This window comes from Perca flavescens, chromosome 3 (assembly GCF_004354835.1).
Source record: "Perca flavescens isolate YP-PL-M2 chromosome 3, PFLA_1.0, whole genome shotgun sequence".
Taxonomy (NCBI): Eukaryota; Metazoa; Chordata; class Actinopteri; order Perciformes; family Percidae; genus Perca; species Perca flavescens.
In genome coordinates, this window is record NC_041333.1 from 14157114 (window position 1) to 14219065 (window position 61952).

At 38.8% G+C, this 61952-nt stretch overlaps 4 protein-coding genes across 4 annotated transcripts; all 4 read left to right on the forward strand.

Moving 5' to 3' along the window:
• The first annotated feature begins 24822 nt into the window (after nt 1–24822).
• On the forward strand, nt 24823–26098 carry LOC114552854 (succinate receptor 1-like). The gene is made up of 2 exons (XM_028573951.1): nt 24823–24948; nt 25154–26098. The coding sequence occupies exons 1-2, from the start codon at nt 24823–24825 to the stop codon at nt 26096–26098; spliced, it is 1071 nt and encodes a 356-aa protein (XP_028429752.1).
• Nucleotides 26099–37086: 10988 nt separating this feature from the next.
• Nucleotides 37087–38339, forward strand: LOC114552856 (succinate receptor 1-like). Its single transcript, XM_028573952.1, has 2 exons — nt 37087–37142; nt 37395–38339. The coding sequence occupies exons 1-2, from the start codon at nt 37101–37103 to the stop codon at nt 38337–38339; spliced, it is 987 nt and encodes a 328-aa protein (XP_028429753.1). The 5' UTR covers nt 37087–37100.
• A 3823-nt stretch (nt 38340–42162) lies between these two features.
• Nucleotides 42163–43443, forward strand: LOC114552857 (succinate receptor 1-like). The gene is made up of 2 exons (XM_028573953.1): nt 42163–42240; nt 42493–43443. The coding sequence occupies exons 1-2, from the start codon at nt 42199–42201 to the stop codon at nt 43441–43443; spliced, it is 993 nt and encodes a 330-aa protein (XP_028429754.1). The 5' UTR covers nt 42163–42198.
• A 4812-nt stretch (nt 43444–48255) lies between these two features.
• LOC114552858 (succinate receptor 1-like) lies at nt 48256–49536 on the forward strand. The gene is made up of 2 exons (XM_028573954.1): nt 48256–48333; nt 48586–49536. The coding sequence occupies exons 1-2, from the start codon at nt 48292–48294 to the stop codon at nt 49534–49536; spliced, it is 993 nt and encodes a 330-aa protein (XP_028429755.1). The 5' UTR covers nt 48256–48291.
• The last annotated feature ends 12416 nt before the right edge of the window (nt 49537–61952 follow it).

Genomic DNA, 61952 nt, shown 5'->3' on the forward strand with positions numbered 1-61952 from the left:
CTACGACCTTTTCTAAAATTTTCGAGATAAAATGCATCTTGGAGATTGGCCTATAGTTTGCGGGAATGGTGGGATCCAGATTTGTTTTCTTTAAAAGTGGCTGAACCACTGCATGTTTAAAATACAATGGGACACAACCGGTTTGCAAAGAGCCGTTGATTATAGAAAGTAAACAAGTACTAACTGACCCGAGGACATTTTATAAGAAGGGAAGTAGGTATAACATCTACCAGGCTCGAGGAAGGCTTCATACTGTTCACCAAGTCAGTGAGTTCTAGCAGAGAAATAGGAGCAAAACAGTTCAAAGTTAATGGCCGAGTGAACTGAAAAGAACATGCCGTAGCAGTGGAGATGATGCTATTCTTGACATCTCTGATCTTATTTTCAAAGAACAAGAGAAAGTCCCTAGAGTCATTATTCGAAAAGACTGGCACTTCAGGAGGAGAGGGATTTACAAGATTGTGTGAAGGATTTTGGGATTACGCTTGCTAGAAGCAATAAGGTTAGTAAAGTACGATGTCCTCGCCTCCTTAACCATGTTATTATATTCAAGCAATAGCTCTTTGTGATGGATCCTGTGCACCTGAAGCTTGGTGGTTTTCCACTCTTGTTCAGCCCTCCGACATAAACGTCGAAAAGAGCGAGTGGAGTCATTTAACCATGGAGATGAATTAACAAAAGGGACAAGTCGCACTTTACTTGGAGCCACGTTATCCAAAAGTGATGAGCAGTACGTGTTGAATGAGTGAACCAGACCATTAATTTTGGTATTATAAGACAACACTGCACTTTGGTCAAATGCAGCAGAAAACCTTTCCGCTGAAAGGCGGTTTAATATGCGAGACTTGCTTAGGCGTTTACTGGGCTGTAAATCCAAATTAAAAGACCAGTGACATGCAGCTCCTCAGTGCAGATAGAGTCAAGATTAAGACCAAGTGTAAAAACAAGGTCCAAAGTGTGACCCCCAACATGTGTGGGACCAGACACATGTTTGATAAAATTAAAAGATTCATTGGGAAATCTGTGGCAAAAGTGCAGGAATTTTCATTGACATGAATATTAAAATCACCAACCATGTGTGTGTGTGTGTGTGTGTTTGTGTGTGTGTGCGTGCGTGCGCACGTGATCAGGGTGCATTTGGAATAAATTGCCTATCTAAGGAGGAGAGGGAGGAATGAGCATAAGCGAAACTAGCATATACAGTCCATCACCTTTTCATTTTATGAAACAGAGATATGAAGAAATGTGGCACTAGTGGGCATTAGAGGAGATGATATTGGCCAGCATCCAGACTCCCTGTGCAGGGCTAGAAATGCATTAAGGTTATATGAAGTCTATAAAAAATAGAAGAGATAAACATTGTTTGGTGACTGGGATGTTCCTGAGTTGCTTGTGTTTTTCTCCTCTACTTCCATCATTTACTAAATACTGCTTTACTATCAGTCACTAGGGTTAGGGTTAGCTGTATGCTGTAAATATGCATTCAGTATGTCATCATAATTGACCTATAATTCTACAAAAGGTGAGTACTTTCACGGTGTGATGAGGGCCCTGTGACATACTGATTGGCACAGCTCCTCCTCAACTAACTAGTTCATCAGTTCATCACAAGCTCTGTCATCTATTTATTTTCTGCCTCACTGGTGCTCATTCTGTCTCCTTAACAGTGCATAATAATTTAACAATAAGGATTTAGGATTAGGACTCATGCATTGTCCCCCATTAATCCATCAGATTGTTTCATAACTACCATACATTATTTTGGTTCATTTGATCTAACTTTTTTATTTTTATTTTTTATTTATTTATGTTGTTGTTGCTACTTAATTTTATTATGTCATTTCCCACAAACATACAGCAGGACACTTGTGGAGTTTAGCCCGGTATCAGAGCTTTGGGCTAATACTGCTCTCTGCTGGATTACATTTGTATCACAAGATGTCCATCAGGGCTAGTACATTAAATGCTGCAATAAATGCTATTTACGATTTATATACAATTCCCATCAATTTCCTTCTCTGGTGGGTCTCAATTTAATGAGGAATGTAATTTGCATAGTTGTATGGGCTCTTTTATGGGCTAATTTTATACCCGTCTCACAACTCCATGAACACATTCACATCCAGTTGGTAGGAGATTACTATGTTTTTCAGTAACTGCATTCAAATTTAAATTCAATGGTACACTTTGGAGATAGTTTAGTACAGTGGTTTCCAACCTCACTGTTGGGACCACTACAAGGGGAGAAAAGCAATAAAAACATTTAATGTGTTCCTCCAGTCTTTTTTTCTTCTAACTTACTGGCTAATCGACTTCTTTAGGGCTCTGAATCTTTTTTAAAGTAAAACACAATAACAAAATCCCTTTGGTTGAACTGGTCACAAGTGGTAGACATCAAAATGGGGATGATGGTGATGAGGTCACAGTGGTTATGTGTACAGTGTTGTAGTTGTAGCTTGTAAGTAATTCTTAAGAATGGCTCAAACCAACACATGTATACACACACACTCACACACACACACACACACACACACACACACAATGGCCCTTCCACCTGCTGAAGTCACGCCCTTTGTCTGAAATAGAGATATGAAGAAATGTGGCACTACGTTAGAGGGGATGATATTGGCCAGCATCCAGACTCCCTCTGCAGGGCTAGAAATTCATAAAGGTTATATGAAGTCTATAAAAAATAGAAGAGAAAACGTTGTTTGGTGACTGGGAGGTTCAAATCCTGAGCTCCTTGTGTTTTTATATAAATAGTTGTGTACTTTTACTTTTAAAGACAAACACACAGTCCACAGATCATTCACTGTGAATTGTTCAAACCAGAGAAACCTCCAGAAGGCTGGCCACATAAAGACAACCATTAGTAATGAGGAATGCCCATGTGTTTAACATAAGCTATCCAAAGTCAGTATTAAAAATAAGACTTGTCATTGCCCCACTGTTGGCCTTCACTAGAACAAATCCAAACACTACTTAAACACAGGAATGCAGGATTACTCTTGATCCCAGAATAATATAACCAAACAAACCACTGTCAGTCCCAGACTGGGTTATTTGAAGACATGCCCATTCTATTATACATAGCTTACTGTCTCTGCAGGGCAAGGTAAAAAATAAATATCACTACCCTGACTTTGTCTCACATGTCTCTCAGCAGTGGATTTCTACAGATGTGTCTCACTTTGGACATTCTGGCCAGGAAGATAGTAATGCATTTTTTTGCTCGTGATACTCATGACTGTTCTCATGTGTAGAGAGCATTTGATCATTTCTCAGATGTTTATAATCAGCAAGTCAAAACACCATGTTCAATTTAAAAGGATTAGAATTAAAGACACCAATTCTATGTCAGACAGTCAAGAAGAGGATCAGGTTTGGACTACATCAACAGATATACACTTCCACACTGATTAAAGATTAGTTGTTGAGATAAGGTAAGAAAGCTACATCCTCAATCGTCACTGTCACATTAACAGATTCCTCTAATAAGCCAGTAAAGGTCTAAGAACCCATACGATTAGTTAAACCTAGCCCTGACTCATCCCTGGGCTTAGTTCAATTTTGCTGCACATTTCTCCCCATGCATTTGAATATCACTGATATTTTCAAAGCTAAACAATAATGTGCTGCCCAAATATTATTTAATGCGGATAAGAGATTATAGTTATTGTTGTAGTCACAATGTTAATATTTTGAGACCAAAAGATCATATTGCGCTCTTGGGAGATTGTAAGTACAACTATAGAATGAAGTTTGGAAAGGGACTGATAATTCTCTTATTCATCATTCCATTTCACATTTTACTTGCTGATTGCTGTTTGTACACATATAGCACATACTGTAAACTGTAAACCTATTCTGTAAAGCAATATTAAAGAGTTTGCATCAAAGTCTGTCCTCAGTGAAGTAAAAACAAAGATAGTGTGTGTCTAAGTGCATAGATGGAGACTCTATTGGTTGCTTTAAAACTCATCGCTTTCCTCAGAGCAAAAAAAGACTTGCAGCTCAACTTACTTTGGACCAATTTTAGAAGGTGTTGTTGGAAAACTGTAAGGAGAGAAGGCTTTATGAAGAAATCACTTAGCAGCTGGACAGCTCCATCCTGCACCAGCTCATTCTGTTTAAAAACAATAAATATTGACTTATCTGCTGGTTGATTCATGTGTTGCACTCTTGCAATGCCACAATCACTGAACGCAATGCTGTTTCACTGACAGTAAACACATGGATGGACCCAGATAAATATAAAATATGTTTCTACTTGTTGCTATGCCACTGCTATTAGAACCCTTCCTCATCTGCATTTTAACCCTGCAAACTTGTAATGATGCATATTCCTTGCATTGTAATTGGATGAAATAAATAATTAAATACAAATCTGAAACATAAAATTGTCTAGGTGGAACACTCTTCTAGAGAATACATGAAACCATGATCTTTTTTTCTAATATAAACGCAAAAGTTTGAAATAACTGTTGGAACAGCAGATCACAGGTTAAATTTGGTTGCAAAGTAAAACATGTTCATCAGACATTTAACACCGACGCCAGCCAATCAGATCCTCTTTAATACTCAGCTGGAGTGCCAGGTAACCAGGCAAAGCGTGGGTGGGAAGTTTTTACTAATTACTTAATTGGTAACCTATCAAGTCTGATAGGAAGTTTTCTTTGGTTTGTATTATCTTATATGTAAATATTCATGTGTGTTTTCTCAGCCATGTCATATAAGAGGCACCAGAACCACCAGAGCACAGTGTTTACTGTTTCCAGTCGTGGCTGCACCTGCTCATGGCCGCACTATACCCAGGCTACCAGCAACTACAGCATGGTAAGTCTTATACTAACACATACAATATTGATGTTGTGCTGAATGTGTTAGCCTCTGAAACTAACATTTCTTCCTATAGAATCTGTTATTGAAAATTGTCACAATTCCAAGTCATAGAACAACCTTTCCTCCTCTCTATTCCTCTATCCTTCCTTCTCTATTTTGTCCTCTTCTGTTCTCTTCTCCCATCCCGACGGGTCCCGACGGTACCCGACGGGCCGGGCCGGGTTCGGACAGATATTTAGAAATTATGGTCGGGGTCGGTCACATCAGTGCGATAAGGCAACAGCTTATTAACGTGCGCTTGTTGCCCCGTGTGCCCTGATGCGCTCATCTGTTGACATTTCCGAATGCCTTCCTACAGCTGCTTAACAAAAGCGGGCTTTCCACACAAACAAACGTAGCCTACATGTGTCATTAGTATGAGGAAAAAAAATTTGATTTTAAATGTGTCGGGCTCGGGCCGGGTTCGGTCACGGCTCTGTCGGACGCGGCCCGGCCTCGGACAGAAAAATTCGGCCCGTTCCGGACTCTAATGTATATTATTATAATTTTTTTTATTTATTATTAAAAAGTAGAATAAACTGTTTGAAAAGTGATTTTGAGTCAGCCTGGGTTGACTCAATAACATGATTTTCCTAAACTGCAACTGGACTGATTGTTAATCAGAATCAGGTGTGTTAATGCAGACACACATTTAAAATACATAGGGCAGTTGTCCACAGCACAATGCCTGATTAGATACATGTATGATCACCTTGCAACACCAGGTGCTCGAATTCAGAACCATTGACCTTTTTCACAGCAGACTTTTGACTTGTCATAGTAGGAAAAGCACAGCTGAAATTGATAACCTTAACGTGGCTCAATTCCATCAAGTGTCCCAGTAAGCTATTTCAGTGAGTCAGCATGCACAATACCAGGGCCTCTCCTAAGAGGAATGCAGCCATCATTAATGGTTTTGAATACACCTGTGCTTTTCCTACTATGACATGTCAACATGTCTGCCGTGAAAAAGGTCTATTGAGGACGTAGGCAGTTTCTGATCTCAGGGAGGTATAATCTGGGTGATGTCACAAGTGGCATCGCAATGCCTAGTAGAAAATGAGCAGGCCTGCACGAAAATGCAGAATTTTAAGCTACTGTAAAAAATGTATTTCTTATTAGAAAATTCAGAGAATTTGTGTACTTGGTTAAGACAACATAGAGATGCCTGTAATGTATTTTCACAAGGATCAATGAATGCCAAACTGATGTTTAAAGATGTTGTATTTTGCATTGACTACAATGAGTAGATGAGGACACAAAAAAAAAAAATGAAAGTTCACTTTTTGAGATAAAATTCAGAAATTTTGCAAATCAAATCTACAGTGATCTTCAGATGTTGTGATTTTTTTCAATGAACATCAAAGATTTATTTTGGAAGAAATTGCAGTATTTGTTTACACTACTGTATGCAGTAAAACATAATGCACTGTGGGCAAAATTTTTTCAAAGTTTGGGTTTGAGTTTTCGTGAATGGAAATATGGATTTCTTTGGAAGAAGAATAATACTGGTATATACAATGGGTTCACGCAGGTTCGCTGCTTGTTCCCTAAATATGAATGCATACATAAATGCAAAAGAAGAAGAGATACAAGTGTGTGTGTGTATATATATATATATATATATATATATATATATATATATATATATATATATATATATATATATATATATATATATATATATATATATATATATGACCTCACAGCGGCTTTTGATACAGTGGACCATGCAGGAGCTTCTCTGTCATGATTGGTGACTCCTCGTCATCATCTGCTCCTCTCTCTTGTGGGGTACCTCAGGGTTCAATTCTTGGCCACATCCTGTTTTCTTTATATATGTTGCCTTTAGGGGCTATTACAGGCAAGCACAACTTGTCATTTCATTGTTATGCAGATGATTTGCAAATTTATTTGCCTTTGAAAGCGAATGACAGCGTCGCACTAAACTCCCTGCTTAGTTGTATTAATGATATTAAGTTGTGGCTTTCACAAAACTTTCTTAATAATCAAAACCTATTTGATTAAAATGGCTTTTAATACATAGTAGTGGTGTAACAATTTCCCTCTCCTGTTCTATGTAACCTTTTCTGATTTTACTGTATTCTATGTTTCATTCTTTTTATTGTATGATATGTTGTTTTATTCTTGGTTCATGATGTAAAACACTTTGGATACCTGCTGGTTGCTGTAAAGTGCTATATAAATAAATGTTGATTGATTGATTGAAGTATATATGTTGATTTTACTGATAATGTAAGGTTGTAAGAAACATAAATAAATATGATATGGAACACCACAGGGTAATCAAAATGAAATAAAGGATAAGACTGCTGTGCAATCAGGAAAAAAGGTTGAGCTACAAGCGCTTCTCCGGTGAAAACACTTGGTGGTCCTTGACCAACCGGTGTACTATGAGATAAAGTGTTGTCCTTCACCAAAAAGATAGGCGGTTTGATTCCCTGACTCTGGCAGCATGTCAAAGTGCCCTTGAGCAAGACAATGAACCTCCAAGTTCTTCCTTGGAGTGAGTCAGTGTGTGTGTGTGTGTGTGTGTGTGTGTGTGTGTGTGTGTGTGTGTGTGTGTGTCCAAATGTGCAGTACAGTAGCGGGGGCGGGGAGTTCCTGCATCCGTAGAACTAGAAGGCTCATTGATTGCGGTTCACTACTGGTGTCATGTCAAAAAGTGGTCATCGGCCATAAACTGATTGCTGTCTACCCTCCATGCAAATACAATCTCAGCTGTAGCAGCTGCTCCAGCAAGGTGAACCAGGCTCCTTTCCTCCCTCCCTTTCCCGGGTCACATCAATACCTGGATGTGTGGTGGCTAGAAAGGACGAAAAAATCTCTAGATATTGTGGGGAAAAAAAATACTGGGAGCCAAGCAATCAACCCTTTCTGAACAGGCAAGCGCTCCAAACGGGCACTGAACTAGTTCTAGTGAAAAAGCCATAGTTTTTCCCACACAACTCAGATTCTATTTGTGGTGGTAGCTGACCAGTTATCAAGCAAGCAAGTTAACATTAGCCAGCATCTAAAACCAAGATATCACAATATATTTTACGTCATAGTCTCCTCTCAGATTTTTTCAGCACTGGGGGTAAAAGGTGTTGTACTCCATGCACCTGGGCAGAGGGGTCAAAAGTATTCACATTCATTACTCAAGTAGAAGTATAGATACTAGGGTTTGAAAAGAATTCTGTAGAAGTTGAAGTATCAACTCAAGCTTTTTACTTAAGTAAAAGTGTAAAAGTACTGGTTTCAAAACTACTTAATGTATAAAAGTAAAAGTAATGCAATAAAGAAAAAAATCCATTAAGGACAAAAGCTTAGCCCGCCCCACAGGGGTCTATAGTGCACTATCCCACCTCCACAAAAAATTTTTTTTCTTAAGGCCATAATGACTATAATAATGTTATATTAAAATCATACGTACGAACTCAGAAGGGCTGAAAAAGGTGACACATCTCTGAGTCTGTGTTTTACAGACAACGGCAGCTACAGTCTGGTGTTAGAATCCTCTACAGTGAAATACAGACACACTTTTACACCATTTAGCTGTCAGCATTTTAACTGTGTTTACTCCAGCTGCTAGCTAACGGTAGGCTAACGTTACCTGCTGTCAAGGGTTGCGTTAACTAGCGTCCCTTGCGGCGATGTTTCAGTTCCCTCTAACGTCCGTTTTCGGAGCATCAGAGAAAAGCGCAGTCATTTAAGTGGCACCTAAATAAGGCACCGAAATCTGTGTTTCTATTCGGTCCGTTAGATAATGGTCGTTAAGGCACCGGTGTCGTATTAGCACCTGGTCTGTGCAGGTGCGAAGGATCGTGTACAAACCAATAGGGTGTCGGAATGGTATATGTTTATACTTCTCATCCAACCACAATCAAATTCACTCTATCCGGATGGCGCGATGTATCTGGATAGGTTTTTTTGTGTGTGTGTGTGTGTGTGTGTGTGCGTGTGTTTTTTTAACGATGACAAACTGGAATGAAAACAAGCCAAACTGAAATAGGAGTAACAAGGCTATTTTTAAAATGTAAGGAGTAGAAACTACAGATAATTGCATGAACATGTAAGGAGTAGAAGTAAAAAGTATGCTGTAAAATAATTACTCCAGTAAAGTATAGATACCCAATATTTCTACTTAAGTAAGTTAACAAAGTATTTGTACTTTGTTACTTTACACCTCTGCACCTGGGAGACTTACTTTGTGGGTGGCCGTTATTGCTGTTAGCGTCGATAGCACCGGGGTGGCACTAGGGTTTGTGCTGGCTGGGTTAGGGTTGCTGTAGTCACTGGCTGGGGGCTAGCTATGGCCATTGCCCTGGGGGTGCTTTCCACTCTCATCCTGACAAAGTTTCTTAGCAGCAGGAAATGAGGCAGATGCTAGCTTACTTAGCATTAGATTAGTCAACTACCAGTACAACTGTAGCAAATTTAACTGTGGGTTAGCTTAGTGCTAGTCTCGCATTGCCAGACCTTACTCTGGATACATCCATCATGCGCTCAAGGATAGGTAAAAAAACGCTCTGGGTTTTTTGTATTTCTTTGAACACAACACAATCGTGTTGGGCGGCGCTAAGCTCCAGACAAAGCAACGGTGGATCGGCAAAGTAGTTTCAGGAAAGAACTTACTTTGGTGGAACATGTGCACCCCGCAAAAGAAAACTCCACTTAGAATATTAAATTAACATAACTGTTCACAAAACACAGTAACGTGAGCTATTCAAATTAGCTGGATACATGGTTAAATGTAATTTGTTCAGTCCAGTGTGTCGCCGTGTGTACTTAGTCCATAGCAGGTCTGCCTTTTTGCACGAAAGCATGTAGCTTGCAAGCTCAAAGTTTGATGTTGTTTCCCAAAGTGAAGGGATTTTGAGAACGGCAACACACAGAGAGCGGAAGGTGAGGGACATCTGAAGTCAGGCTTTATCCTGGAAATGTACTTCTGTTGATTCAGACTAGCCCAGTGCTGTTATCTGAGGTCAAAACAATAATACTGAAAATAAATTTTGAGGGTGTTGAACATTCTTTTACCCCTTATAACATTACTGTAGGCCAATAGCATTAGACACTTGTCAACATAGCACATTGTAATAAGTTGGATCGATATTGTATGATTTACAATTACTCTCAAAAGTATAATCTGGGGTTTCCTATGTTTTGCCGGAAGTTAGAGCAACTAGACGGGTCAAAGGTTATATGAAGCTATTGACAGGCGACCAAATGACACACTATGTCATAATTAAAATTACAGATCTATCTAGGTTTAACAATTGTTGGAAACATTTGGGATAATGGAAGTACACAACTTAAAAAATATATAACATAGGTATAGTCAACATTTACAAATTATAACGTTGAACCTTGCTAAGCCAATTAATTGCAATTTATGTAATTCATTTTATGGATATAAGCTTTTACTTTTTGACACACACTAAACATTCTACATACATTCTAGCAAACATTCTATATACATATTGTTTATTTGTTTACAATTAAATGTGTGTTTTAAGTCTACATGGTAAGTTCACCATCTGAAGAAACTCTGGAGTGTTTTTATTTCTCACTGAGAAAAACATTTGTGATTCCAATAATCACCTTGTGATTGCACTGAGAATAGTGTTAGATTGGGTTATTAGGTTTTGACATGCCAGATTGGTCAAACTAAGCAAAGCTGGTACATGACTTTTAATTTGATTCATTGTTTATCTTGAACAATCAACAATGTTGCAAAAGAAAACAAAACAAATTCAACTTTGCTGTAGTCTTGCCCAAATATGTTTGCAGCTTGTTGTGAAAGAGGTGAGCTCACCTTCCATTAAAAGTCAAAATTAATTAATTTCCAACACAACACCTGGTGAGCTCCTGTTTCATAGCCTCAGGCCCTAGATGTCATCAGTCCTGTTGGAAACACTTGCTTGTCTTTGCTTGCCCAGCTGGCCCCTTGTTCCCCCACAACCCCCTGGGTAAAAGGTAAATTGGCAGGTTTAGGATGAAGCCATGACACCACCTCCATAATACACAATAACAAGTTTTTGTGTTTCCATGGTGTGTTACGCTTCAGTGCAAACTAAACACACCACACACGCAAACACGTATACACTCATGCACACCTCTCCATATGGTGCAAATCCCAAGCATTCAATCAGGTCTTTTGTTTTATTAAATTTTTTTGTAGCTACTCCAATACTTTATGTTCCATAAAAGTAGGATTAGGAGTAGTAGATTATGACATTTTTTTTTTAGCAGATACATATATTGTATAATCTTCTTGTTTCTCCTCTATTTCCCCAAATTGTCTGTGATTTCTCTACCTAAAACTAAATTAATAATAGCCTCAAGCTGCAATCACTGTATTTAAGGTTAAAGGCTGTAGGGGCAAAAGATTTGACAATGATAATACGAGCTCAATTCAGAATTGTAATCTCAAAGATAAAACATGTGACAGTGAGCACATGGTAAATGGTCGCAACACTCTCATTTTTTTTTTTAGTGCTGTCAGTAAAACGCATTATTAACGGCGTTAATGCAAACCCATTTTAACGGCGTACATTTTTTTATCGTGAGATTAACGTTCTTTTTGGCCTAGCAAACTTTGTATTTTTTTTCACATGCTGTTGCAACAACTAGTAACGTTAGAAAAACTACAACACCACACCGCAGCCAGACCGGAAACAAAACAACAGGCAGCACACACTTGTTTGGGCTCGCGATCCGGCCAAAGAGTAGGCTAACGTTACATTTTGAGTGGATGGCGAGCACGAGACGCCGAAATGGATGCCAATAAGATTCTGAATGGAAAGTTTACTTTTAAAAAGTTGCTAAATGGTTCCATTGACAAGACCAAAGTGATCTGTGTGTTTTGTCGTGACCTGAGCTATCATCTCAGCACGTCCAGTCTGAAATACCACTTGATGGCCAAGCTGATGCAAATTCTCTGCCCTCTTGTCAAAGCCAGGCGACAAAAGCACAAAGCAAGCCGATCCACTTCTCCATGTTGATAAGAGCATTAAAATGAGAAAAAAAAAGAAATCAAGGGACATTTAGCCAAATTGGCAAAAAGAAATAACATGGATGGTTCCTTACAATGCTCTTCACAAGTTAAATAAATGATCAGTTCACTACTTTCTTTGAATTTAGGTGTTTTGATAATTATTGATAATTGATATTGAAAATAATTTATAAAATAACGTTGAAAAAAGTGACAAGAACATCGGAAAAAGCTTCATGAACATCGGTGAAATCTAGAAAAAATCAGGGAAAGCTTCAAGAACATCGGGGAAAGCTTCAAAACAACAGACAAGGGCGCCTGGATAGCTCACCTGGTAGAGCAGGCACCCATATATAGAGGTTTACTCCTTAACAGGTTTGACTCTGACCTATGGCCCTTTGCTGCATGCAATTGCCCCTCTCTCTCCCCTTTCATTTCTTCAGCTGTCCTATATAAATAAAGGCCTAAAATGCCCCCCAAAAAATGGGCAAAGCTTCAAGAACATCAGGAAAAGTGACAAAAGTGTTAAAAAAAGACAACCAACACAAAAAGTTGCATGGTCGACTGGAAGACAACACAAGGGTTAACTTATTTTGTATGCCATGCTCAAATAAAAAAAAAATCAATATAAACACAACACACAATACTGGGTGACCGTACTCGAAGTGTACCACTCCCATCCCCAAATTTACTATGTGCATAAAGACCATAGATTATGAGGGGGCCATCTGGGACATTATTTACAATTACCTCACACACATCCAAGTGAAATGCTCTCACGGTAGTACTGGCTTTGGTCCTGACTGTCCAGGGGCCTCATGTATAAACATTGCGCTGGTTTTCACGCACACAGTGTGATGCGTAAAAATGAACATGACGTGAGAATGTGCGGCTGCCACACAAACTTTTGAGTAAATGTGAGAACATGCGGGTCGTCCGCAAAGTCTTGTCTAACGTGGCAAATTCGAACTGAAAAGTGCCGAAACTCACCAAACATTACAAAATAAAGTTTCCGCTACTGTCATGAGACTGTTACATTAATATAAAACATAATTATATCTGCTGATTTTCCATAAAAGTTTGATAATTTATGTCAGGGGTCCCCAAACTTTTTTCTGTGAGGGCCACATCATTTTCCCTTTTTCTAATTCCACCGCTGGTTGTCGGGGTGGTGCCAAGCTAACGATGTGGGCTATGTGAATAACTGGAGGGCGTTCTGGGGAAAGCCTGGTCTGATTAGGAGAGACGGCATTCATCCCACCTGGGACGGAGCCGCTCTCATATCAAAAGATCTGACCAAGTCTATTATCGGTCATAAACCATGACAACTCAAGTTTGATATTAGTAATCAGAGGTGCAGTGCAATGCGACCCTCTGTGCTTCCGTTGGAGCAGTCGCCCACTCATAGTCTAATAAGCATGGTGTCTGTCTCCCTGCTCAAAATGACTGCAACGATAGAGCAAAATAGGAAAATTAGATGTGGACTATTAAATATTAGATCTCTGTCTTCTAAAGCAGTATTGGTAAACGATTTGATATCAGATAATAAAATTGATCTATTTAGTCTACTGAAACCTGGCTGGGCCATGAAGAATATGTTAGTCTAAATGAAGCCACTCCTCCCAGTCATATTAATACTCAAATTCCTAGAGGCTCAGGCTGAGGAGGGGGAGTTACAGCCATCTTTGATTTAAGCCTGTTAATTAATCCTAAACCTAAACTAAATTATAACTCGTTTGAGAGTCTTGTTCTTAATCTTCAACATCCAAAATTGAAAACATTACAGCCAATTATATTCGTTGTTATTTACAGGGCTCCAGGTCCTTATTCTGAATTTTTATCGGAATTCTCAGAGTTTTTATCATGTTTAGTCCTTAAATCAGACAAAGTACTTATTGTAGGTGATTTTAATATCCATGTGGACGTTGACAATGATAGCCTTAGTACTGCTTTCAACTCATTGTTAGATTCAATCGGTTTCAGTCAGAGTGTGGATTTAATAATATTTCCGCAGAATTCGGTATTATCAGATCATTCTTTAATTACTTTTGAATTCTTACTACCTGACTATACTAAATTAGATAAAAGCTTCTACACTAGATGCCTATCTGACAATGCTATAGCTAAATTTAAGGAAGATATTCCAACAGCATTCGACTCTATGTCATGCCTTAACATAACATAAACCTTTATGTTAACCTCAGTCCCTCTCAAATTGATACATTTGTAGACAGTGCTACAACCTGCCTACGAACAACTTTAGACTCCGTTGCTCCCCTCAAAAAGAAGGTGATGAAGCAAAGGAAACTAGCACGTTGGTATAACTCCCAAACTCGCAAATTAAAACAAACGAAACCTCGAAAGTAAATGGCGTTCCACCAAAGTGGAAGAATCTCGTTTGGATTGGCAAGAAAGTCTCAAAACCTATAGGAAGGCCCTAAGAAAGGCCAGATCAGACTATTATATAGAAAATAGAAAATAAGAACAACCCAAGGTTTCTTTTCAGCACTGTAGCCAGGCTGACAGATAGCCACAGCTCTACTGAGCCATCTATTCCTCTAGCTCTGAGTAGTGATGACTTCATTAGCTTCTTTAACGATAAAATTAGAAATAAAATACATCACCTTTTGCCCTCAACTTCTAACGGTTCACCTTTTAACGCAGGAACGCTAGAAAGAACGACTATTCCCAACATATACTTAGACTGCTTTTATCCTATAGACCTTCAACAATTAATGTTAAAGATATCCTCAGCTAAGCCATCTACCTGTCTCTTAGACCCCATCCCAATGAGACTACTCAAAGAGGCGTTACCCGTGGTTAACACTTGATATGATCAATATGTCCTTATTAACAGGTTATGTACCGCAGTCATTTAAAATAGTTGTGATAAAACCTCTTCTGAAAAAACCCACCCTCGATCCTGAGGTTTTAGCAAACTATAGACCTATATCTAACCTTCCATTTCTCTCCAAGATCCCTGAGAAGGTAGTCACTAACCTACTATGTGATTTTCTACATAGCAATAGTTTATTTGATGACTTTCAATCAGGCTTTAGAAAGAATCATAGCACAGAGATGGCACTGGTGAAAATTACTAACGACCTTCTAACTGCTGCAGACAAAGGACTTGTCTCCATTCCTGTTTTACTAGATCTTAGTGCTGCATTTGACACTATTGACCATACAATCCTGTTACAGAGATTGGAACATTTAGTTGGCATTAAATCGCTCTAAGCTGGTTTAAGTCGTATTTCTCTGATCGATCTCAATTTGTTAATGTTAATGATAAATCCTCCAAGTACGCTAATGTTAGCCACAAGGCTCAGTGCTTGGACCTATTCTATTCTCCTTATATATGCTTTCTCTTGGTAATATTATTAGGAAACACTCAATTAACTTTCACTGTGATGTGGATGACACCCAATTATACTTGTCAATCAAACCAGACGAAACCAGTCAGTTAGCTAAACTTCAAGCGTGCATTAAAGATATAAAATCCTGGATAACCTATAATTTTCTGATGTTAAACTCTTACAAAACTGAAGTTATTGTGCTGGGCCCTAAACACCTCCGAACCTCATTATCTAAAGACATAGCTACTCTGGATGGTATTGCCCTGGCCTCCAGCACTACTGTCAGAAATCTAGGGGTTATTTTTGATCAGGATATATTCTTTAACGCCCATCTAAAACAAACCTCAAGAACAGCCTTTTTTCATCTTCGTAACATTGCCAAAATTAGGAATATGCTGTCTCAAAATTATGCTGAAAAACTAGTCCATGCATTTGTTACTTCCAGGCTGGACTATTGTAATTCCCTACTGTCAGGTTGCTCAAATAAGTCCCTTAAGACTCTCCAGCTGATCCAGAATGCTGCAGCGCGTGTTCTCACAAGAACTTAGAAAAGAGATCATATTTCTCCTGTATTAGCTTCTCTGCACTGGCTTCCTGTTGAATCCAGGATTGAATTTAAAATCCTTCTCCTGACCTACAAAGCTAAATGGTCAAGCACCATCATATTTAGAAGAGCTCCTAATACTTTATTGTCCCACTAGAGCACTGCGCTCCCAGAATGCAGCGTTATTTGTGGTACCTAGAGTCTCTAAAAGTAGAATGGGAGCAAGAGCCTTTAGTTATCAGGCTCCTCTCCTATGGAACCAGCTCCCAATTTGGGTTCGGGGGGCAGAAACTGTCACCTCATTCAAGAATGAACTTAAAACTCTCCTATTTGATAAAGCTTATAGTTAGGGAGTGAGGAGTTGCAGTGTCCACCTAACTGGCCCACCTGCTTCTCTTCATAATTATTAGATTAATAATATATAACAAAAGTAGAGGGAGGCAGGCCAGCACAGCCCGATCCGGCAGGGTAGAGTTCAAAGCCCGAACAGGCTACCTCTCCTTATGACCTGTCTCTCTTAGTTACGCTGTTATAGTTCTAGACTGCCGGGGGACTTCCTTCCTTCCTTTGACACACTGAGCTGCTCTCTCCTCTCCCTTTCTATTACCATTTGTGTGCATCCCGTCCCAGAAATGCTTGTTACTAATCCTAGCTTCTGGGGAGTTTACTCCCCGGAGTCCTTATGTTTTTTCACCCAGCGTATTTCCTTGGAGAACGTTGGCACCAAGATCCTGGTTGCAGCTGTCACCGTGGTCCTGCTGCACTCCCTGCTGAGCTCAGTGGTGCCCTGCAATGTCATGCTGCGTCTTGCTGAACCCTGCTGCTTCCTGTTACATCCATCCATGCTCTGCTGGGCCACGCTACATCCTGTAACGCCCTGCAGCGCCCTGATATGACATGAACTACTACGACTATTATTGCCACTGTTCATCATATCCCCAACCGGCCCGTCGGACACCGCCTACCAAGAGCCTGGGTCTGTCCGAGGTTTCTTCCCAAGAGGGAGTTTTTCCTCGCCACTGTCGCACTGCTTGCTCTTGAGGGAATTACTGTAATTGCTGGAATTGTTGGGGCTTTGTAAATTATAGAGTGTGGTCTAGACCTACTCTATCTGTAAAGTGTCTCGAGATAACTCTTGTTATGATTTGATATTATAAATAAAATTGAATTGAATTAATAGGGGGCAAGGTTGGTCTGTAACAACAAATTAGGCCGGAGTGACTGTCAGTGTTATTGTGGAGATTCCGTTATGATTTTAAATGTATTTATTATGCCTCCTAATGCTAGATTAACATTAGTTTATTATTTTGTTATGCACTGTACAAACAAATGAACATTACTTTTCAAGAGATATATAGACTTATAAAAAGAGCATTATTACTATCATAATGACATTTTTTTCATATTTATTGCTATTGAAATCAAAACATACATACATTCAGTATGAACTGTGGGCTTGCTTCTGGCTGGTGAGATGTCCAATGTCAGGTTCCATTCTGCCAGTCTCAAAAAGACTGATGCAAATGTTCATCAGTGAGTCTGGATCTCATGGGAGTTTTCATCAGTTTCATGTGTGAAAAGGTTTGCTCACAGATATACTTGCTGCCAAAAAGTGTGGACATCTTCACTGCATGCCTTTTGATGTTTGGGTATGTCTCGTTAGGGAGGGCAGCATAGAATTCAATGAGACTGTTGGGTTTAAATGCCTCTAAACATCACAGTTCTGTAATTCAGCCAAATCAAACTGACAAGAAGGCAGGGCTTCGTCAATGTCGACAGCAAAGTGGTTCTGGAAAAGGCGGATTTCTTTAGCGTGGACATGTAGCTCACGGAATCGCACACCAAACTCCGCCTTAAGCATTTCCAGCAATTCCACCGACTTTTCAGCTGGGAATGGGTCCACTGGTTTCTCAGCTGAGAGGCTTTGGGTAGTAGGGATATGGGTGAAGTCTTGTTTTTGCACTTGTCCCAAAAGCAGTGCTAGTTTAACCTCAAATGCATTTATGTGGGCATACGTCACATACTAGTTTCCCCTTGCCTTGGAACTGCACTTTGAGGCCGTTCAACATTTCTGTCACGTCTGTTGAAAGGCGAGGTCCCATTTCCATTCTCAGTTCTGGGAGAGTTTTGCTCTGCTTTGTCAGAAAAAAGGCATTGATTTCGGGTAGCAGCTTGTAAAAACGCCTCAAAACTCTGCCCCAGCTTAACCATCGGACATCTGTGTGGTAAAGCACATCTCCATGCGCAGATTCTAGCTCGGAGAGAAATACTTGGAACTGCCTGTGTTTAAGTCTGTTTGCTCTGATGGAGTTTATACATGACACCTTCATGACAGATTCCCGCTTCAGAACTTTGCAGCACAGTGCTTGCTCGTGAATCAGACAGTGGACTTGTAACAGAGGGGTAAGACCTCTTTCCTTCATTTCTCTATTCATGCGTCCTGTTAGCCCCCTCGACGCACCAAGCATACGTACTTGGAAGCCTGTCAGTCGTGATGCTGGCCAGCTTAGACCAGTCTAGATCCAACGCTTCCATCGTTTGGCACACTTTACCAAAAATATATTCCCCTGTTGTAGTACATTTTGAAACTTTTCAGGGCTGCCAGCTCCTCTGACACTTCAAAGTTTGAGTTACCTCCGCGAAGAAAACTTAGGAGCTGTGCTGTGTCCTGCACGTCATTGCTCTCATCTAGTGCTAATGCAAAAAATTCAAATTCTTTAGCTTTCTCCTGCAGCTGGGCATACACATTATCCCCCATTTCTTCAATTTGTCTGGTGATTGTACTTGTAAGACATTTTTCTTATCGGGGTACACCTCCTCCGCAACAGCACTCATACATTTCTTGACGAACTCACCATCACTGAATGGCCTACCGCTGGTTGCAATCTGTTTAGCTACTTGAAAGCTAGCTCGAATGGAGGACTGGTTCAATTGGGTTTGGCATACTAACATATTCTGCTGGACTATAATATTCTCACGGACTTTGGTGCGCGTTCTCATGAAATTCGTATGGGCTTAGGGTTGTCCCAATGTCGAATTTCAAAGGCCGTGAGGGTTTGAGTACACACTTACTGAGCGCTTTCCGTGAGTCTGCATCGATGCAGACTTCACCAAAGGGAATTACCCACAGTTCAAGGCGTTGTGACGTTTACCGCTAAGACCATAGGGAAATCCTGAAATTACAAAGGTAAACAACAGCACGATACAAGACCACAGAACACAGACCAACCTGTTGTCCAGCTTGTAAAACAAAAGTTTGAAAAAATTTTGAATCAGACAACTGTCTCCAGTGCCTTGGCCATGTGGAAAGCAACAAACTTAAAATGAAAATTCCCAAAATGGCAAGTGTCCCCAACATCTTTGTTATTAAGCCAAGGTAACATGAGATCTCGTGAAGTGCTGTCCCAATCCCATTTATACCTATCTGAGCCCATGTGGCCTCACACACTCACTCACTTAGCACCTGAGATAAATTAAGTCTGAGTCTTTAGTCCTTAGTCCTCAGGGCTCACTTTGGGTTTGGGCCAGCGTCTTCTCTCATTTGGCCTTGCGAGCTTGCATACTTGTCTCTGTGGCGGGTTTCATAGTGTTGGCGCAGATTGTATTCTTTGAACACAGATACTGTTTCTTGACAAGATGAGACAAACAGCCATTTCTTTGCATTGACCAAAAAAATAATCATTTGTCCACTGTTGGATAAATACCTGCATTCGGAATCAACTTTTCTCTTTCTCAACCGTTTGGTCATTTTGTTGTGTCTTCGAATTTTCTTGCTGGCGTGCGTGCACCTGCCATAGGTCAGCAGCTAGCGCCCGTCGCTTCCCGCTGTCCCTCGTACCTACACCTTACCCGTGCCTGGGAAGTGCTGCTGCACATGAGGAGAGAGCAGAGAGGGGAGGGGCTGCTTCTCAGTCACAGAACAGAAGAGAGAGGTGACTGTTTTGGCGGCCACAAGAGAGAAATCCTCGAAATGAATTTTTTTAATTTTCAAAATATGTCTCTGGCATTGTTCAAAGGGCCGGTCCAAATGTGGGGTCGGGCCGTAGTTTGGGGACCCCTGATTTATGTGAATAATGGTTCACATCTTTCATACTATTAACTGTTTAATTCGCAGGCTACTTAACTTCTGTTAAACAGGAGGGCGTGAAATAAATGAAAAATCCACTTAGAACATAGGCATACAGATGACAGAAAGTACTGTCATCTCACTCACTGTCTTACTTACTCTGCAACAAAAACATTGGCTCAGAAAAATGCACTGAGCTTGAGGATTTTATGCTGAACTTACAACTTCTCGATGTAAATCCACAACATTAACACTATGCAGTTTAAATTTGCAGTCTCACTTTCTCTGCCCCCATCTCATGTGACTCACACTAAAACACTCAAAAGACCACGCTCTGCATCCGCTTTAATCCAATTAACTCACTGTCAAATGTGAACCACTTTGATAATTCGTGAGCTCAGAATTATAAGGTTCTATCTCCACTTTTGGTCGAAATTGAGTTTTTGACATAATCTGATCCATTAGGTGTTTATTAATGCCTGTGTGGTGTTATTTTTGTAAAAGAATATTTTGTTAGTTATTAATAAAATGATATACTACATAACATTTTTCCCAGCTGGGATGTAAAAACTTTGATGCTCAATATCTCAGAACTACCATAAACAGAGATAGAACCTTATAATTCTAAACTCACAAATTAGTGCAGAGTTATAGTGATAAAGTTGCAAGTGTGTCACCTTCCAGAACTGGGACACTTTAAACTACAGGGGCTAATGGGAACACTCACTGTCAGCATGAGGCACACACTCACTCACATGTGTTAACATGACAGTCTAGTTAAAATAATTTTCAGGCCAAATTATTTATCACACACACAGAGAGAAAGATAGACTCTTTCTCTGTGTGTGTGTGTGTGTGTGTGTGTGTGTGTGTGTGTGTGTGTGTGTGTGTGTGTGCGTGTGTGTGTGTGTGTGTGTGAGAGTGTGTGTGTATTTCTAATGTTGTGGGGACATACATTCGTTACACACTCAAATTGTGGGGACACCTTCCGTTTCGGGACTAAATGCAAGTCCCCGCAACGTTAATTGTTACATTTTAGGGGAAATACTTGGTTAAAGGTGTGTGTGTGTGTGTGTGTGTGTGTGTGTGTGTGTGTGTGCGTGCGTGTGCGCACGTGATCAGGATGCATTTGGAATAAATTGCCTATCTAAGGAGGAGAGGGAGGAATGACCACAAGTGAAACTAGCAGATACAGTCCATCACCTTTTCTTCATTTCACACACACACACACACACACACACACACACACACACACGCACATACACAAGTGATGAGGGCACTGTGACATATTGATTGGCATAGCTCCTCCTCAACTAACTAGTTCATCAGTTCATCACAAGCTCTGTCATCTATTTATTTTCTGCCTCACTGGTGCTCATTCTGTCTCCTCATGCATTGTCCCCCATTAATCCATCAGATTGTTTCATAACTATCATACATTATATTAATTTGATCTAACTTCAAGGTGTTTTATTTATTTTGTTGTTGTTGCTACCTAATTTCATCAATGTCATTTCCCACAAATATAAAGCAGAACACTTGTGGAGTTTAGCCCGGTATCAGAGCTTTGGGCTAATACTGCTCTCTGCTGGATTACATTTGTATCACAAGATGTCCATCAGGGCTAGTACATTAAATGCTGCAATAAATGCTATTTACGATTTATATACAATTCCCATCAATTTCCTTCTCTGGTGGGTCTCACTTTAATGAAGAATGTAATTTGCATAGTTGTATGGGCTCTTTTATGGGCTACTTTTATACCCGTCTCACAACTCCATGAACACATACACATCCAGGTGGTAGGAGATTACTATGTTTTTCAGTAACTGCATTCAAAGGTACACTTTGGAGGTAGTTTAGTACAGTGGTTCCCAACCTCACTGTTGGGACAACTACAAGGGGAGAAAAGCAACAAAAACATTTCTGCTAGACAAAGGTTTTCATGTGTTCCTCAAGTCAACTTACTGGCTAATATACTTCTTTAGGTCTCAGAATTTTTTTTTAAAGTAAAACACAACAACAAAATCCCTTTGGTTGAACTGGTCACAAGTGGCAGACATATCAAAATGGGGATGATGGTGATGAGGTCAAACTGGTTGTTTGCACAGTGTTGTAGTTGTAGCTTGTAACTAATTCTTAAGAATGGCTCAAACCAACACGTGTGCTGCATGATGAGGCCCTGATACCTGAATTGTGAGGTGGTGAAAAACCCACAAGCAGACTGGTGAATGCTCAGTTTGTTTGTGGTCAGCCTCAGGAATCTATCTTCTCATCATGTCTGGTTTATTATCACTGGTTGCATCTGCACACACACACACACACGCACGCACACACACGCGCACACGCGCACACACACACACACACACACACACACACACACACACACACACACACACACACACAATGGCCCTTCCACCTGCTGAAGTCACGCCCTTTGTCTGAAATAGAGATATGAAGAAATGTGGCACTACGTTAGAGGGGATGATATTGGCCAGCATCCAGACTCCCTCTGCAGGGCTAGAAATTCATAAAGGTTATATGAAGTCTATAAAAAACAGAAGAGAAAAACGTTGTTTGGTGACTGGGAGGTTCAAATCCTGAGCTCCTTGTGTTTTTATATAAACAGTTGTGTACTTTTACTTTTAAAGACAAACACACAGTCCACAGATCATTCACTGTGAATTGTTAAAACCAGAGAAACCTCCAGAAGGCTGGCCACATGAAGACAACCATTAGTAATGAAGAATGCCCATGTGTTTAACATAAGCTATCCAAATTCAGTATTAAAAATAAGACTTGTCATTGCCCCACTGTTGGCCTTCACTAGAACAAATCCAAAAACTGCTTGAACACAGGAATGCAGAAAGATTACTCTTGATCCCAGAATAATATAACCAAACAAACCACTGTCAGTCCCAGACTGGGTTATTTGAAGACATGCCCATTCTATTATACATAGCTTACTGTCTCTGCAGGGCAAGGTAAAAAATAAATATCACTACCCTGACTTTGTCTCACATGTCTCTCAGCAGTAGATCATGTGCTTTTCTAAGGCTGACCAACAGTGTAAGCTTTGTTGCCAAAATATACTGTAGGCTCCCTATTAGAACCAACATGATCAAGCTGTGTTATACAACCACAGGAAAGGCGCTTTGATATCATAGATTGAAAATGAAAGTCAACACTGTAGTATAGTTTTGTGTTTTGTACTAGTTTGAAATGTGATTCCATCGGATTTCTACAGATGTGTCTCAATTTGGACACTCTGGCCACTGGCCAGGAAGATGGTAATGCATTTTTTTGCTTGTGATACTCGTGACTTTTTTCATGTGTAGAGAGCATTTGATCATTTCTGAAATGTTTATGATCAGCATGTCAAAACACCATGTTCAATTTAAAAGGATTAGAATTAAAGACACCAATTGTATGTCAGACAGTCAAGAAGAGGATCAGGTTTGGACTACATCAACAGATATACACTTCCACACTGATTAAAGATTAGTTGTTGAGATTAGTTAAGAAAGCTACATCCTCAATCATCATTGTCACATCAACAGATTCCTCTAATAAGCCAATAAAGGTCTAGGAACCCATACGATTAGTTAAACCTAGCCCTGACTCATCCCTTCATAGAAAAATGTTAGTTCAAGCACTTACAAAGAAAGAACTATGCATGAATTATCACTTCATATTTGTCAGCACATTGTCCAAATACACTTTCTCTTATAGACGGACAAAATACTGGAATATCTAGTAAGTGTTTGTAGAGCAAACAGTCTATCATACTTGTATTTTTAGACCTGGGCTTAGTTTAATTTTGCTGCACATTTCACGCCATGCATTTTAATATCACTGATCTTTTCAATGCTAAAGAATAATGTGCTGCCCAAATATCATTTAATGCAGATAAAATACTATAGTTTTTGTTGTAGTCACAATGTTAATATTTGGAGACCAAAAGATCATATTGCGCTCTTGGGAGATTGTAAGTACAACTATAGAATAAAGTTTGGAAAGGGACTGATAATTCTCTTATTCATCATTCCATTTCACATTTTACCTGCTAATTGCTGTTGGTACACATATAGCACATACTGTAAACTGTAAACTAAACCTATTCTGTAAATCAATATTAAAGAGTTTGCATCAAAGTCTGTTATCAGTGAAGTAAAAACAAAGATAGTGTGTGTCTAAGTGCATAGATGGAGGCTCTATTGGTTGCTTTGAAAATCAACGCTTTCCTCAGAGCAAAAAAAGACTTGCAGCTCAACTTACTTTGGACCAATTTTAGAAGGTGTTGTTGGAAAACTGTAAGGAGAGAAGGTTTCATGAAGAAATCACTTAGCAGCCAGACAGCTCCATCCTGCACCAGCTCATTCTGTTTAAAAACGATAAATATTGACTTATCTGCTGGTTGATTCATGTGTTGCACTCTTGCAATGCCACAATCACTGAACGCAATGCTGTTTCACTGACAGTAAACACATGGATGGACCCAGATAAATATAAAATATGTTTCTACTTGTTGCTATGCCACTGCTATTAGAACCCTTGCTCATCTGCATTTTAACCCTGCAAACTTGTAATGATGCATGATTTCTTGCATTGTAATTGGATTAAATACATAATTAAATGCAAATGTGAAACATAAAATTGTCTAGGTGGAACACTCTTCTAGAGAATACATGAAACCATGATCTTTTTTCTAATATAAACGCAAAAGTTTGAAATAACTGTTGGAACAGCAGATCACAGGTTAAATTTGGTTGCAAAGTAAAAAATGTTCATCAGACATTTAACACCGACGCCAGCCAATCAGATCCTCTTTAATACTCAGCTGGAGTGCCAGGTAACCAAGTGTGGGTGGGAAGTTTTTACTAATTACTTAATAGGTAACCTATCAAGTCTGATAAGAAGTTTTCTTTGGTTTGTATTATCTTATATGTAAATACTCAAAGTGTGTGTTTTGTCAGCCATGTCATATAAGAGGCACCAGAACCACCAGAGCACAGTGTTTACTGTTTCCAGTGTACAGATACTGTCGTGGCTGCACCTGCTCATGGCCGCACTCTATACCCAGGCTACCAGCAACTACAGCATGGTAAGTCTTATACTAACACATACAATATTGATGTTGTGCTGAATGTGTTAGCCTCTGAAACTAACATTTCTTCCTATTGAATCTGTTTACTCACGTTTGTTTCCTTTCCCTCGTACTTTCCTTTCTTTCTCCTCTCTATTCCTCTATCCTTCCTTCTCTATTTTGTCCTCTTCTGTTCTGTTCTCCCATCCGATCTTCTCTTCAGGTGTCACCTTGTACAAACATCACTGAAGTGCTCGAGAGGTACTACCTGTCACCGTCTTATGGCATCGAGTTCTGCATTGGTTTTCCTGGCAATTTTGTGGTTGTACTTGGTTACATATTTTGTTTGCAGCAGTGGCAGAGCTGCAACATTTACCTCTTCAGCCTGGCTGTCTCCGACCTAATTTTCCTCTGCACTCTGCCACGTCTTGCGTACCTCTATGCGAACAAACAATCAGAGACCAGTCCCTATGCTTGCATTATAAACCGCTATGTTTTGCACGTAAATCTTTACTCTTCCATCCTGTTTATGGTTTGGCTAAGCATGGACCGCTTCCTGCTCATAAGATATCCAACACGGAACCACTACCTGCTGAGGCCACAATCAGCCTTGATCGTAACAGGGCTGAGCTGGCTAGCTGTCAACGTGGAAGTTGCTCCAATGATATCACTGATGATCCACGACCTCCAGATCGGAAACTGGAGTCGCTGCAGGGATTTTGCCAGCTTGGAAGGAAACATCAATACATTGGGCTACAGCCTGGGACTAACCCTGATTGGTTACCTTCTCCCTGTGCTTGGACTTTGTGGTTTCTCCTACCAAATTGCACATCTGCTCCGTGTCCAGGAAAGGGCTGTCCAGAACAGGACAACATCATACAAGCGGCCTTTGAGGGTTGTTGTAATGGCTGCAGTCATGTTTCTGGTTCTCTACACTCCATACCATGTGCTGAGAAATGTCCGAATAGCATCTAATGAGGCCTGGGCAGGGCTGTGTACAAAGATGTACATTCAGGGCCTGTACATCCTGACCCGACCGTGGGCCTTCTTGCACAGTGTCATCAACCCTGTCTTCTACTTCTTCATGGGTGACAAGTTCAGAGAGCTCCTATTTGCCAAGCTCAGAAAGCTGGGCAGAATGAAAGAGCGGCAAAGAGGACCAGACTGAAAACATTCTACACATATCCCTATGAGACACACATCAACATAGTGCAACCAAACACATGGACCAGCTCTACCTTTACATGTATTTTGTTAAGGTTTTATGCTTTACTTTATGTCTGCTGTGTTTTAATTACCTCCACCCATGGAGGTTATGGTTTCGGTTCGGCTTGTCTGTTGTTTGTTGGTTTGTTTGTTTGTCAGCAGGATTACGTAAAAACTACTGGCACAATTTTATGAAACTTGGTGCAAGGGTGTAGCAAAGAAGCCAAAGAAGAACCCATTTCATTTCAGAGCGGATCCGAATCACGGCGCATTTGTGCTGCATTCATGTGTTTTCAGAATAATTTGCTGTAGTGACCATTTTTCGCATATATTACATCACATCCAAATAAGTATCACAATATTAGTAGTATTATATAAGTAACTATGTACATATGGGCATAACTTGCACTGTACTGTGATGTTGTTCACCTTTTCTGCTTTAAATGCAAAATAATGCTGACATTTTCACCCAGTAAAAGCTTTTTTTTACTACTAACGTTAAAGGCAGCGATAATGAAGCTGTAGCTCTGGTTTCACTCAAGAACAGAATGGTGTTGTGTGAGGTTCGTGAAGTGTTCTAATGTGTCCGCATGTGCATAGTAGTATATCATTCTTTATTTTAAGATGTAATCCTGCTAATAATCCCCATTTTTACTAAATGTATCGGTAATATGATTGTGTCTTTTTTGTTTGTAACTTTATCAAAATGGAGTTACTTTCCCATGTAGTCTATTCTCCCCAAGCCTGATTATATGTGATAGAAGACATGTCTGGATATCCATAAAGTGGTACTGATGCAAAGTTAACTTTCATTTTAGTAACAGTGCAAGTAACATGAAATAACTTATAAACTTAAAGATTTATAAACAATTATAACATAAAAATTCAGCTAAAAGCCAGAGCCTATTTTTATATTAATGCACTGTTTAAGCACAAGTATGTATGTGCAGAATGGTTAATGTTCGTATTTGTACCTGTATTTGTTGAAAAAGCATAATTATTTAGTCAGATGAAACTGGAGGTGGATGTTTTGTCATTTGTACTACTATTTTTGCGATTTTTGTACATATTACTTTTAAATGTAATAAAATATAGCTTAACTCAACTAATAATTAATAGTTGCTACTTCTATTTTCTATTGGGAGGTTAATTACTTGTGCGAAAATAAAAAATATATTGATAGATGCATTTAAATCTATTCTTTTTTCATCTTTAAATATGCATTGTCTTTTATATAAAAGGGTGATCAGGGTGTTTTGTGTTTTTTTGACAAAATTAAAATTTGAATGCAAAGCTGATTAGAAGCCAAATCTTACTATTTGGATTCCTGGGCTTTTCATCAACACCATAAGTCAGTCATACTTTAGATAGACTTCAAATAAAAACTGTTGAATTTCAATTCCATTACAGTACAAGCAATACCAAAAAGTAAAAATAAGGAGAGTCCTAATGGTTTATGATGCATACAATATAACAGCAACATACAGTTAGAAGACATTTATCACATCATCACCCCATTATTGTCACTTCCTAATCGCTCCTGAGTGATGTTGTGTATGTTTGCGGGTAGAGACAAGATAAGAGCCTATACCAAATATCAATTAGGTATATTTTTGTCATTCACATAATAATTCATTCCATGTAGTTGGCTGACTGAATATCTGTTACTTTTACACTTTTAATGAGTGCCAATACCAGTAGTGATGAGCCCACTGTGACATACTGATTGGCACAGCTCCACCCTTGACTAACTAGTTCATCAGTTCATCACAAGCTCTGTCATCTATTTCTTTTCTGCCTCATTCTGGTTCTCCTTTTTTTCTGACTCCATTTCCATTTAACAGTGCATACTAATTTAACAATTAGGACTTGCTCTCATGCATTGTCCTCCATTAATCCATCAGATTGTATCTTAACTTTCATACATTATTTTAGTTTGATTGATCTAACTGTAAGGTGTTTTATTTATTTTTTGTTGTTGCTACATAATTTCATCAATGTCATTTCCCACAAACATAAGGCAGGACACTTGAGAGTGGAGTTTAGCCTGGTATCAGAGCTTTGGGCTAATACTGCTCTCTGCTGGATTACATTTGAAACACAAGATGTCCTTCAGGGCTAGTACATTAAATGTGCTGCAATAAATGCTATTTACAATTTATATACAATTCCCATCAATTTCCTTCTCTGATGGGTCTCACTTGTATGAGGATTCTAATTTGCATAGTTGTATGGGCTCTTTTAAGGGATACTTTTATACCCGTCTCACAAATCCATGAACACATACACATTCAGGTGGTAGGAGATTACTGTTTTTCAGTAACTGCATTCAAATTTTAAATTAGATGGTACACTTGGGAGGTAGTTTAGTGCAGTGGTTTCCAACCTCACTGTTAGGACCACTACAAGGGGTCGCAAGATTAGTAAGCAACAAAAACATTTCTGCTACAAAGATTTTCAGGTGTTCCTCTGGTCTTTTTTGTCTTTTCTTCTAACTCACTGGCTTATTTACTTCTTCAACAACAAAATCCCTTTGGTTGAACTGGTCACAAATGGTAGACATATGAAACAAGGGATGATTATGATGAGGTCACACTAGTTAAGTGTACAGTGTTGTAGTTGTAGCTTGTAACCTTAATTCTTAAAGGAGAATTCCGGTCGATTTCAACACGTAGCTCTGTTGTTGGTAAATTTGGAGTGCTGTCAGTAGCGAGAAAAATAACTGAAACAGGGCAAATTTTAAACGTGCTTTTAGCCTCTCAACATGTTCGAAATGTCATTACAATTACCTGGGTCTATGGCCCTTCCACCCAATACTATGTTCCTGCATTTTCAGGACCGGATTTCTACGACCACATTTCCAGGACCCCAGCTTTTTTTTTAACTAAAGCACCGTCCCGGAGGCTGCATTTTCAGGAGTGCATTTCTAGGAGCCTAGTTTTTCAATACACCACCTACCAAATTGGATGACCAAAAATGTTTAAAAAGGTTCATTCCACCCAAAAGGTACTTTCTGTCCAAATATTAAGTTTAAAAAGGTTTTTACACCCAGATACTACTTGTCTTGCAATTCAACTTGGTTGGTAAGTAAGTTGCACGTTGGGCAATTTGTGTAGCCTAATTAGCAGACTTGGCTCATTAACAGGTAAAATAAAGATCTACTTTTTAAAATTAATTTTAATTGAAAACAATGTATTAAACATATTTCACAACCCAACTTCCAACAAAGACAAAAAATTTAATTTTGGCATTTCCACATGATATACAGACAAACAGGAGAATGAAAGTTTTATCAACAATCCCTGCGAGAAAGAGAGACAGAGAGAGATAATAGAGATTCAAGAAAACATTAGAAATTACATTTAATTAATATTTGACTTTTCCTCTTCAATATTAAAATTGTGAAGTAGGTAACAGTAATTGAGTGATCTTCTTTCTTTTCTCATTTGTTTTTCCAATTGTCTGCAGAATTCCTCCACTTCTCTGAAATAGTAAGTGGACAACATAATCATTGCTTGGTTAATAAAAACAAGTAACCCTTAAAAAAGATGCATTCATTACTACTTCCTAATTAAGGTATTAAGTAATGTTAGTAAATAGTTGATAAAGATTTCATGGCATTGTGTAAAAAACCTGTGAAATACCTGTGATGATAAAGTGTCCCGTGTATAACAATTAACGTTAAACATTTCACGTATACTGAAGACAGTGAAGACCAACCTTAAGTACAGGCTTTTATCATCTTTTGAAGTTTAATGTGCTGGCTATAATTAATTTTTATAGTCATTTATTTAACAAGTAATATGATACACATAGTTGGGCTTAGCAAATATAGCTAAAACGTTACGCTTTTATTAAACAAATACTTTAGGCTAACAGTTAAAAAGCTATCATAAGCTAACAATGATCGTAACATTAAGACTTTACTATTAACGTTCACACTTTGGCCAGACAGCGAACGTTAGTTTACTTTAGCGTTAAACAAATAAAAATAACGTTATTCACAATCAGCAATGTTACTCACACAGGGCTTGACGTGCTCTTCTTCCATTTTTGGTGGAAATGCGGTCCTGTCGCACTATTATTATTACCCACTCACTTCCTTGGCAAGACCCGCCTTCTATTTAGGGTCTGAGAACTGCGGTCCTGAAAATGCCGTCCTGGGCAGCCTCTGGAACTGCAGCTACATGCTACTCCTTCCACCTGCTGAAATCACGCCCTTTGTCTGAAATAGAAATATGAAGAAATGTGGCACTAATGGGCATTAGAGGAGACGATATTGGCCAGCATCCAGACTCCCTCTGCAGGGCTAGACATTCATAAAGGTTATATGAAGTCTATAAAAAATAGAAGAGAAAAACATTGTTTGGTGACTGGGAGGTTCAAATCCTGAGTTCCCTGTGTTTTTCTCCTCTACTTCCATCATTTACTAAGTACTGCTTTACTATCAGTCACTCTTAATCATTTTCAACTGCCAAATGCTGTAAATGTGCATTCAGTAAGTCGTCATATTTAGATAGAGAGATAGAGTTTTTTCACTTTCTTTCTGTAACATATTTGGTTACACTTTACTTGAAGGTATCTATATAAGAGTGACATGATACTGTTATGAATGTGTCAAAAACATTATAAACAAGTCATAAACGTTTATGGCATAACGCTTCTTTTTTTGTCATGACAAGTTATGGTTAGGGGAAGGGTTAGGGTTAGGGTTCATGTGTCATGACAGTGTCATTTCACTGTTATGTAGATACCTTCAAGTAAAGTGTTACCACATATTTTTTATAGAAATAAAAGGTTCAGATGCATACAAAATAAAAAACAGTTGTGCACCACAGATCATTCACTGTGAATTGTTCAAACCAGAGAAACCTCCAGAAGGCTGGCCACATAAAGACAACCATTAGTAATGAGGAATGGCCATGTGTGAAATAAAAAAAACAATAACCTTTTTGCAGCACTGCTGTGACAATGCTGATATTTTGTCGATGTGGTCTGCCACCAGAGGGCACTCTCATTATATAAAATTAAAAACACTTTCATAGTACTAAATTAAAAAATATTAAGGGGAGTATCGGATATCTTATCAACGGAAAGCATCTTCTCTTCTCTCTTCCAGAAAGGAAAAATGTGCTAAACTCTGTTATGAACAAAGTGAGACAAGACAAGAGGAGGCAAACGTTATTGACATATAACAAAGTATTTACAGAAAACAAAGATAAGTGTCATTTGTATTTAAAATTAAACGTAAAATCAAAAGCAAATAGTAATGTTTTACATCTGTGTCCTCAAATCAACCTAATGTCTCATGTAAACTATAGTCCCTGACTGAACCACAGAAATCCTACTTGAATTGATGGAAGACACAGGAGAGCACTGCCTGGAGTTTTCCGTGGTTGATATTGGACGGACATTTGTTTTGTGTAATCTGGAGCATGGCCAGGTTTTATCTTATATAATGATTCCCAGATGATGACACATGCTTCATAAATTATATACCAAAGGATACTTTAAAACTAACATAAGCTATCCAAAGTCAGTATTAAAAATAAGACTTGTGTCATTGCCCCACTGTTGGCCTTCACTAGAACAAATCCAAACACTTCTAAAACACAGAAATGCAGAAAGATTACTCTTGATCCCCTTGATATAACCAAATAAACCACTGTGAGTCCCAGACTGGGGTTTTTAAAGATATCCCCATTTTATTATACCTAGCTCACGGTCTCTGCAGGGTAAGGTAAATATAAATAGCACTACCCTGACTTTGTCTCACATGTCTCTCAGCAGTAGATCATGTGCTTTGCTAAGGCTGACCAACAGTGTAAGCTTTGTTGCCAAAATATACTGTAGGCTCCCTATTAGAACCAACATGATCAAGATGTGTTATACAACCACAGGAAAGGCGCTTGATATAATAGACTGAAAATGAAAGTCAACACTGTAGTATAGTTTTGTGTTTTGTGCTCCAGTGATCCAAAGCAAAGTGAACTAGAACTGCAAGCAGTTATGACGGGGTCCAAGCCTCCCGGCGCCAGTTCCCCACGACGCCAGTCGCCCCCGACGACCTGGGGAGCGCGCGAAAGCGTACCCACAGCGTAACGGTGGGGAGGCAAACGTCGGGAAATATCGAGAGGTGTGAGCCGCAAGGTCTGCGGTACATTGCTGTTGCAAATATGCCAGAGCCCTAAAGGATTTTTGACAACCTCTGGTCCGTCTGGTTTTATTTTCTATAAAAGCTTGTAAAACATCAACGCTGTTGTCCATAGTCAATGTATGAACATCATTTCTTTTCAGGAAAAAATGGTCTATTAGAATAGTTGTGCTGCAGTGAGGTCACTTGAATGTTAAAAAGGTTGTAGGACCATAAAGACAAATAAATAAAATGGAACATGAATCTCACAGATATAAACTTAAAACAAAAAGTAAGAAAATTTGTGTTTGGTGGATTATTTCTCTGTGGTAACAATGCTTTTTGGCAATAAATCTTATACCGTTGGAAAGCCTATTTAGTTCCCTTTCAAATGGTTCCCCATTTGTAAGGAACATGCATTTGTGGGATGAGCAGCAGAGCTCAGTATGTGGGTTGCACCCATGAAAAATTTGCCAAATCGTCTGACAATGCCAAACAGCTTTTCTTTGCTGTTGCTATTGATTCTTGTTTTGAGCTTCTGGTACCCCCAGGTGCTGACAATCAGGTGCCTGATTCTGCAACCAGTGGCCCTCCCATATCTCCACAGTCTGAGACCAAACTCTCCTCCAAGATGTTTCTCATCCCACAAATGCATGTTCCTTACAAATGGGGCACCATTCGGATCAGTCCTCTGGCCCAAAAGCCTAATTTTGGAAACTTAATAGTTCCCTCCTTGAACATGATGTATTTATTTTGTACTTGTAGGTATGTGTATCTTTGTGTTGTTTGTAATAAAAAAAAAAAAAAATGAATGATCAAAAACAGGAAAACAGAAACCTACAGGAAATATACAAAACAGGAAAGAGAAATAGAAATATACAAACAGGGAACAGACATCTAAACAACCCCAACAGAAATATCCACAACCACAACACTTATAGCTCCAAAAGACTGTATGTTTCTACTAGTTATAATTATAAAGTTATTAAGTTATGAATCAGAAGTGCCATTTGGCGTACGGCGCACTTAACCTCAGAAGGGGTAAAAATGCCCAAACTGGTCTACATTGACTATAGCGCACCCTAACGCCATGCCAAACAAGCATCACAAGTTTCGTGTTGATAGCATTTACTATGGCAGAGATGTTGCATATGCAAATTTCCCATTTAAATGCATTAAGTTATTGGCCAAAACACAAATTTGGTACAGAGCATCGTCATGGGATGTTGAACAATGATCTCAAGTTATTTGCTGATAACATTTAATTTGGCCGAGATATATGTGTGTGGTAGCTAGCTAGGACAATTAGTTTAGTCGTCAAATGCGCATACTTTAATGTAAAAAAATTCTTTTAATAACTTTTGATCAGGTCCATCTGTAGATGCTATGTACCAGGTTTTGTGCACACGGCCTAGGACGAGTTTGAAAAAGTTGGTTTTGCTCATTGCGCAATATTGCAAAAAAAGTGGAGTGCCCTATATCATGTGATTCCGCTTGATTCAAGGAACACGTGGATGTAAGGTTTTCTAATGTGCAATGTGTAATGTGGGAGTTATAGGCAAAAACACATTTGACGTCATTATAGCACCTAGTGGTCCACATGTAATATTAATTAATATTAAATAATATGCAATATTTAGTAAGTGAGGTCAATTACCCATTTTACATCTACCCTGTTCATTTAAAATTATTCACTTTAGTATAAGTGGTAAATCCAAATGTGGGTCCCATAGGCAACGCCCACTTTGACCAATCAGTACCCTACTAGAGGGGTGGCCTCAGGAGTGGCCCTAGATGGTACCCTCCAAATTTTGTAAAAATCGGATGAGCCGCACACATTTTCGTAAAATGTGTGGGGCCCGTCCAGAGGGTCATGGCAAACAAGAATTTAAAGTTTTGCATTGATATCATTTATTTTGGCCAAGATTTGGCAAAGTAAGTGTTTTCATAGTTAGCTACACAAATTTGTTTGTGCGTAATATGCGCAAGTTTTATCCTATCAAAATTCTTTTAATAACTTTTTGTCAGGTAGGTCTGGTGATGGTACTTGCCAAGTTTCTTGCAGATCGGTCGCGAGGTCTAGGAGGAGATAAATCGCGATTTTTCACACATAAAAGTCTAGGCGGAAATGGGCGTGGCCTATATCACAGGATTCAGTTCGATCCAGGGAACGCGTGGATATGGAGCTGAGCGCAAATTCTTTCAGGACGACTTCCTAAACAATCACTCCTCACTCCCCTGAATGGATCAGCTGTAGAGGTGTTCACTTTAGTCTTAACCAATCAGAAGCGGCCAAGGAATCTTGAGCCAATCACTGCACGACATCCCTGTTTTAAACCTGTCTCTTTCTCTGCTGCTCACTTGTCATTTCAGGATACAAGCACCACCCTCCTCCTCCCCTGCTCCTCTGGTCTTCGCCCCTCACGACTCCTGGGTCCTCTTCCAGCAGGCCTCTCCCGGCGGCCTTCAGCGTTGGTCTTCGGGCTCCTCACGCCACCATCAGTGCCAGGGTTCATTCTTCGGCCCTACCCCTTTTAAAAATGTTCTCAGAATTTGTAAATGATGGGGGAGTCTAATCTCCAAAGACTGTACTGTACATTTCACGCACATGTACAATAAATCATCACATATCTGAAATGAAGTCTCCTGATTGAAATATGGTTTTTGAATGTCCGGTGTACGGTGTGGGAGTTCTAGAGCCAAACACGTTTTTTTCTGCTATAGCGCCACCTAGTGGTGGAAGTGGATCAATTGTTGCGCCTGAGGTCCTTGCGGAGTTTTGGACCAGTCCTGAAAATGGCACCACCCCAACATGTACGGTTTAGGCAGTAGCGGGAGTTTTAGGCGGAGAAGAATAATAATCCTTAGAAAAACAATAGGGTTCCACAGCCCTGCTGTGCAAACAACGTAGCTTTGCTACCGCCGATTCTTCCAGACTCGGGCTTGGACCCCTAATAAGGCCTTGTTCAGAAAATCCAAAGGAAATGAAATTTTTGCCAATCCAAGTCGCATTGGGAAGTAGTTTGAAATGCAATTCCATCGGATTTCTACGGATGTGCCACAGTTTGGACACTCTAGCCACCGGCCAGGAAGATAGTAATGCATTTTTTTGCTCATGATACATAATAATTGACTTTTCTCATGTGAACATTCGTCAGATGTTTATAATTATCATGTCAAAACACCATGTTCAATTTAAAAGGATTAGAATTACAGACACCAATTGTATGTCAGACAGTCAAGAAGAGGATCAGGTTTGAACTGCATCAACAGATATACACTTCCATACTGATTAAAGATTAGTTGTTGAGATTAGTTAAGAAAGCTACATCCTCAATTGTCATTGTCACATTAACAAATTCCTCTAATAAGCCAGAAAGGTCTAAGAACCTATACGATTAGTTAAATCTAGCCCTGACTCATCCCTTCATAGAAAAATGTTAGTTCAAGCACCTACAAATAAAGAACTAAGCATGAATCACCAATTCCTATTTGTCAGCTCATTTTCCAAATACAAATCTCTTACCTATTCCAATGACCAGGGATTTACAAAGTGAGATAGACAAAATACTGGAATATCTAGTAAGTGTTTGTAGAGCAAACGGTTTATCTTACTTTTACTTTTACACCTGGGCTTGGTTTCATTTTTTGCTGCACATTTCACTCCATACATTTGAATGATATCAATGGTCTTTTCAATGCTAAAAAAGAATGTGTTGCCCAAATATAATTTGATGCAGATGACATAATGCTGCAATGCAAAGACTCTTTCCTAACTATATCCAGGACCAAAATAGCTCCCATTTACCCTATAAAAAATATGTCCTGCCCAGTGAACTATAGTTTTAGTTGTTGTCTTTTTTAATTGGTGTATGTGCCCATACTATTAACAAACTATTTTTGAAATCTTTAATCTGAATGAACAGCTAGTGTTTTTTTTTTTTTTTTTTTAAAGTATTTTCTTATTTAATATTTTCTTTCAAAGCCTTGAAATAGCAACTAGCAATTTAAGCACTTTGAGCTTATGCTTTAAGAAGTTCACAACATGTATGCAGAACAACAGCGACAAGTTGTTCAGTAACAACTTCGTGACTCAAGAGGTATGGCAACAGTGCTACCCAAAAATCCTCAATCTACCCAAAAATCATAATGCTGAAGAAAATGTGCTAATGTGAATCTATGTGTGAGGCCAACACAGGAACTAAATGGGTTTGTGTTATAAAAATAAATAAGGAAGCTTTAAAGCTCCTGTGGAAAGTACCAATGACAAAAATAAATTGCTAGTTTACGAGAAATAGAGTGAATGAGTCTGTAGTTCATTATCTTATCTGATCCTGCAGACACTGTCATCATCAGAAATTTCCAAATACAGACCAAAAGGGAAGTATATAAATGCTCAAATTAAAAGAAGTTGTTAGATTAAAAGTCAATCGCTACTGGAGGGGACACTGCATTAACACTGCTCAAAGCTAATCATTTCCCTGAAGAAGCAATATTCTAGTAAGCAGAGGAAAGAAAAGAAATATTGCAAGAAAAAGAGAAGTGAAGCCTGAAATGGCTGCTTGGATAGCTAGCCTCAAGAAAAAATAATGCTACCAGAAATTTTTTTTTAAAAGTCTTGTGGCTTTTGTCTGTTTTACCTGCTTTCTTTTGCAGTACAGTTTTTTTCTCTTTTTTGAGACCAAGAAATCTTATTCAGCTCTTGGAAGATTGTGAGTACAACTATAGAATAAAGTTTGGAAAGTGATTAATAATTCTCTTAATCATAATTCCATTTCACATTTTACCTGCTGATTGATGTTGGTACAGTTTCCAGTGTACAGATACTGTCATGGCCGCACTCCATACTCAGGCTACTAGCAACTACAGCATGGTAAGTCTTATACTAACACATACAATATTGATGTTGTGCTGAATGGGTTAGCCTCTGAACCTAACATTTCTTCCTTCTGAATCTGTTGTTGAAAATTGTCACAATTCCAAGTCATAGAACACTGTTTCTATTATTACTCACGTTTGTTTCCTTTCCCTCATACTTCCCTTCCTTCCTCCTCTCTATTCCTCTATCCTTCCTTCTCTATTTTGTCCTCTTCTGTTCTGTTCTCCCATCCCATCTTCTCTTCAGGTGCCACCTTGTACAAAGATCCCTGACATGCTCCTGCGGTACTTCCTGTCACCGTCTTATGGCATCGAGTTCTGCATTGGTTTTCCTGGCAACTTTGTGGTTGTACTTGGTTACATATTTTGTTTGCAGCAGTGGCAGAGCTGCAACATTTACCTCTTCAGCCTGGCTGTCTCCGACCTAATTTTCCTCTGCACTCTGCCACGTCTCATGTACCTCTATGCAAACGACCAATCGGAAACCAGTCCCTATGCTTGCATTACCAACCGCTATGTTTTGCACGTAAATCTTTACTCTTCCATCCTGTTTATGGTTTTGCTAAGCATGGACCGCTTCCTGCTCATAAGATATCCAACACGGAACCACTACCTGCTGAGGCCACGATCAGCCTTGATCTTAACAGGGCTGAGCTGGCTAGCTGTCAATGTGGAAGTTGCTCCAATGATATCACTGATGATTGATGACCTCCAGGGTGGAAACTGGAGTCGCTGCAGGGATTTTGCCAGCTTGGAAGGAAACATCAATACCTTGGGCTACAGCCTGGGACTAACCCTGATTGGTTACCTTCTCCCTGTGCTTGGACTTTGTGGTTTCTCCTACCAAATTGCACATCTGCTCCGTGTCCAGGAAAGGGCTGTCCAGAACAGGACAACATCATACAAGCGGCCTTTGAGGGTTGTTGTAATGGCTGCAGTCATGTTTCTGGTTCTCTACACTCCATACCATGTGCTGAGAAATGTCAGAATAGCATCTAATGAGGCCTGGGCAGGGCTGTGTACAAATATGTACATAGAGTGCCTGTACATCCTGACCAGACCGTTGGCTTTCTTGCACAGTGTCATCAACCCTGTCTTCTACTTCTTCATGGGTGACAAGTTCAGAGAGCTCCTATTCGCCAAGCTCAGAAAGCTGGGCAGAATGAAAGAGCAGCAAAGAGGGCCAGACTGAAAACATTCTACACATAAGCCTATGAGACACACATCAACATAGTGCAGCCAAACACATGGACCAGCTCTATCTTTACATGTATTTTGTTATTATTTTGTCCGTTGGTTTGTGTGTGTGTCAGCAGGATAACGTAAAAACTACTGGCACAATTTTTACCCAGTAAAAGCTTTTTTTGTTTTTTATGAAGCTGTAGCTCTAGTTTCACTCTAGAGTGGTGTTATGTGAGGTTCGTGAAGTGTTCTAATGTGTGCTCATGTGCATAGTAGTATATCGTTCTTTATTTTAAGATGTAATCCTGCTAATAATCCCCATTTTCACTAAATGTATCAGTAATATGATTGTCTTTTTTATTGTAACTAACAAAATACAGTTAATTTCCATGTTTACAAAGTAAAGTAACATAAAATATCTTAAACATAATTAAAGATGTATAAACAATTATAATAATTCAATTAAAGGCCAGAGCCTATTTTTATATTAATGTGCTGTTTAAGCATGAGTATGTATCTGCAGATAGGTTGTTGTTCATATCTGTCTTTGATGAAAAAGCATATTTATTTGTAGTCAGATGAAACTGGCGGTGGAGGTTTTGACTTCTACTTTTGTTTTGTCTTGTACTTCTATTTTTCGGATGTTTGTGATTTGTCTGCCTTGTACTGTATTACTTTTAAATCTAATAAAATATAACTTAACTCAGCTAATAATAATGGCTGCTACTTCTATTTTCTATTGGGAGGTTAACTACTTGTGAGAAAATAAAAAATATATTGATAGATGCATTGACATCTCTTCTTTTTTCATCTTTAAATATTCATTATCTTTTACATAAAAGGGTGATCAGGTTGTTTTGTGTTTTTTGACAGAAAACTAAAATTTGAATGCAATGCTGATCAGAAGCCACCTCTTGCTATTTGGATTTCTTGGATTTGCATCAGCACCATAAGTCAGTCATACTTTAGATAGACTTCAAATACAAAGTGTTGAATTTCAATTCCATTACAGTACAAGCAATACCAAAAAGTGTCCTAATGGTTTATGATGCATACAATAAACAGTAACAGCAACATCCATTTAGGAGACATTTGTCACATCACCCCATTATTGTCACTTCCCAATCCCTGCTGAGCAATGTTGTGTATGTTTGCGGGTAGAGACAAGATAAGAACCTATACCAAAAATGTTAGATTGTTTCCAGTGAGATAAGAGTTTACATAGTGACTTTGCTGTTGTAAACATTAGTGTTGCTGCTCTACAAATATCATTTAGCCTAGTTATATTCAAAATATACATAGGAAATACGTACTACCGGCACATACGGATACTTCGCTACTTGCGGTAGCGTATATGTGACATATGCATAGCTAATATGCATATCACAATATTAAACAATGTTATCGCAGATGGCAGATTTTCCCCATATCGTGCAGGCCTAGACATTTTCATTCCGATAAGCTTCTCATCGTTCTTGAGAACCAAGATGTATTGTGAAATTTCCTGAATAGTGACAAAGTCTTAGAATAGAGAAGTGAAGGGTTTGTGTATCATGTTGTATCATGTTAGTTTTAGTAATGTGAACGTGTGTATTTGCAAAGTATGCATGTGTAATAGTGTCAGCCCAGAGACACTTACTTTGAGTTCCTACACACACAACCTCCACCACCACTACAACAGCACATCATTCCTCCTTTTTCCTCTTGCCTTTCACATTCAGAGTGAAACACGTTTCACAGGTTTGAAACATAACACTAAATAAAAACCAGAGGAATGAAAAACTCCGTTTTTTTCCATATTTCTCTCTCTCCTGAATCACATCAATAACTTAAGAGCTGCAATTACAAAATCATTCCATCCCCATCTTAAAAAAAAAACAACCTCCACTGTGGAAATAGTATTGTAAAATGGTCAGTCAGGCTCTTGTTAGGACAAACATATTTTTATAAAGCTTGTTTATGGTTTTCCATGACTAATCACATCTCATTCAGTTGACATTGGCATCTCTGCTGGAATGAGCAAAGAAAATAAGCAACGGTGAAATATTGGGCTGCGTTCTGTGCACGTTTCACGTTTCATAATAAAAAGTGTAGAGTACAGTAGTTGTATTGCGACCGAGAGAGAACGAGAAAAAGCAGCAGAAAAGTTTAAATAAGGATAAATACGAAACCCAAAGCTCTATATTACATATAAAGTGACATCCTAAGGTGATATATTTTTGGGAAGATATTGCAATTCAGATGTGGCCATTGAAGCAACAAAAGCATTACAGGGCACTTGGGGCCAGATGCACTAACGCTTTTGCGCCCACTTCAGGCGTATTAGTTTCGCAACATGCGCATAAAAGCATGGCGAGGTATGTACAAACAGGCCGCACTGAGGTAAAAACGCAGACTGCCTGTCTCGGGGATTGAAAATGGCAAATTGCGCTTATCCGTGTCATTTATATGCATTCATGGGAGGGTGAAGGGGAAAGTGGGAGTTTTCCATAAAGAGATGGGAGGAGAAGCATAAAGTGGGCCTAATTACGTATATATTCCACGGTATGTACAAAAACCGCCCATGAAAGCGTGCCTCTATTGTGCGGTGAAAATTCGCTGCCTCTTAAAAGCAGGTGTAAACCAGCCACAAGCGTGTTTCCTCGCATATGCCTCCTGGTGGCCCTCGGTCTCTTTATACAAGTTTTTAGGTAGGTTTCTTTATGTTAAACTCATGGTTTCCTAAACAAAGCACTTATTCTTATTCTGCGACTAAAAATGAATGATGAAAATAAATCTGCCTTGACTGGCTTTGGTTTCAGATCTTTCAGTATTTGACCTTACATTACCTTATGAAAAGTGAAACCAGACCCGAGAGTAAATCATGTTATTCAAAGTGCATATTTGCATTAGCAGTATGTGCATGCTTTACTCATGCTTAAACAATCCTGTGTGTGACAAGAGTAAGTACTGGTGCACTTTCTAAACTGTATTTAGGTAAACTACAATATGTTATCAGCATTCAAAGAATCCTCTGCCATAATGCATTTCATACATTTCCCTGAAGAAGGAATATTCTAGTAAGCAGAGGAAAGAAAAGAAATACTGCAAGAAAAAGAGAAGTGAAGCCTGAAATGGCTGCTTGGATAGCTAGCCTCAAGAAAAAATAATGCTACCAGAAAATGTTTTTGAAAAGTCTTGTGGCTTTTTTTTTTTTTCTGTTTTGCCTGCAACAACCACATATTCTTTTTTGTGCTTTCTTTTGCAGTACAGTTTTTTTCTCTCATTTTTGAGACCAAGAAATCGTGTTCAGCTCTTGGAAGATTGTGAGTACAACTATGGAATAAAGATTGGAAAGGGATCGATAATTCTCTTATTCACCATTCCATTTCACATTTTACCTGCTGATTGCTGTTGGTACACATATAGCACATACTGTAAACTGTAAACTAAACCTATTCTGTAAAGCAATATTAAAGGGTTTACATCAAAGTCTGTCCTCAGGGAAGTAAAAACAAAGATAGTGTCTTATATATAGATATCTTCTAGAGAATACATGAAACTATGATCTTTTCTAAAATAAATGCAAAAGTTTGAAATAACTGTTGGAACATTAGATCACAGGTTAAATTTGGTTGAAAAGTCTCAGTTGGAGTGCCAGATAACCAGGCAAAAGCGTGGGTGTGCAGTTTTTATTAATAACTTAATAGGTAACCTATCAAGTCTGCTAGGATGTTTTCTTTGGTTTGTATTATATTTTCATATGTAATATGCAAATGACACTCAAAGTGTGTGTTTTCTCAGCCATGTCATATAAGAGGCACCAGAACCACCAGAGCACAGTGTTTACTGTTTCCAGTGTACAGATACTGTCGTGGCTGCACCTGCTCATGGCCGCACTCTATACCCAGGCTACCAGCAACTACAGCATGGTAAGTCTTATACTAACACATACAATATTGATGTTGTGCTGAATGTGTTAGCCTCTGAAACTAACATTTCTTCCTATTGAATCTGTTGATGAAAATTGTCACAATTCCAAGTCATAGAACACTGTTTCTATTATTACTCATGTTTGTTTCTTTTCCCTCTTCCCTTCCTTCCTTCCTCCTCTCTATGCCTCTATCCTTCCTTCTCTATTTTGTCCTCTTCTGTTCTGTTCTCCCATCCCTTCTTCTCTTCAGGTGCCACCTTGTACAAACATCACTGAAGTGCTCAAGAGGTACTACCTGTCACCGTCTTATGGCATCGAGTTCTGCATTGGTTTTCCTGGCAACTTTGTGGTTGTACTTGGTTACATATTTTGTTTGCAGCAGTGGCAGAGCTGCAACATTTACCTCTTCAGCCTGGCTGTCTCCGACCTAATTTTCCTCTGCACTCTGCCACGCCTCGCGTACCTCTATGCAAGCGACCAATCGGAAACCAGTCCCTATGCTTGCATTACCAACCGCTATGTTTTGCATGTTAATCTTTACTCTTCCATCCTGTTTATGGTTTTGCTAAGCATGGACCGTTTCCTGCTCATAAGATATCCAACACGGAACCACTACCTGCTGAGGCCACGATCAGCCTTGATCTTAACAGGGCTGAGCTGGCTAGCTGTCAACGTGGAAGTTGCTCCAATGATATCACTGATGATCCACGACCTCCAGATCGGAAACTGGAGTCGCGTCAAGGATTTTGCCAGCTTGGAAGGAGACATCAATGCATTGGGCTACAGCCTGGGACTAACCCTGACTGGTTACCTTCTCCCTCTGCTTGGACTTTGTGGTTTCTCCTACCAAATTGCACATCTGCTCCGTGTCCAGGAAAGGGCTGTCCAGAACAGGACAACATCATACAAGCGGCCTTTGAGGGTTGTTGTAATGGCTGCAGTCATGTTTCTGGTTCTCTACACTCCATACCATGTGCTGAGAAATGTCAGAATAGCATCTAATGAGGCCTGGGCAGGGATTCAGCTGTGTACAAAGATGTACATAGAGTGCCTGTACATCCTGACCCGACCGTGGGCCTTCTTGCACAGTGTCATCAACCCTGTCTTCTACTTCTTCATGGGGGACAAGTTCAGAGAGCTCCTATTCGCCAAGCTCAGAAAGCTGGGCAGAATGAAAGAGCAGCAAAGAGGGCCAGACTGAAAACATTCTGCACATATCCCTATGAGACACACATCAACATAGTGCAGCCAAACACATGGACCAGCTCTATATTTACATTTATTTTGTTAAGGTTTTATGCTTTACTTTATTTCTGCTGTGTTTTAATTACCTCCACCAATGGAGGTTATGGTTTTGGTTCGGCTTGTCTGTTGTTTGTTTAGTTTGTTTGTGTGGCAGTAGGATTACTTAAAAACTACTGGCACGATTTTATGAAACTTGGTGGAAGGGTGTAGCAAAGAATCCAAAGAAGAACACATTTAATTTTGGAGCGGACCTGAATTACGGGGCATTTGTGTTGCATTCATGTGGTGTCAGAATAATTTACAGAAAAATAAATTGTCGCAGTAACCATTTCCACACATATTACATCAGATCAATATAAACATCACAATATTCAAGTAATGTAACTTTATTACTTGATTACTACTTAAATAATGCTGACATTTTCACACACACACTAAAAACTCCTGGGTCAAAAATAACAGGCCATAATGGGCAACTTTTTACCCAACTACTGGGTTAAAAGGACCAACTACCTTATTTCAACCCAGAAATTTGGGTTACTCTCTTTTTGACCCAACTTCTGGGTTAAATACTTGACCCAAATGTTGGGTTGAAAAAACCCATCAGTGTAGTTAATATAACCCAACTTCTGGGTTAAATACCTGACCAAATTCTTTGTTAAAAATCCCAACATTGTTGTTAATATATAACCCAACTTCTGGGTCAAAAGAACAACCCCATTTTCTGGGTTGAAATAACCCAGAAATTAGTTGGTCCTGATCCCTTTTTAACCCAGGAGTTGGGTCACAAATAACCTAACTAACTCCTCCAAAATGATATGTGAAAAAAGGGATGATGCATTCTCATCTGATGCATCACACTCCTCTGTTATGGTGTGGTGGCCATTTCAGGAGATTTACTCACTAATATTGTTGAGGAAACAAACTAAGCATGGAAACTAAATGCACACTTCCTGCATTACATCAAATACTAAGTTACTCATCTAGTGTGTGGTGGTTTATGCGATGAGTAGTTCCTTCACTCTGAAATGACGATATATACACGTTGTATCAACAGTCCCGCCCCTCCTCTGAGAGACTTGCAGTTGTTCTGGAATAGATTCCAGAACAACTGCAGGCAGGGGGCGTTCCTCTTCTATGGGGGTAGAGAGGGAAGGAGGTGTTTCTTCTTCTTCTTCTTCTGAATTTCTGGCAGCCTGATGTGTATGTTATAGGGGCAAGGGTTTAATATATGAACTTATTTCTTCTATTTCTTAGTTAATATATCCATGTTTAGAGGGTGTGTCACTTGATTTCTCCTACAAATACTGGTGATACTGTTTTATCATAATGTACACAACACATAAGTGTGATTGTTCATATTATAAACTATGTTGACATGATATATAATAATTAAATTTAAGGCCAGAGCCTATTTTTATATTAATGTGCTGTTTAAGCATGAGTATATATCTGCAGATAGGTCGTTGTTCATATCTGTCATTGATGAAAAAGCATATTTATTTGTAGTCAGATGAAACTGGCGGTGGAGGTTTTGACTTCTACTTTTGTTTTGTCTTGTACTTCTATTTTTGGGATGTTTGTGATTTGTCTGCCTTGTACTGTATTACTTTTAAATCTAATAAAATATAACTTAACTCAGCTAATAATAATGGCTGCTACTTCTATTTTCTATTGGGAGGTTAACTGCTTGTGAGAAAATAAAAAATATATTGATAGATGCATTGACATCTATTCTTTTTTCATCTTTAAATATTCATTATCTTTTAAATAAAAGTGTGATCAGGGTGTTTTGTGTTTTTTGACAGAAGACTAAAATTTGAATGCAATGCTGATCAGAAGCCACCTCTTGCTATTTGGATTTCTTGGATTTGCATCAGCACCATAAGTCAGTCATACTTTAGATAGACTTCAAATACAAAGTGTTGAATTTCAATTCCATTACAGTACAAGCAATACCAAAAAGTGTCCTAATGGTTTATGATGCATACAATAAACAGTAACAGCAACATCCATTTAGGAGACATTTGTCACATCACCCCATTATTGTCACTTCCCAATCCCTGCTGAGCAATGTTGTGTATGTTTGCGGGTAGAGACAAGATAAGAACCTATACCAAAAATGTTAGATTGTTTCCAGTGAGATAAGAGTTTACATAGTGACTTTGCTGTTGTAAACATTAGTGTTGCTGCTCTACAAATATCATTTAGCCTAGTTATATTCAAAATATACATAGGAAATACGTACTACCGGCACATACGGAAACTTTGCTACTTGCCGGTAGTGCGTATGTGACATATGCATAGCTAATATGCATATCACAATATTAAACAATGTTATCGCAGATGGCAGATTTTCCCCATATCGTGCAGGCCTAGACATTTTCATTCCGATAAGCTTCTCATCGTTCTTGAGAACCAAGATGTATTGTGAAATTTCCTGAATAGTGACAAAGTCTTAGAATAGAGAAGTGAAGGGTTTGTGTATCATGTTGTATCATGTTAGTTTTAGTAATGTGAACGTGTGTATTTGCAAAGTATGCATGTGTAATAGTGTCAGCCCAGAGACACTTACTTTGAGTTCCTACACACACAACCTCCACCACCACTACAACAGCACATCATTCCTCCTTTTTCCTCTTGCCTTTCACATTCAGAGTGAAACACGTTTCACAGGTTTGAAACATAACACTAAATAAAAACCAGAGGAATGAAAAACTCCGTTTTTTTCCATATTTCTCTCTCTCCTGAATCACATCAATAACTTAAGAGCTGCAATTACAAAATCATTCCATCCCCATCTTAAAAAAAAAAAAACAACCTCCACTGTGGAAATAGTATTGTAAAATGGTCAGTCAGGCTCTTGTTAGGACAAACATATTTTTATAAAGCTTGTTTATGGTTTTCCATGACTAATCACATCTCATTCAGTTGACATTGGCATCTCTGCTGGAATGAGCAAAGAAAATAAGCAACGGTGAAATATTGGGCTGCGTTCTGTGCACGTTTCACGTTTCATAATAAAAAGTGTAGAGTACAGTAGTTGTATTGCGACCGAGAGAGAACGAGAAAAAGCAGCAGAAAAGTTTAAATAAGGATAAATACGAAACCCAAAGCTCTATATTACATATAAAGTGACATCCTAAGGTGATATATTTTTGGGAAGATATTGCAATTCAGATGTGGCCATTGAAGCAACAAAAGCATTACAGGGCACTTGGGGCCAGATGCACTAACGCTTTTGCGCCCACTTCAGGCGATTAGTTTCGCAACATGCGCATAAAAGCATGGCGAGGTATGTACAAACAGGCCGCACTGAGGTAAAAACGCAGACTGCCTGTCTCGGGGATTGAAAATGGCAAATTGCGCTTATCCGTGTCATTTATATGCATTCATGGGAGGGTGAAGGGGAAAGTGGGAGTTTTCCATAAAGAGATGGGAGGAGAAGCATAAAGTGGGCCTAATTACGTATATATTCCACGGTATGTACAAAAACCGCCCATGAAAGCGTGCCTCTATTGTGCGGTGAAAATTCGCTGCCTCTTAAAAGCAGGTGTAAACCAGCCACAAGCGTGTTTCCTCAAGATATGCCTCCTGGTGGCCCTCGGTCTCTTTATACAAGTTTTTAGGTAGGTTTCTTTATGTTAAACTCATGGTTTCCTAAACAAAGCACTTATTCTTATTCTGCGACTAAAAATGAATGATGAAAATAAATCTGCCTTGACTGGCTTTGGTTTCAGATCTTTCAGTATTTGACCTTACATTACCTTATGAAAAGTGAAACCAGACCCGAGAGTAAATCATGTTATTCAAAGTGCATATTTGCATTAGCAGTATGTGCATGCTTTACTCATGCTTAAACAATCCTGTGTGTGACAAGAGTAAGTACTGGTGCACTTTCTAAACTGTATTTAGGTAAACTACAATATGTTATCAGCATTCAAAGAATCCTCTGCCATAATGCATTTCATACATTTCCCTGAAGAAGGAATATTCTAGTAAGCAGAGGAAAGAAAAGAAATACTGCAAGAAAAAGAGAAGTGAAGCCTGAAATGGCTGCTTGGATAGCTAGCCTCAAGAAAAAATAATGCTACCAGAAAATGTTTTTGAAAAGTCTTGTGGCTTTTTTTCTGTTTTGCCTGCAACAACCACATATTCTTTTTGTGCTTTCTTTTGCAGTACAGTTTTTTTTTTCTCTCATTTTTGAGACCAAGAAATCGTGTTCAGCTCTTGGAAGATTGTGAGTACAACTATGGAATAAAGATTGGAAAGGGATCGATAATTCTCTTATTCACCATTCCATTTCACATTTTACCTGCTGATTGCTGTTGGTACACATATAGCACATACTGTAAACTGTAAACTAAACCTATTCTGTAAAGCAATATTAAAGGGTTTACATCAAAGTCTGTCCTCAGGGAAGTAAAAACAAAGATAGTGTCTTATATATAGATATCTTCTAGAGAATACATGAAACTATGATCTTTTCTAAAATAAATGCAAAAGTTTGAAATAACTGTTGGAACATTAGATCACAGGTTAAATTTGGTTGAAAAGTCTCAGTTGGAGTGCCAGATAACCAGGCAAAAGCGTGGGTGTGCAGTTTTTATTAATAACTTAATAGGTAACCTATCAAGTCTGCTAGGATGTTTTCTTTGGTTTGTATTATATTTTCATATGTAATATGCAAATGAAACTCAAAGTGTGTGTTTTCTCAGCCATGTCATATAAGAGGCACCAGAACCACCAGAGCACAGTGTTTACTGTTTCCAGTGTACAGATACTGTCGTGGCTGCACCTGCTCATGGCCGCACTCTATACCCAGGCTACCAGCAACTACAGCATGGTAAGTCTTATACTAACACATACAATATTGATGTTGTGCTGAATGTGTTAGCCTCTGAAACTAACATTTCTTCCTATTGAATCTGTTGATGAAAATTGTCACAATTCCAAGTCATAGAACACTGTTTCTATTATTACTCATGTTTGTTTCTTTTCCCTCTTACTTCCCTTCCTTCCTCCTCTCTATGCCTCTATCCTTCCTTCTCTATTTTGTCCTCTTCTGTTCTGTTCTCCCATCCCTTCTTCTCTTCAGGTGCCACCTTGTACAAACATCACTGAAGTGCTCAAGAGGTACTACCTGTCACCGTCTTATGGCATCGAGTTCTGCATTGGTTTTCCTGGCAACTTTGTGGTTGTACTTGGTTACATATTTTGTTTGCAGCAGTGGCAGAGCTGCAACATTTACCTCTTCAGCCTGGCTGTCTCCGACCTAATTTTCCTCTGCACTCTGCCACGTCTCGCGTACCTCTATGCAAACGACCAATCGGAAACCAGTCCCTATGCTTGCATTACCAACCGCTATGTTTTGCATGTTAATCTTTACTCTTCCATCCTGTTTATGGTTTTGCTAAGCATGGACCGTTTCCTGCTCATAAGATATCCAACACGGAACCACTACCTGCTGAGGCCACGATCAGCCTTGATCTTAACAGGGCTGAGCTGGCTAGCTGTCAACGTGGAAGTTGCTCCAATGATATCACTGATGATCCACGACCTCCAGATCGGAAACTGGAGTCGCGTCAAGGATTTTGCCAGCTTGGAAGGAGACATCAATGCATTGGGCTACAGCCTGGGACTAACCCTGACTGGTTACCTTCTCCCTCTGCTTGGACTTTGTGGTTTCTCCTACCAAATTGCACATCTGCTCCGTGTCCAGGAAAGGGCTGTCCAGAACAGGACAACATCATACAAGCGGCCTTTGAGGGTTGTTGTAATGGCTGCAGTCATGTTTCTGGTTCTCTACACTCCATACCATGTGCTGAGAAATGTCAGAATAGCATCTAATGAGGCCTGGGCAGGGATTCAGCTGTGTACAAAGATGTACATAGAGTGCCTGTACATCCTGACCCGACCGTGGGCCTTCTTGCACAGTGTCATCAACCCTGTCTTCTACTTCTTCATGGGGGACAAGTTCAGAGAGCTCCTATTCGCCAAGCTCAGAAAGCTGGGCAGAATGAAAGAGCAGCAAAGAGGGCCAGACTGAAAACATTCTGCACATATCCCTATGAGACACACATCAACATAGTGCAGCCAAACACATGGACCAGCTCTATATTTACATTTATTTTGTTAAGGTTTTATGCTTTACTTTATTTCTGCTGTGTTTTAATTACCTCCACCAATGGAGGTTATGGTTTTGGTTCGGCTTGTCTGTTGTTTGTTTAGTTTGTTTGTGTGGCAGTAGGATTACTTAAAAACTACTGGCACGATTTTATGAAACTTGGTGGAAGGGTGTAGCAAAGAATCCAAAGAAGAACACATTTAATTTTGGAGCGGACCTGAATTACGGGGCATTTGTGTTGCATTCATGTGGTGTCAGAATAATTTACAGAAAAATAAATTGTCGCAGTAACCATTTCCACACATATTACATCAGATCAATATAAACATCACAATATTCAAGTAATGTAACTTTATTACTTGATTACTACTTAAATAATGCTGACATTTTCACACACACACTAAAAACTCCTGGGTCAAAAATAACAGGCCATAATGGGCAACTTTTTTACCCAACTACTGGGTTAAAAAGGGACCAACTACCTTATTTCAACCCAGAAATTTGGGTTACTCTTTTTGACCCAACTTCTGGGTTAAATACTTGACCCAAATGTTGGGTTGAAAAAACCCATCAGTGTAGTTAATATAACCCAACTTCTGGGTTAAATACCTGACCAAATTCTTTGTTAAAAAATCCCAACATTGTTGTTAATATATAACCCAACTTCTGGGTCAAAAGAACAACCCCATTTTCTGGGTTGAAATAACCCAGAAATTAGTTGGTCCTGATCCCTTTTTAACCCAGGAGTTGGGTCACAAATAACCTAACTAACTCCTCCAAAATGATATGTGAAAAAAGGGATGATGCATTCTCATCTGATGCATCACACTCCTCTGTTATGGTGTGGTGGCCATTTCAGGAGATTTACTCACTAATATTGTTGAGGAAACAAACTAAGCATGGAAACTAAATGCACACTTCCTGCATTACATCAAATACTAAGTTACTCATCTAGTGTGTGGTGGTTTATGCGATGAGTAGTTCCTTCACTCTGAAATGACGATATATACACGTTGTATCAACAGTCCCGCCCCTCCTCTGAGAGACTTGCAGTTGTTCTGGAATAGATTCCAGAACAACTGCAGGCAGGGGGCGTTCCTCTTCTATGGGGGTAGAGAGGGAAGGAGGTGTTTCTTCTTCTTCTTCTTCTGAATTTCTGGCAGCCTGATGTGTATGTTATAGGGGCAAGGGTTTAATATATGAACTTATTTCTTCTATTTCTTAGTTAATATATCCATGTTTAGAGGGTGTGTCACTTGATTTCTCCTACAAATACTGGTGATACTGTTTTATCATAATGTACACAACACATAAGTGTGATTGTTCATATTATAAACTATGTTGACATGATATATAATAATTAAATTTAAGGCCAGAGCCTATTTTTATATTAATGTGCTGTTTAAGCATGAGTATATATCTGCAGATAGGTCGTTGTTCATATCTGTCATTGATGAAAAAGCATATTTATTTGTAGTCAGATGAAACTGGCGGTGGAGGTTTTGACTTCTACTTTTGTTTTGTCTTGTACTTCTATTTTTGGGATGTTTGTGATTTGTCTGCCTTGTACTGTATTACTTTTAAATCTAATAAAATATAACTTAACTCAGCTAATAATAATGGCTGCTACTTCTATTTTCTATTGGGAGGTTAACTGCTTGTGAGAAAAAAAAATATATTGATAGATGCATTGACATCTATTCTTTTTTCATCTTTAAATATTCATTATCTTTTAAATAAAAGTGTGATCAGGGTGTTTTGTGTTTTTTGACAGAAGACTAAAATTTGAATGCAATGCTGATCAGAAGCCACCTCTTGCTATTTGGATTTCTTGGATTTGCATCAGCACCATAAGTCAGTCATACTTTAGATAGACTTCAAATACAAAGTGTTGAATTTCAATTCCATTACAGTACAAGCAATACCAAAAAGTGTCCTAATGGTTTATGATGCATACAATAAACAGTAACAGCAACATCCATTTAGGAGACATTTGTCACATCACCCCATTATTGTCACTTCCCAATCCCTGCTGAGCAATGTTGTGTATGTTTGCGGGTAGAGACAAGATAAGAACCTATACCAAAAATGTTAGATTGTTTCCAGTGAGATAAGAGTTTACATAGTGACTTTGCTGTTGTAAACATTAGTGTTGCTGCTCTACAAATATCATTTAGCCTAGTTATATTCAAAATATACATAGGAAATACGTACTACCGGCACATACGGAAACTTTGCTACTTGCCGGTAGTGCGTATGTGACATATGCATAGCTAATATGCATATCACAATATTAAACAATGTTATCGCAGATGGCAGATTTTCCCCATATCGTGCAGGCCTAGACATTTTCATTCCGATAAGCTTCTCATCGTTCTTGAGAACCAAGATGTATTGTGAAATTTCCTGGATAGTGACAAAGTCTTAGAATAGAGAAGTGAAGGGTTTGTGTATCATGTTGTATCATGTTAGTTTTAGTAATTTGAATGTGTGTATTTGCAAAGTATGCATGTGTAATAGTGTCAGCCCAGAGACACTTACTTTGAGTTCCTACACACACAACCTCCACCACCACTACAACAGCACATCATTCCTCCTTTTTCCTCTTGCCTTTCACATTCAGAGTGAAACACGTTTCACAGGTTTGAAACATAACACTAAATAAAAACCAGAGGAATGAAAAACTCCGTTTTTTTCTATATTTCTCTCTCTCTCCTGAATCACATCAATAACTTAAGACCTTATAAAAATCATTCCATCCCCATCTTAAAAAAAAAAAAAAACTTCCACTGTGGAAATAGTATTGTAAAATGGTCAGTCAGGCTCCTGTAGGACAAACATATTTTTATAAAGCTTGTTTATAGTTTTGGTTGGTCTCGTTTATTGAAAAATTCTAATACCTACTTCCATACTAATGTTTTTCTAAAGTAGGAATTAAGAAGTCTTAGATCTAAGAAAGCCTGATTAATATTGGACTGTCAATCTTTTGATGCATATTTTGTCCTGAATCCCCATTAACCACACTTAACTTCATCAGGCATTAATACAACAGATGGGGTCAAGTGCTTTCTTTCAGCCATGACTAATCACACCTCATTCAGTTTACATTGGCATCTCTGCTGGAATGAGCAAAGAAAATAAGCAACGGTGAGATATTGGGCTGCGTTCTGTGTGCGTTTCACGTTTCATAATAAAAGGTGTAGAGTACAGTAGAGCGAGAACGAGAAAAAGCAGCAGAAACGTTTAAATGAGGATAAATACGAAACCTAAAGCTCTATATTACATATAAAGTGGCATCCTAAGGTGATATATTTTTGGGAAAATATTGCAATTCAGATGTGGCCATTGAAGCCCACTTCGAGGCGTAGTTTCGCAATGTGCGCGTAAAAGCATGGCGAGGTATGTACAGGCCGCACTGAGGTAAAGGCGCAGACTGCCTGTCGCAGGGACTGAAAATGGCAAATTGCACTTTTCCGTGTCATGTATATGCATTCATGGAAGGGTGAAGGGGAAAGTGGGAGTTTTCCATAAAGAGATGGGAGGAGAAGCATAAAGTGCGCCTAATGAGGTATTCCGCGGTATGTACAAAAACCGCCCGTGAAAGCCCACCTCTATTTTGCGGTGAAAATTCTCCGCATCTTAAAAGCAGGTGTAAACCAGCCACAAGCGGGTTTATTCGCATATGCCTCCTGGTGAAATGGCAGCAGTAATCCGAGCAAGACGAAGACATAGGCCAAGCAGACAAGCTGAAAGGATTTTTGCCACAAGGATCACACTTTTTCAGTTGAGTGAACACGAAATCATTAAGCGTTACAGATTAAGCAGCCATGCAATATTACGGTTACTGGAATAAATCAAAGATGACATCGAATCTTTGACTCAGCGTTCACATTCCATTCCAGCAGTTGTTAAACTCCTCGTTATGTTACAAATATTGGCATCAGGATCATTTCAAACATAATAGCATCAGCAGTGGGAATAACGCAGTCTGCACTCAGCCGCATTATAGCACCAGTACTTAACGCTTTGCTACAGCGCACTAGTCAATACATACATTTCCCCACCACTAATGCCGAAATAACACTAACACAATAGGAACCATTGATCGCGCCCACATACCAACTTTCCCCCGTCACTCCAGTTACACATTTACAGAAACAGAAAACATACATAGTCAATGAATGTGCAAGTTGTATGTGATGCAAACATGGTGATTACAAACATCGTGGCCAAATTCCAACTCAGTCTCACGTCAGTTCGTGATGGCATTACAAAATGAAATCTATTAGAACGTGATACCATTATGTAATTGTGAAGATTTACGTTTTGGGGTCACGTTTTTTATACTAATGTATTTCAATGAGAAGCATCTTACGTAATCACAGCACGAAACTTTCTGCCACTCGGCTGTAGCAGAGAAGCTGGATACAGATTTGATATTATTGGTATTTTTAGCCCAATAATCGCTGTTTTAATCAACATTTATTCACCAGATCTTATCACGGTTTATATTTATTTCTTTTAATGTTATTATTTCGGTCTATTTCGGCCAGGGAAGCTGGATTGCTTTGTTGTTTATTGATATTTTTAAAACTATAACGCTACATATTTCAACATGTATTTAGCTGTTATTATGGTATGCATTTCTTTATTTTAATAATATTATTTCGGTCTTATTACCGGTGAAATATTACAGTAAATAAGACAGAACAGTAAGATACGATATGAGCCGAGCTGGGCGCATTCATATGGGATTAGGTTTGTGACTTTAATTCCAAGCAAAACTTCTCAAGTATCAAACAAAAAACACTAACTCAAGCAAAAAAATTGTCACCTCAAAGGTAAAACTTAAAACTTGCAAACAAAACATTTGTGTAGTTGTAAACTATTGGTCTTATATTTGTTTGATATTATGTCCTTTTGTTTACAGTTCCCTCTGCTTCTTTCTCAATGATCAGTCTTTTGCTCTCACCATCACGTTTGCAATCATGCTCCCAGCTTTCTCCTTTGCGCTCCCTGAGTTTTTGCTTGCAATTCTGACACAAATATCTCGCGTGGGCGGGTCTTGCAAGGGTGCGTCCCCATTGGCTAATGAGTGTTAAGGGAAAGTTTGAGTGACAGCTCAGCCTCAGTGCAGGTAAACTAACGTTAGAGACTCAGAGTCTGGTCTGGAGGACACACAAGCCACTCCACAGGGGATTACTACAAGATTAATAAAGTGTAAGTATTATTAATATATATATATATATATATATATATATATATATATATATATATATATATATATATATATGTGTTATCTGTAATCTACATTGCAAGCATGGTTTCTAGACATTTGTTGTTTCGTTGTGTTAAGTTACTAGCTAGCTAGCTAGTAAAGCTTTTTTAAGTTAGCATTTAACGTTAGCTATACTGCTAACGTTATCTAAAACTTGTAGCCACCGGCTACCTTACTGAGCTAATAATTTAGAATCATGTATTCTTCGTGAGGCCTTACTCAATAGCTGTATTAATTATTGTCTTCTCTCTGTAGAGACCTGCAGGACCCGAGCAGAGCTACGATGCTCTCCCAGGTAACCTTAAGTTAGTAACGTAGCTATATAATGGTCTATCAGGAAAAATTATTATCCAGCTAACTACTAATTGTTGTGGTTGCTATTGGCCTGATAATACACAGTATTGGTTAAGTTGTACAATGTAGAAGCTGTGAATATAATGTATTATATCTAGAGGTCGACACATACTGTACAGTACAAATGCAGCTTAACTGGTTCATCTTTATAGTTTTGTGCTCATCTGTACTTTCCTAGTTATGACAAAGACTGGCTGTCCTAACTCTAATTAGATGTCTTCTGTTGCATTTGCAAACAGGTCAGCATAAGGAAAATGTTCATAGTGTTTTTAAAGCCTACACATTTGCTAATGGCTACTTAAAAGCAAGTTATTTTAATTGTAAATCACACAACCTTGGAAGCCTCAGTTATCAGTAAGAACTTTGTTACTATTTGATTTGTGTAAGAAACTTTGTTATAATTTTCTATCACAGCTCACATCAGGCAGCAGAAAGACCAACCAGGAGGATGTGGGAGCAGTAGAGGGAGAGGAGCCTTCGGTCTCTCTGTGGAGGAAACACTGTGTGTGAAGGCTTCAAACAGCCAGGGTATAGACCAATAGCGTATGTATTGATCATATTTTGCTCAGATACTCAATTAACACTTACAATAACCTTTTCTTAAGTTTTCATTGGTGTACTTGTAGTTTCTTAGTCCACTGTATGTCAATCTATCCTACTACAGTATACTGTACTGCAATTTAATTTGTGTTTACATTGTCTTACTGTAATTATATTTTAAAATGCACATATATAAAAAATTTTTTTACATTTACCCTTGTCTGTTTGGTTCATTATATAAAACAGGAAATAAGGTTGAGACTATTATAATGCTTTATTTTTAGTCCAATATAAAACTTCACAAACATAATGGATATTTGAACATATTTTGCTGGGGCCCCGGTGGTAGAAGAAGCTGGAACTCCGTGTCAGTCATTATTTGCAGTACATCACAGGTCAGGGTCAGTTTTTCATCACCAACAATACACAAACATACTGAGTAATTGGGTTATGTATATATTTCACATATTCAGTTTCACCTAAGGCAAGCTGTATTTCTCTGCTGACTTGTGTCTGCAACAACACGTGTGAGGGTGGTGCAGGAATATCACACACAACTCCTGGACGCCCGGGATCATCTGGTCTCCTGAGCTCACTGATGGCCCACCGCTCCAGTCTGGACGACAGCCTTTTCTGCAGGAAAGATCTCTGAAGGGCTGGGATGTGGCTGTAGTCCTTCACTTTCTTGACTTCTTATTGTAAAGCTTGAAGTACCTTATTGGATTATAAAAAGTGTTTGAAATTAGCTCAATAAATAATTGTAATAAAGCCTTCACTCTAGAAACATTTTTCTAGCTTTCCTGAACACTACTGGAACACTTATTTCTGAAATATTATTGACCACACTTTCTAGATTCCTACCTCCATGTTGACTACATGTGTAAAGTAAGATATGGCCAGCCACCAGGACACATGCACATCACATCACATCAAACCATAAGGATCACTAAGCAAAGTATTTGTCAAGGACCTGGTGTGTTAGTTAAAGTACATAGTTTGGACAGTAGTAACACTATGCATTAATTCTAAATATTGTTGACATTTACAGTGCTAAAAAAATACAAAAAATATGTTATCTGCCATCTTAAGGTAGTGCAAAGAAAGAAGAAACAGTGTGTACAGATGGAACATTATCTAATGTATGTGTCGAACTCTATATATAATACATTATATTCACAGCTTCTACATTGTACAACTTAACCAATACCCTAGCATTGTGTATTATCAGGCCAATAGCAACCACAACAATTAGTAGTTAGCTGGATAATAATTTTTCCTAATAGACCATAATATAGCTACGTTACGAACCTAAGGTTACCTGGGAGAGCATCGTAGCTCTGCTCGGGTCCTGCAGGTCTCTACAGAGAGAAGACGATAATTAATACAGCTCTATTGAGTAAGGCCTCACGAAGAATACATGATTCCCATGGTAAATTATTAGCTCAGTAAGGTAGCCGGTGGCTACAAGTTTTAGATAACTTTGTAGTATAGCTTTTTATATATTTTATATATATATATATATATATATATATATATATATATATATATATATATATATATATATATATATATATATATATATATATATATATATATATATATATATATATATATATAATACTTTATTAATCTTGTAGTAATCCCCTGTGGAGTGGCTTGTGTGTCCTCCAGACCAGAATCTGAGTCTCTAACGTTAGTTTACCTGCACTGAGGCTGAGCTGTCACTCAAACTTTCCCTTAACGTTACCTTAACACTCATTAGCCAATGGGGACGCACCTCTGTAAGACCCGCCCACACGAGATATTTGTGTCAGAATTGCAAGCAAAAACTCAGGGAGCGCAAAGGAGAAAGCTGGGAGCATGACTGCAAACGTGATGGTGAGAGCAAAAGACTGATCATTGAGAAAGAAGCAGAGGGAACTGTAAACAAAAGGACATAATATCAAACAAATATAAGACCAATAGTTTACAACTACACAAATGTTTGGTTTGCAAGTTTTAAGTTTTACCTTTGAGGTGACAATTTTTTTTGCTTGAGTTAGTGTTTTTTGTTTGATACTTGAGAAGTTTTGCTTGGAATTAAAGTCACAAAACTAATCCCATACATTCAAAGCCGATGTCCCATGATCCAATGTGGGCATTCATTCACAGAATCAGACGGCGATCAACGGGTCTATAACGCCAGTATCGCTTCAATGTACGTAAGGGATCATGTAGAGTGTTGTTATAGCAAATACAACAACAACGGGGTGATTAGGACCCCGACGCCAATCTTCTTCTAGCGGATTTATTGATAGCTCTCCTCCAGAGGGAACAGAACTGCGTCCATGGCAACGCTCTGCTATGCATGGCAACCAAACATTGCTCAGTTTTGTTCCAGTAAGTTAGGCATCGTAATAACGTTTAAAAGAAATCAGCTGAAGACTCCGGAAGTGACGTCGTAATTACCGCTACAAATACATATTTGTAATATTGATGTTTTTTTCTAACGTTGTATTTGAGGAGTTAAACAATAAAGATAGCATCAATAATAAAATACAGTTTCATGTATTTGTCTCATGTATTGTGTTCTCGGCCGGCCGGCGGGCGGCATCAATCTGAAACGGAATGAAGCCCAGTCACGGCAGACAGCAGAAAGAGGAGCCAAACACGTCCTCCCACCCACCCCGGAAGAACTACAAGTGCTCAAGCTTTGTAACAGATTCTGGGACGTGTCTATAGTGGGAGTTGTAGTTTTTAAATATATTGGTATATTTCTCATAAGTAGAAGTTGGTAGTGTAGAATTTTGGATACACCCTGGGTTTTTCTGGGATGGGGAACACACTGGTGTCATCAGATTTTAAAAACAGAATCGTTAAATAGGTGAAAATAGCTTATTACCATATTTGACAGTGCTTACAGTGGATAAACTTTGGAGACCATATCTACATGATAGCTGAGGTCCAGAGCTTTTTATAACAGCTGGTTTTATGTGTATAGCACCTTCTGTTGCTAAATGACAAGCCTTCAAATATGTACTGGGTTCAAGGTTCAAAGGTCAATATTTCAAAGCAGGAGTAATGTATGCTCTCCAGACTGACATGTTACTCTCCAGGTTGAGACCTTTCCAATGATGTGTTTGCTATAGTCCTACGACAAGGTTTTAATTTTCACCTATCATAGGGACTATTTTGCTTGCTATACTTTATTGTCCCCAGAGGGATATTTGCCTTGAGTTCAAATGCTTCACAAATAATACTTGACATATTGTTTTATCATACAGATGACATACTTACAATAAAACAAATAAACAAAGTGATATGTAGTCAGATTGAAGCACATCACACAGCCACAATCTATTGCTCATCTTTCACAAACAGTGAGCAACACACAACCCTATGCATCATATCATGAATCTATTCCCTGCAGCCGCAAGCAACATTATTTAAAGTTTTAATTGAGATAGGTCCAAATTAGGGCTATAGTTTAGAATTATTTAGTTTACATTAGGATACCCATTTCTTCTGCCAGAGGATAAGAGCTTGGCATGGAGAATAAAGACTGATCAGAGCATATTATCTGTCCTCCCTGAATAGTAAGCTTTAAATGAGATGTTTTTAGATATTGCTGACATATTAAAATGCTCTGTAATGCAGCCTTGTATAACATAAACCCTCTGATTCACTGTGAGTGTCTGCTCTAAATGATAAGACACACTTTCAACACGGGCCTTCCAGCCAAAGGTGTTGTATAAACACACCAAGCTGCCTATAGGAGCAGAGCCGATTGATTGGTTCATCATTTATGATGTCTGATACCCTCTGACCCATGTCATGACCAACTCCACGAGCAACTATAATCTGTCCCAGCCACGCTCGCGTCTAAAGTCAAGAGGAGACCGTCCTGCTGCTCGCGACAATCTCCCGACAGCTTGCGTCATCCCATCACTGCAACCACAAGGTCTTTTACCTGCTGACTGTCGCGCCTCATAGCCCTGCTGGAAATGCCCATCTGCTGCACATCCGACAAAATCTTTTGTAGCGCCCTCATTTGGCCCCTTTGCTCAGTCAAGAGCATTTCATCCAGGTCATCCACCATGTTCATCCTACGTGCGGGTGCAGAGGGTAGAGACGAGGTAGAAGGTTCACAGGATGCCGGTGCAGTAGCACCAACATTTGAAGATGTGCTTGCTAAAGGGGAAAAAAGGAAATGTTGCAATAATCCCAGTCACTTTTTTAATGTCAGCAATGGTAGTGGGTGGGTGAATATTATATTTGTATAGATATCAATCTAAAAAATATAAATATATAAACACAAAGTCCATTTAAAATCTAGACTATTTATCTTAATCTTAACCAGACTTACCTTCATTTTCTAATGTGGTTTCAGCAGTATCGATTCCTTCCACGGCTTGCACCTGTTCAGCAACCAGCGTTTGCTGAACAACCTCTTCAATTGTGGTCAATTTGCGTACTTCTGGGGGACCTGCACCAGTTTTCCTGGCCAGTGTCCTGTTAAATGCAACTTTTTCTTTAGTACGCCGTTTAACGTCCTGCCGTCTCTTTTTCGCCTCTTCCACCTGTCTGCGGGTCGAGGATATTGCATTCATTTTCTTTGTAATTTCGGTCCAGAGGGCATTTTTTTTTTGGTGTAGGTGCAGAATTCCAGCCATAATATTTAAATTCGCTGTAACCTCATAAACAAGCAGATCAACTTTGTTATCGGTAAATCTTTGTTTTTGCTGTTTTTACTGAGGTGGTGGCTGATCCATGATAGAAAGAGAGAAGGAGGCCCATTCAATTGCGCTTTTAAATGCGCACAATTTACGGTGCGCTGATTACCCGATGAACTGCAGGTTTGGTAAATACGACGTAAGCTGATGTATCACAGCGTGCGCGTTCTGTGGGTTTGGCCATGGCGCTGATAACGCTCCGTTCGCAAATGTACATACATCTGGCCCTCGGTCTCTTTATACAAGTTTTTAGGTAGGTTGCTTTATGTTAAACTCATGGTTTCCTAAACAAAGCACTTATTCTTATTCTGCGACTCAAAATTAATGATAAAAATAAATCTGCCTTGACTGGGTTTGGCTTCAGATCTTTCAGTATTTGACCTGACATTACCTTATGAAAAGTTAAACCAAACCGGAGAGAAAATCATGTTATTCAAAGTGCATATATTTGCATTAGCAGTATGTGCATGCTTTACTCATGCTTAAACAATCCTGTGTGTGACGAGAGTAAGTACTGGTGCACTTTCTAAACTGTATTTAGGTATAATCCGTGCAAAACTACGATAGGTTATCAGTATTCAAAGAATCATCTGCCATAATCCATTTCACACTACTGTTATTAGCCCTAAATAGCAGTGAAGGAATTTGGGAACAGTACCACCATTTTTATCTCCAGAGGGATAAATAAGTGCTTCTACACAGAAAGTACATGCCCACACTTGCAAACAAGGGCAGCATACAGAGTAATATAACCAGATTGAGTAGCACATAAATAGTCCACTCTGTACCCAGGAGGCGTGGAGTCTTTTATTTAACGTGTCCTGATGAACGAGCTCAACCTAGTTGACTCATTCTTTTGTATAAATGGTTTGCTCACACTCATGCATCATCCTCTTTGCCATCCCAGGTGAAAAAGAATTCTATTAAAAATATACTTTAATAAAGTGCACTAAGTATATTTTCTAAATTTTGTACTATTTTCGTCAAATCCAAGTATAGTTAAGTGTATTCAATTATGTATTAACTTCAACTTAACATCTATTTGACTACACTTCAAGTGTAAATAGTATACTAAAATGGAACAACTTTTTTTAAACTTCAAGTGCACTAAAATACACTAATGAAAATCAAGATTCATTAACAATTAAGCACACTTACAGTACAATTGCATTGTATTGCCATTCTTATTGAAATACACTTAAAAAGGCATTGCAGCGCAACTTATAGTTGTGTTTAAGTATATTTTGTGCATACTACTATCATACTTATAATTACTATAAACTATGTTAATTTAGTATGTCTCTGTGATATTTCAAGTGATCTACAAATGCACTTCATAACTATATTTAGTGCTTTTAAAGTGTCCCACTATGACAATAATAATGTGTTTGAAGTGAAGTTCAATTACAACCTAAACATCATAAACACGTACTTTCAGTGCAATGTTATTATAG

Bases quoted from the DNA above. Each gene is read 5' to 3' on its own strand.
- LOC114552857 (XM_028573953.1), top strand. From the start codon at position 42,199: ATGGCCGCACTCTATACCCAGGCTACCAGCAACTACAGCATG. The intron at 42,241-42,492 runs GTAAGTCTTATA...TCTTCTCTTCAG, and splicing joins CTACCAGCAACTACAGCATG to GTGCCACCTTGTACAAACAT.
- LOC114552856 (XM_028573952.1), top strand. From the start codon at position 37,101: ATGGCCGCACTCCATACTCAGGCTACTAGCAACTACAGCATG. The intron at 37,143-37,394 runs GTAAGTCTTATA...TCTTCTCTTCAG, and splicing joins CTACTAGCAACTACAGCATG to GTGCCACCTTGTACAAAGAT.
- LOC114552854 (XM_028573951.1), top strand. From the start codon at position 24,823: ATGTCATATAAGAGGCACCAGAACCACCAGAGCACAGTGTTTACTGTT. The intron at 24,949-25,153 runs GTAAGTCTTATA...TCTTCTCTTCAG, and splicing joins CTACCAGCAACTACAGCATG to GTGTCACCTTGTACAAACAT.
- LOC114552858 (XM_028573954.1), top strand. From the start codon at position 48,292: ATGGCCGCACTCTATACCCAGGCTACCAGCAACTACAGCATG. The intron at 48,334-48,585 runs GTAAGTCTTATA...TCTTCTCTTCAG, and splicing joins CTACCAGCAACTACAGCATG to GTGCCACCTTGTACAAACAT.